General features: G+C 41.1%; 3 protein-coding genes across 10 annotated transcripts; 2 read left to right on the forward strand and 1 right to left on the reverse strand.

The window, feature by feature from the left end:
* Positions 1–3,536: 3,536 nt before the first annotated feature.
* Positions 3,537–35,088, forward strand: Rbm39 (RNA binding motif protein 39). 8 transcript variants are annotated; one of them, XM_085832944.1, is made up of 18 exons: positions 3,537–3,847; positions 4,490–4,553; positions 6,346–6,395; positions 7,284–7,338; positions 10,712–10,906; positions 15,552–15,617; positions 15,710–15,763; positions 18,795–18,912; positions 19,699–19,851; positions 20,577–20,714; positions 20,898–20,963; positions 22,896–23,100; positions 23,651–23,728; positions 27,651–27,701; positions 31,562–31,643; positions 33,026–33,131; positions 33,971–34,049; positions 34,138–35,088. In XM_085832944.1, exons 3-18 carry the CDS (start codon positions 6,377–6,379, stop codon positions 34,236–34,238), a joined length of 1,566 nt encoding a protein of 521 aa, XP_085689070.1. In that variant the 5' UTR covers positions 3,537–3,847; positions 4,490–4,553; positions 6,346–6,376; the 3' UTR covers positions 34,239–35,088. The 8 variants fall into 8 exon arrangements, with proteins under 8 accessions (XP_085689070.1, XP_021011804.1, XP_029330334.1 ...); XM_085832947.1 differs by lacking the exon at positions 3,537–3,847 and adding an exon at positions 4,778–4,850; XM_021156145.3 differs by lacking the exon at positions 7,284–7,338 and having other exon boundaries at positions 15,713–15,763.
* Positions 35,089–36,470: 1,382 nt separating this feature from the next.
* Positions 36,471–38,117, reverse strand: Romo1 (reactive oxygen species modulator 1). Its single transcript, XM_021152690.2, has 3 exons — positions 37,980–38,117; positions 37,670–37,800; positions 36,471–36,663 (listed from the first exon to the last, which is right to left on the reverse strand). The coding sequence occupies exons 2-3, from the start codon at positions 37,798–37,800 to the stop codon at positions 36,555–36,557; spliced, it is 240 nt and encodes a 79-aa protein (XP_021008349.1). The 5' UTR covers positions 37,980–38,117; the 3' UTR covers positions 36,471–36,554.
* On the forward strand, positions 38,103–55,051 carry Nfs1 (NFS1 cysteine desulfurase). Its single transcript, XM_021152677.3, has 13 exons — positions 38,103–38,240; positions 38,795–38,886; positions 39,873–39,989; positions 42,079–42,162; positions 46,206–46,358; positions 48,016–48,109; positions 48,738–48,872; positions 50,095–50,252; positions 50,919–51,024; positions 51,620–51,701; positions 52,330–52,413; positions 53,298–53,387; positions 54,364–55,051. The coding sequence occupies exons 1-13, from the start codon at positions 38,120–38,122 to the stop codon at positions 54,425–54,427; spliced, it is 1,380 nt and encodes a 459-aa protein (XP_021008336.1). The 5' UTR covers positions 38,103–38,119; the 3' UTR covers positions 54,428–55,051.
* The last annotated feature ends 8,514 nt before the right edge of the window (positions 55,052–63,565 follow it).

Below are 63,565 nucleotides of genomic sequence, written 5' to 3' on the forward strand. Positions count from 1 at the left end.
AATATGAATACTTCTATTTTATTTATTTTAAAAGATTTATTTATTTATTTTATGTATATGAGTACACTATAGCTATTTTCAAAATATTCCAAAAGAGGGCATCAGATTCCATTATAGATGGTTGTGAGCCACCATGTGGTTGCTGGGAATTTTATTTTGTTAAGGACACATTTGTCTTTCTTCCATTTTTTTTTTTTTTTTAATGTATGTGAGATGGTTGTGAACTTTCATGTGGTTGTTGGGAATTGAATTTTTTTTTTTGTTTTGTTTTGTTTTTGTTTTTCGAGACAGGGTTTCTCTGTGTAGCCTTGGCTGTCCTGGCACTCACTTTGTAGACCAGGCTGGCCTTGAACTCAGAAATCCGCCTGCCTCTGCCTCCCAAGTGCTGGGATTAAAGGTGTGCGCCACCACGCCCGGCGGGGTTTTTTTTTTTTTAACAAATTATTTAGGTATGTGAGAACACTGTAGCCGTTTTCAGACACACCAGAAGAGGGTGTCAGATCCCATTACAGATGGTTGTGAGCTACCATGTGGTTGTTGGGATTTGAACTCAAGACCTCTGGGAGAGCAGTCAGTGCTCTTAACCCCTGAGCCATGTCCCCAGTGTGATATTTTTTGATATTTTCTATATGCCACTTGTTCAGAGATTTTGTATTTCCTCTACTTCTTCTCTCCTAAAAAAATGAATGAATGTTTTAATTAATTAATTAATTAATTTATTTATTTTCAAGACAGGGTTTCTCTATATAGCCCTGGCTGTCCTGGAACTCAGAAATCTGCCTGCTGGGATTAAAGGCATGTGCCACCATGCCCGGCTTTTTTTTTGAGTCAGGATTTCACTAAGTAACTCACCTTGTATCTGGAACAGGAAGTTTAGACCAGGCTGGCTCCTGCCTCTGCCTCCCAAGCACTGAGACTAAAGGTATACACCATCATCTTTGAAGTTTGTAAAACAATTTAAGGGACTTTCAGTCGTCATGTGCCTTGGCCCTTGATTTCTTTTCTACTACCACCCTCATTTGTCCTCTGTTTGAGACAGGGTCTTACCTAGCTCAATAGCCCAGGCTGGTATCAAAGTATGTCAGTCAGGTGACCTTGAACTCTTGATCCTCCTATTTCCAGAACATTTGGATCCAGGCTTGTACCTTGGAGTCCGGTTTTAGTGGGTGCTAATATTTAACCTAGAGCTTTGTATCAGCTCTATAGACCAGCTAGCCTTGAACTCAGAGATCTGCCACCACCCAGCCATAACTTTTCCAATTTTTGAGTGAGACCTGGCTGTCCTGGAATTTCCTCTGTACATCAGACTGGTCTCAACCCAGAGCTCTGCCTGCCTCTGTCCTCCAAGTGTGCGATTAAAGGCATATGTCACCATGCCTGGCCTCAGTCTCAACTTTATTATTACTAACATTGTAATGATTTACTTTTATTTCATATGCATTGATGTTTTGCTTGCATGTGTGTCTGTGTCGTGAAGGTGTAGGATCCTATGGAATTAGAGTTACAATTGTGGGCCATCACTGGGGGATGAGAATTGAACCCTGGTTCTCTAAAAGAGCAGCCAGTGCCTCTCACTGCTGAGTTCTCTCTTCAGCCCCCAGTCTAGCTTTTCAAGAACAAATTGTTTAACATACACACACACATTTAACATGCATGCATTTGGCTTGCATGTAGTCTGTGCACCACCTGCATACCTGATGCCTGTGGAGACCAGAAGGCATTGCCAGATCTGCTTAATGTAGTTGTGTGCAGCCAGTGAGTGTTGGGAATCAAATCTCAGGCTCTGCAGGAGCGGTCAGTGCTCTCACTCCTTTCTCTCCAGTTTCCCTTCTGCCTTTTTCATAGCCTTTTACTGTGTGGCACACGTTGTCCTTGACTTGGCAGCCCAGGACAGGACTATTAATTAAGGGCTCCTGTAGAGCGATAGAAGACAGAGAGGGACTTGGTCTGACCTTAGGCAAGACCATTGCTTATTCAGGGTGAAGGGGCATCCCTGTCACCCCTCACCCTATGGTTAAAATATCTATAGAGGAAGACGGGTTGTAGCCCCTTATAGGGGCAGAGAAGTTTCAGTAGTCCACAAGGGAAGTTGGAAAGCCTAATCTTTCAGCAGGAAACTATCAGTGATTTCACGCAGTGTGCCACATCTGAGAGAGAAAGCCAGATCAGCTAAATTTTTTGGAACTCATAAGGACTAGGCTGACCTCAAATTCACAGAAATCCTCCTGCTTCTGTTTTCTGAGTGCAGAACTATAGACAAGCTCTACCAGGCATGCTAGAAAAGTCACCTGTCAACTGTATTACATTGCCAGCCCCAACAAGTTTCCTGTCATCATTCCACTTGCTCTTCCTACTCCTCAGGAGCCTTCAGGGAGAGTCCACCTGGACAGACATCCCCTGCTAAACCTGGGAATTAGTGAACATTTGCAATCTTGACTAGTGTCAAGCTTATCCTTGCTACTAATTATAATATTCCCCCCTTGAGGAGGAATCAGAATATATGGAGAGCTTAATTTACTTGCTCAAGGTCACATTGTTGGAGTGGCTACACCAAGCAAGGTGTGACATTTTAAACCGTTTATACCCTCAATTATTAAGCTGCTGATAGGTTTCCAGACTGGTTTGATATTTAATTTTATTTCAAAACGTTTATTATGTAAAAGTGGGAGGAAAAAAAAAAACCCTTCCAAAGATCACTCAGCTTCTCTGCCACAGAATTAACCACTCCCAAACACACAAAAAGCAAACCAAATAAAATCCAACAAAAATTAAACAAAAGCAGTAAATTCACACGTAGACAGTCAAAATCCTAGGGAAAAGTGAGGGGACCTTTTAAAGTCACAAACCACCCCAATTCAGAGCCCGACTAAATTCAGGGCTTAGAAAGCTACACACTGCGGTTTCTTCCCAGCTGTGCCACCGCCTGGGTTTCCAAGGGTGTTGCGAAGCTTCACTATTGAGCCCGCATCTAACTGATGGCACCAAACGACGAGAAAATCGTACTTTTTATTCCCATTCCCCTGTGTACAGCTCGTTCTTGTCTGCATGCGTTTTCACCACTGGTGGATCTGGACACGACTCTTAGCCCACAGCCATATGTATTATAATAGGTTGCCTTATGGCGACCTTGACAGCCATCTGTGTGGGAGGGCGGGTGTCGGGGGTGGGGGTCGGCTCTGAGAGGGGAAACCTTCACACCCAGCGAGGAGATGACACCAGCCAGGATGACAGCAACGATCCACTCAGCAAGGAATCCTCCCAAAGATTGACAGTCAGGGCACCAACTGTCTTTGCCCGGGAGACGACGCACCCTCGCGAGACTTGGGTGCAGCTCTGGCGGGGGAGTCCGAGAAGCCTTTTGGAATTGGGGGAAGGGAGACTGGGATCATCTGTGGCGCAATCGTTGCACGAGATTGGGCCACGGTCGCCGGGAGCCGCGGTGAGAGATCTCGCGATAGTTCGTGCTTTCCAGTCTGGAACCCGGGGCAGTTTCTCGCGAGAGCCCGTGCTTGAGGCTCCGGGAGACCCCGGGTGTTTGTGTGTGTGTATGTGTTGGTGACTGTGAGTACGGAGGAGCAGCGGCCGCCATTTCAGGGAGCTAGCCGACGCTGTCGCAGGGGTGGATCCTGAGCTGCCGAAGCCGCTGCCCTGCTCTCCGTCGCGGGCTCCTTTAATCCCATTGTTTCTTTTAGATTCGCTTGGGCCTAGAAGCCCTCGGGGCCCGATATTCGGGTTGGGCGGTACCGCGGCCTGGGCCTAGTGGCTTAACACTAGCGACAGCAGCGGCGGCGGCGGCGGCGGCAGCCGACTTCCCGAGGCGAGCACAGGCGCGCGGAAGCCCGCACAGGTACGGGGCGTCGCGTCCGGCGAGGAGCGGGCGGCCTGCCCGAGCTGGGTGCTCCGCGATGCCGAGGCTTTTCGCCGCTTTGCTCGGCGCGCAGAGGGGGAGGGAGCCTTCACTGTACGGTGGGGTCACCTTTTCCCGGCCGTGCCCTTCATCTCGGGCAAGGATGCCGTGGGCCTTTTTGGTAGCGGCCGGGACCTCGGTGCTGACCTCGGTCAGATAAAGATCTGTCCTTCCGAGGGCCGGGGCTGGTCGCGACCTCCCAACATGGCGCCGGTGGAACGCCGCCGTGGTACACAACCCCTCCCAGCGGAGGGAGTCTCCCTCCGCCGCTAAAATGGCAGCGCGGTTTTTGTGCAGCGAGGAAGAGCTCCGCTGCATCCTTCCCGGGGGCGCTTTTAGCCGCTCGCGGGCGGGTTTTTGAACTCTGACCTGGAGTCCTCCTCCTGTCTTAGGTACAAGGAACGTGACACATTGGCTTACCCAAGACAGGCTTGTCTGACCGGCGTCGCACAATTTTAGCCATCGTAGCGTTTTCAAAGGATTTTTCTCAGGCTTTGAGGGTTGGAGGTCAAGGAGACATTTTATCTTATTTTTTTAGCAGAATTGCTGGTGTACTTACAGGACTGTCTTGTTCTTCCCCAGGCGAGTAGAGAAAATGGCAGACGATATTGATATTGAAGCCATGCTTGAGGCCCCTTACAAGAAGGTGAGAAAACACGCTAGTGAGCTTTAATATATTTCTTAATTTAGCATTATTCACGAAACTACTGCTGAAATGTAAACTAACCTTCCCGGAGCCCTCTTGATTACCTTATCAGAGATGCATTACGTGTAACTTACAAAAGTAAATATATGCTATTGATGTAATAATATTGTGCAGTAGTTTCACTTCAGCGTGATGAATAAATGCCCATCTATCTCTCTTTGTAGACTTGCCTAACGATATCTCACCTCTACTCCCATGAATTCACCTTTGATTCCAGTGTGAACTGTCAATCATAAGGTAGTAATTGAGTGACTTATCGCTGTACCGTGGTCCCCTAGGTAAAATGACTCAGAATTACCAGCTCCAGTTTGGTATAGCAAAAAGGTGAATGTAGTGGTTTGGGAAAACTGCAGGGGTCCAAGAATAATAAATTACAACCAGTCTCTGGCAAGGAAATCTTAGGAGTCTTGAAAGAAGAAATGGGTGAGATTTAAATTTTATTTTATATAAATAGATATAAGACTGGTGATAGTAAACCTGAAAACAGGCAGGTATTGATCTGCTTTTCAGTTAATAATTATTAAGATTCTTGGATCCCTGAATAGAAATTGCCAAAAAAGAAAAAAAAAAACCAAGAAAAAGAACAGAAGAGAGAAAAGAAAATAAAAGTCAAGAGACAGTATCACAGCTTAGAGTCACTTGATGACTGTTTTACTGTTCTCCATAGTGTTTGTTTTTAATTAGGCCCTACCATAGTTTTTCACACTAAAAACGAGAAAGGAAGTATTTTGGCCAGTAATACAATATGACCCATTTCGGTATCACAGTAAAAGTCAGCACTCTTCATTCTTTGACCAGTTGGTGGTGAAAATAGCAGTGTGCATGCATGCATTGTCGCTGGTGTCTCAGACCTTAAGCCTGGTAACTTAGAGATCCTACTATTGGTGATGTGTTCAAACTGTGGAATAAAAACATTGCGCTTAAACCGTTTAAAAATAATACGTTTGTCTTGGAGTGTAGCACGACCATGTGGTGCCTTTTGGATGAATTCTGATAGCTTTAAATAGTATAATTTTGTAATGCTAGATTCTTGAAACCATACTTTCTGTTTTAATGTTTCTTGTCTTAGTTTAACTTGGATATAATTCCATGTAAACAGGTATGGAAGTAGGAAATGTTTAGGCTGGACTGGTGGATTATTAATTAACTTTTCTTGGGTTCTTGGGAGTCAACATTACTAAAGCAGTGTGAATCCCTGTTTGCTTCAGGGCGAGATGTGTGACAGAGGTGGCATCAAGCTCTTACAGTCCCAACCCTCCAACGGAAATGGGCGAAGATCTCAGGAATGGCATCGGTCACAGGAAATCGATAGTGGCTGGCTGCTAGCATGGCCACTTGGGGCTTAGGCAGAAATAGAGCCATGGTACCGACAAAAGGGACAATAGCACATGGAATAAAACTCAAAATGACTTCATGTTTCATAGAAATCTTTAACCACTTCAACATTGTAATTCCGGATGACTTATTTAATACCTAAACAATGTAAGAAAGTATAATATAACATATTAAATGTAGAAAGATTTTAATTTTTGTTTCTTGATGACTTAATTATTAGCAACAAAGTGGTTAAACGTATACCATCTAAATTTTTTTATAGCCTTCCATGTTAAGCTAAATAAGTAATTAGTTTTAAAATTGTCTTGTATTTTCTTATTCCTATTCCCTTTACCCTTTGACAACTTGAAATGTTACCACTTCGTCCTCATGATGTTCTTCTATCAACCTTGCTTAGGATGAGAACAAGTTGAACAGTGCTAACGGCCATGAAGAACGTAGCAAAAAGTAAGTTTGACTAAGGAACCTGGGGGGGTGGGAACTAACCTTGTGGAAATCTATTCTTGTGGTTAAGCATCAAACGTGTGGTTTTCTTTCGGTATCACAGTAAAAGTCAGCACTCATCATTCTTTGACCAGTTGGTGAAAATAGCAGTTTGCATGCATGCATTGTCACTGGTGGTGTAGAAAACTGTTCAAAACATTTGAGATGAGAAAGTCCTTCGGGATATAAAGCCGTGGACTTTGTGAAATGTAGACTACAGGATATGGTTTCAAAGACCATCTTGACACTTTGCCCTCCATTCTCCCATGATTCTCTTGAGTTCCGTAATGTTTTAAATTTGGTAACTTTGGCTTAATTTTTGGAGAGGTGATAAGAATCATTGAATTCGAGGACATTATAGAAAAAGATAATATCAAGGCCATGGAAAGTACTGTTTTCATTCACTAAAGGAACCAGCTATGAGTTTCTTTTTTTGCTGCTTAAAGGCTGCTTTGATAGTAATGAAAGCATACTTAATAGTTTTTGATGGGATTTTTTTTTCTTTCTTTCCTTGGGCCTTTATCTCTAGTATATCCAAGGAGACCACTAAGAATATGTAATATATTTGAGATAGATGTCTAGGTTGAAATAACTACATGCTGCAGACTCAGTATAGAAAAAACAGGATTCAATTTACAAGGATGGAGCCTTTTGGCTGTTGTGAAATTACTATTCAGTTCAGATTAGTAATTCTTAACATGATAATGGTCATGTGCATCAAGAGGTCCTAGCCTATGTTTATAATGCCATACTAAAACATTTTGTCATTATCATGACCACATAATACTTAACGAGAAACAAAGACAAAATAGCCACTTACTTGGTTTTTTTTTTGGCTCTTTTCCTCCTAAGAGCTCAAAGTGCTTCATAATAACTACCTCAGTCATCCTCACAAGAACTTTGTTAGGTAGGTTGATATGATTTCATAAAATAGATGAGAAAATTGTTTGATGTGGATTGCTTAGATTTTGCCAAGCAAAGATTTTGTAATCTAAATGTGGTAAGGGGTTAATTTTAAAATGTGCTTTGGGTGTTGTGGTTCATGCTTATAATTTTCTCACTTAAGATGAGGCAAAATGATCATAAATTACAGCTGGATTTTTTAGATCATGTATTAACTGTTAGTAAGAGAAAAGAAAGGTCTAATTTATGGAAACTTTTTCGTTGTACAAGCTTAGGGTGGGAATCACTAATAGTTTCTCACTAATCAAATCCACCAAAGTGGATATTGGGAATAGTTAACAGGGTTCATAGCATGCATTTTTAATCTTTTCTGAATTGAGTTTCCTAAAGTTTCAGTTCCATGGTTTTATGGCCAAAAGAAAACCCAACAACAGGTATTGAGCAGTTTATAAAAATTACTCACTTTAGACTCTGGTCTAGTGACTTAGAAAAGATTTTTTTTCTTAAGTTCAAAAGGATGAGGATAAACTTGAATGCAAATTTTGCAGTGTTTTCTAACATCACTTGATCCCAATAATATCTTCAGGTTGTACTCTTAATCCTTTATTAAACTCATTAAAGATCACCAAGCTTTTTTTGAGGAATTAGAGCAATAAGTGCTCAATGAAAGAGTGTTCTGCTGTATAGTCGGTTGGGCAATTTTAATATAAGTGTTTTATGAGGAGCTTTCCTACATACTTCATTTAGTAATATCTTTAAAATTTCCAAAATATTTCTGACTTAAGTTACAGCTGATTTAAATTAGGTGATTGCTTAATTTAGTCACAAAGTTTTTAACCTGGTGATTTGAAAGAACATGCCATTAAAAGTAATGAACATAATGTAGAAGAAAATATTTAACTCTGGGATAGATGAAACACAAATACCTGCTCTTATTTTAAGATAATTTATGTTAACCTAAGGTAGATGTCATTTTTATGTGGTTCATGCTACTACTATTGAATTTAAAGCCATTGAATGTTGGAGATACTGTTGCTGGCAAGGTGGTAAGGAGAGGAAACTACATTCTGACAGGTAGCTAAGTATAGAAACGAAATGTGATTTGTCCTACACTGTTTGTATCCCAGTAGTGAAGGGATCAATGTTTAATGTAGCCTATTTTCTGAAGAGTTTTAAAATTTTAACAATGAGTTTGTCAAGGCCTCCCAAGTATCTGAGGTTACCCCTCATGGAAGCATTTGTTACTGTAACTAGTTTTGCAGTCTCAAATCAAATTCCATTTTGTTTAGTCTTTAAAGAATTAGAAAAGGATAACAGTAAAATGGCACAGTTAAAAATATATTGGCTACTGTGGTGTCGATTATCAAATTTTGGAATAAATGACTTTTCTATTTTTTTTCTTATTTTCCAGAATACTTTGCATTTAAAATTTAGATCTTCTTACATGGAAGAGGTCAAATCCAGTTATAGCAAAACACCTTTACAGCAGAGGCCATATAACCAAAAAGTCCAAAGGCCCAGTGGACCATTTACTTCAATGATGTTCAGTACAAAATTCCACTGCCACTAAAGACTTGGGAAAGTCCCATTTAAGTTGTAACAGGATTTGACTATTAGGATGGAATTTATGACCATTTCTTTAGTTGAAAAATGTTTTCTAATGCTCGATTTTGTTCTAAGAAGTATGTTGGTTTCTTGTAACAGTCTTATCTGGGCTTTTATATGGAAGATTGTATTTTCTGATTTCTAAGTATGTTGTCTATTTACCTATCTTGGGTTGCCTTCAGATGTGGGTGGGCATTTGCTTAGGAAAAGTCTGGAAAGACGTTGAGTAAAAATTAGCCTTTTTGTTTGTTTTAACTTTTGGAATAAGTTTGGGGGGCCTATGAGAGGTAATTATAGGCAGATCGACTCTGCTATCGGCCATGTTGGAGCAGAGCAACACTTACTGTCCCATTTTTTTGGAGGAATGGAATTAATTTTAACCTTATCCCCTAATTAGAAGTAATGTAGGTAAGATATGGTTTTAGCCATCTCAGAATTCTTTAGTCCTAAGAGGTAGTGTCAGAGTTTGAAACATCAGAGTTGGAATGTTAATTGTTGGCCTTCCTGAGCATTGGAGTTGCTGTGACTACTATATAAGTAATGAGTGTAGCCTAATTTTCTGTCATGTGCTACCTAGCATATTTCTGACAGTCAGGTGGATTATCTTGAAATTTTAGACAAAGTTTCTGCCTCCTTGGAAAGCTCTCCATCTCCTTGTGATTGGAGTGTGGGTTTCAAGATTCCAGAAGGTGGGTGTCTTCATTTTCTATTTTCAATGCACTCTAAGATGACCTGCTTACAGGTTCTCTGAGGCACACCTCAGTTGTTCTTGTGCTAACTTAACTTTGCTTTGATACAAATTAAATAGCTCATTAATTTTCCTAATGATGTAGAGTTGTCAAAATGTTCAGATCTCAAACCACTTACAAATGGACATTTTGGTGGAGTAAACATATTTTGAAACATTTCAATTTACATTGAAATATCTGAAGGCACCTCTAATTTGGGTTATGACAGAGGTACAGATTTCAAGGTTTAATTGTTAAACCAGTGGGTGAAATACTGTGAGGAACCCAGAAGTGAGTGGAAAGATAACTGGCTTTTTTTTTTTTTTAAACTTTCCAAGGAAGGAAGGTCAAATTGGTTTAATTGCATCCTACAGGCTTATGTAAACGAGCTTAAAAAGGGCATTTTCTATTTCATAATAGCTTTAAGTGGTTACAGTAAAATCTTGAATTGTGAGAGTGAATTTTACTGCATTCTTAGGATCCTTTATTCTTGTAATCTTGCCCATAAAAAGCAAAATGATATGTATATTGTGTTTTGAAAAGTATAAAACATTCTTAAATGTATACAGTATCAAAATTGACTTAAACTAAATTGTTAATGGAAAAATTTTATATGACAATTACTATTTGATTGTGAACATGGTGTAACATAACCTATAGCCTATAAATCACCATAATACAAGTTGGTCTGTTATGTGAATGGCAGTTAAACTTGAATTTTTTTAAAGTTCAGGCTTGGTTTTCTACTTAGCAGCAAGTCCTGTTTCTTCTTTCAAGCTGTAGCTGCCTCAGGAGATGATTGCAAATTCTTCCTCTTAATCCTGTCTCTCAATTAACTATCTTCAGTTAACATGAAGCAAAGGTTGGGATGTTAAGTCTGGAACTCAGGAATTGTTTTCCCTAAAGTGTGATTTTTTTTTTTTTTTGTACCATTGTACAGTGGTAAAAATACATTAACAAAAGAATAAACATTTTAACCATAGAAGAAAGTATATATTGGTTGGTATTTAAACCAGCACGTAACGGTACATTTTCCCTCCTCAGGAGAAAAAAAAGCAAGAGCAGAAGTCGTAGTCATGAGAGAAAAAGAAGCAAAAGTAAAGAACGGAAACGGAGTAGAGATAGAGAAAGGAAAAAGAGCAAAAGCCGAGAGCGGAAACGAAGTAGAAGCAAAGAAAGGAGACGAAGCCGCTCACGCAGTCGGGATAGAAGATTCCGAGGCCGCTACAGAAGTCCCTAGTATGTAGATGTTATTAGGACTGTTGTTTCATGTGTTTAGATAGCAATTTAACTGGAGTAATAGGAATGAATAAGTCCTTAATTAAGGATAATGACATTGAAGCTAGTAAGGAAAACGCACAGTATGTAGACTCATACATAAAATGGACAATCTACCAGACTTAGCAGATTTTTCTACACAAGTTACAATTGTATTACAGTCCAAATTAAAACAAAGCACTCCCCCGGCAGTGGTGGCACACGCCTTTAATCCCAGGCAGGTGGATTTCTGAGTTCGAGGCCAGCTTGGTCTACAGAGTGAGTTCCAGGACAGCCAGAGCTACACAGAGAAACCCTGTCTCGAAAAACCAAAAAAACAAAACAAAAAATAACCCAAAAAAACCAAAGCACTCGAGTGCTTGATAGAGAAAGCCTAAAGTTTATGAACTGAAAAGTACAGGTAGGTAAATCAGTTATAAGAAAATCTTGGTGTCCCAGCACTTAGGAGGCAGAGGCAGGTGGATTTCTGAGTTCCGGGCCAGCCTGGTCTACAAAGTGAGTTCCAGGACAGCCAGGGCTATACAGGGAAACCCTGTCTGGACAAAAAAAGAAAAAAGAAAAAATCTTGGTGTGTTGCTGTAGCTAGCTGAAATTCAGTTTTTAGACTCATTACTCCTATTATTTCTATATAAGGTTTTAGAGTAAATTGAAAGGGCTTTGAAGATAGTTACTGGAATTTATATGTATTATTTAAACAAGTGTAGAATTAATTCATTACAGCTGTTAAAAAAATATGCACTTGGCTAGCAATATGATGGCTAATGCATTTAGTGCCAACATTCAGATCTTTAAGTTCAAGGTCAGCCAGAGCCACACGCAGAAACTCTGTCTTGAAAAAAGTAAAAAAAAATTTTTTTTTAACCTGTATTAACAGCTTAGTGAAGAAACTGCATTTCTAAGCAAGGATTAAATGAGTCTTTAATTCTTTACTAAGCACACCTTTTAAAATTATTTTTGAAAGTATTTATGCTTGTATGTTGCCAGGTGCCAGTCAGTCAGTATAGATTTCAGCTAAGCCAAAAGCTTTATTTCCTTTACCCAATATGTTTACAAGATTTAAGTAGTTTAGACTTGAAATTAGAGATGAGCAACTGAATCAGCCACTGAGCTTTTTTGTTAAGGAATATACTTATCCGGGCGTGGTGGCACACGCCTTTAATCCCAGCACTTGGGAGGCAGAGGCAGGTGGATTTCTGAATTTGAGGCCAGCCTGGTCTACAAAGTGAGGGCTACACAGAGAAACCCTGTTTCCAAAAAAAAAAAAGAAAAAAGAAAAAGAAAACAATAAAAGAATACACTTAGGGGCTGGTGAGATGGCTCAGTGGGTAAGAGCACCCGACTGCTCTTCCGAAGGACCAGAGTTCAAATCCCAGCAACCACATGGTGGCTCACAACCATCCGTAACGAGATCTGGCGCCCTCTTCTGGAGTGTCTGAAGACAGCTACAGTGTACTTACATATAATAAATAAATAAATCTTTAAAAAAAAAAAGAATACACTTAAACATAAACTTATAAGTCAACAAAATACTCATCAGATACTGGTATAACTGAAGTTAATTGTGTTTGGATTCTGGATCCTTTGTAGTCTAGTGTGTGTACCTAAGTCTGGGTGCCCCTCTGTGTTTGTTTTTATGGTTTATGTTAATTGCCTTACATTATAGACTTCATGCTGGTAGTACTGCTATGATACTATTTTTATTCTTATTTTCTCTCTCTCAGGAGCTGAGGACCAAACCCAGGGCTTTTTGCTTGCTGGGCAAGCACAATAGCACTGAGCTAAATCCCCAACCCCCATGAGACTATTTTTAATTCTGAGTTATATATTAGAAATTTTTTTGTTCCTTTCCTCGAATTACAGTCTTTAAAATTGTAAGTTTTCTTTTTTTTTTTTTTTTTTTTTGGTTTTTTTTTTTTTTTTTTTTTTTTTTGGTTTTTCGAGACAGGGTTTCTTCTGTGTAGTCCTGGCTGTCCTGGAACTCACTCTGTAGACCAGGCTGGCCTCGAACTCAGAAATCCGCCTGCCTCTGCCTCCCAAGTGCTGGGATTAAAGGCGTGCGCCACCACGCCCGGCTAAAATTGTAAGTTTTCTTAACTGGGGTGAATTAAATAGGGGACAGATGCTTTAAAAATCAGAATGCTATTTTTGTTTTTTTAAGCTTTATTAATTTATTTCACGTATGTTAGTGCAGTGCCTACCTTCTGACAGACCAGAAGAGGACATCAGATCCCATTACAGATGGTTGTGGGCCTCCATGTGGTTGCTGGGAATTGAACTCAGGACCTTTGGAAGAGCAGTCTTAACTGCTGAGCCATCTCTCCAGCACCGGAATACTTTTTTTGAGAAGCTATTACTTATGGCTGTTTCTTATTCAAGTTTAAATTAATTTAAATATTTCTTGTTTTGGTTTAAATTGAACCTTGTGGTGGTTAGCTAGGCAGTTTTATAACCAAGAGAAATATAGTCAGGTTGGCAGATGCTGATCTGTTAGTAGAAGGCCATCCTGGTTTACAGACTGTATTTTTTTCTTTTTTAAAAAGTTTTATTTATTTATTTATTATATATAAGTACACTGCTCGTTACAGATGGTTGTGAGCTACCATGTGGTTGCTGGGATTTGAACTCCGGACCTTCAGAAGAATAGTCGGGTGATCTTACCCACTGAACCATCTCACCAGCCCTACAGACTGTATTTTTAATTACACCCTGTCTCAAATAATACTTTTCTGTATTATGTATAACTGAAGGGGAAATATAGCTTGTTAAGTATTTATATGTACTTCAATGGCCAGTAATCTGTCCAACAATTGTCTTACTATTATGGATTAGAAAGGCAAAGTAAGAGGATCACTGCTAAGTTCCACCCCACATTGATCTACAAAGTGAATTGCAAGAAAAGTCAGGCATATGAACCCTATTTTTAAAAAGAAAGTCTGGCCGGGTATTGGTGGCACACCCCTTTAATCCCAGCACATGGGAAGCAGAGGCAGGTGGAATTTATGAGTTTGAAGCCAGCCAGGAAACCCTGTCTCGGGGAAAAAAAGTCTGAGTTAGAGGGGACAGAAGAATTTTATTTGAAACAACTTGATTATAAGTTGACCTAGTTTTTCTTAAAACTAAATGTAAATTTTTTAAGAACTTATTTATACATAAGTGCTCAATTTCCATGTGTTCCTGTATGGCAGAAGAGCATTAGACCCTATTATTGAAGGACAAGAGCCACCAAGTGGTTTCTGGGAATTGAACTCAAGATCTCTGGAAGAGCAACCTGTGCTCTTATCTACTGAGCCAGCCCTCTTTAATGACCATGAACACTATGGGACATATATATCTTATGATCCTTTAAGAAGTAAGCTTTATCTTTAAAAAGGTACAAAAATTATTTGTATTATGATTTAGTTACTGTGAAAAAAAACCCTCTTTTCTTATTTTTTTGCAATACTGGTGTTGGTCTGTGGATCAGGTATATTCCAGAACTGAACTGAAACTTCTCTTTGAATCGTAAAAGTATCACTACATGGAAACAGGGCAAGGTGGCACACATTTGATTTCAGCACTAGTCAGACAGGATCTTTGTGAGTTCTAGGCCAGCAGAAAAGACAGTGAGAACCTGTGTTAAATTAAAAGACAAAAACAAAAAGCCTGGGTGCTTGTGGTAGCATACACCTTTAAAATCAATACAGAGAAGGCAGAGTCAGTTAGGATCTCTGAGTCTGGACTATAGTGAGTTCCAGTATAGTTAAGTCTGTATCCTGCCTTGAGAAGGGGGAGGCAGTGAGGAAGGGAAGAAAAAGATGAATAAGGGATTGAGGTCTGTAATTCAACATTGAAATCTCAGTTTGAGGCAGGAGAAATAACAGTTCTAGGTATTACTTGGATTTTATGAGACACTGTCAAAAGTTTTTGAATGAAATGTATAGTGTGTATGTACATGTGCATACTTTTTAAAAATTACATACTAAACCACTTTGGGATGAGAAAGTACAGAGGCAAGTATTTTTACTGTATTTTTTGTTTTTTTAAAGGCTCGTGCTCATAATTATATGATTGAGAGTAGATGTGATAGATTTTTTTTTAGAATCAAAAAGTCTTGCAGGGCAGTGGTTGCACACGCCTTTGATCCCAGCTCTTGGGAAGCAGAGTCCAGTGGATTTCTGAGTTAGAGGCCAGCCTGGTCTACAGAGTGAGTTCCAGGACAGCCAGGGATACACAAAGAAACCCTGTCTTGCCGGGCAGTGGTGGCACAGGCCTTTAATCCCAGCACTTGGGAGGCAGATGCAGGCAGATTTCTGAGTTCGAGGCCAGCCTGGTCTACAAAGTGAGTTCCAAGACAGCCAGGCTACTCAGAGAAACAAAAAAAGTTTTTGAGGCTGCAACTTTGGTTCTTTGTACCTTGAACCTGGTCCAGGATAGAAAAACAAGGGCTACAGGTCTGGATTAAGTCATGATTTTTCTAAGTTCTGTTCCTTCCTCTATATAGTTTGAGGTAGAAAAGAAGCAGTGTAAACAGTGTTACAATTGTTGGGGAGCCCATGAAGTTGATCTTCGCAACACACCCAAAACCTGTAACTAGTATAATTTTGTTTTGTTTTTTTTTTTTTTTTAGCTCCGGACCAAAATTTAACAGTGCCATCCGAGGAAAGATTGGGTTGCCTCATAGCATCAAATTAAGGTTTTTAAACATACTTCTGGATTGTTTAAATTATATTTCAAGGAACTAATGTGATTTGTTTGGGTAACTTGTGAAACTTTTTATCCTTGTAGCAGAAGACGTTCCCGAAGCAAAAGTCCATTCAGGAAAGACAAGAGCCCTGTGAGGTAACTGTTAGCTTTTTTTCTTTCACCCTTTTTAATTTTTTCCTAGTAAAGTTCTATAAACCTTGTTTTCTTGTTTTTTGTTTTTGTTTGTTTTTTGTTAATTTTGTTTGTTTGTTTGTTTTTGTTTTTGAGACAGGGTTTCTCTATGTGTAGCACTGGCTGTCCTGGAACTCATTCTGTAGACCACCTGGCCTCCATGTCAGAAATCTGCCTGCCTCTGTTCCCAAGTGCTGGGATTAAAGGCATGCAACAACACTGCCCAGCTAAATAGGCTTCATTTCGTATGGAATTATTTAGTAACATTTAGTAACTATTCTCATAGTAAAATAACAATCATTAGTTTCACTACTTGAAACTGTTGCATGAAAAGTACATTTCATCTTGTGATTCTTACCAAATTGAATGGTTATATCTGTTTATGCCTCAGAAAGTTTCCAACTGTATAATGAATAATTTTGCTTCAGAGCACAGTTTTGTCTTCTGGTATACTTCACTAACCAGGTTGACCTTAACTAGAATATGTTAAATTTATTTTCATTATGTACATGAGTACACTGAACCAATCTTCATGCACACCTGAAGAAAGCATCAGATCCAATTATATGGTTGTGAGCCACCATGTCTTTGCTGGGAATTGAACTCAAGATCCCTGGAAGAGCAGTCAGTGCTCTTAACCTAATACACCATCTCTCCAGCCCAATGAATTTTTTTTTTTTTTTTTTTTGGTCCATGGTATCCCTTCGTAGTCATAGGAAACTTGGAACATTCCCTGTGGCTCACCCAGGCCTTCAATTTCACTTGCCCGAGCCACGATAGTGTTGGGTTAACTCTGTTTGATCATGCCCAACTTACTTATTTTTTTGTAAAAGACTATTTCATGTTCAGGAATATATGTTTCTACACATATTTATGCAGTATAACATGCCTGGTGCCCTCCTAGGCCTTTGGAAGTGTTAGATTTCCTGGAACTGGAGTGATAAATATTTTTGAGCAGCATTCGGGTGCTGGGAAATGAAACCCTGGTCTTTGGTAAGCTTAGCCAGTCCCCTAGTTGTTAAACTTGTTACTAGATGTATTCTAATCATAAAATTCTTTCAGTTTTTTTTTTTTTTTTTTTTTTGGTTTTTCGAGACAGGGTTTCTCTGTGTAGCCCTGGCTGTCCTGGAACTCACTTTGTAGACCAGGCTGGCCTCGAACTCAGAAATCCGCCTGCCTCTGCCTCCCGAGTGCTGGGATTAAAGGCGTGCGCCACCACGCCCGGCTCTTTCAGTTTTTTGAGACAGGGTTTCTCTGTGTAGCCTTGGCTGTCCTGGAACTCACTGTGTAGACGATGCCAAGTCCGCCTGCCAAGTGCTAGGATTAAAGGCGTGTGCCACCACTGCCCTGTGTTTTCTAATTTTTTTTTGGTGGGAATATCCATTATGCAAATTTTGTTCATTCCTGGAATTTGTCTTTCAGTTGTGAAGGCTTCACTTTAATATGGAGAAATAACCACTTTGGTGATGTGAGGACAGTTGTTTGCACCTGGTGTCCTGCAGTCTGATTAGCAGAATGATTTTTCTCTATCAAAGGAAGTAAACTTTGTAGTGTGGACATTTTGTATATATTTAAGTGTACTTAAAAGTTGACAATTAATTGAAACTTATTATTATTACTATTATTGTTTTTGGTTTTTTTGAGACAGGGCTTTTCTTTGTAGCCCTGGCTGTCCTGGAACTCACTCTGTAGACCAGGCTATCCTGGAACTCAAATCTGCTTGCCTCTGCCTCCCAAGTACTGGGAGTGTGCCACCAAGCCCGTCTGTAACTTATTTATTTATTTATTTTTAAAGAGTTATTTATTTATTATATATAAGTACACTGTAGCTGTCTTCAGACACACCAGAAGAGGGAGTCAGATCCCGTTATGGATGGTTGTGAGCCACCATGTGGTTGCTGGGAGTTGAAATCAGGAGCAGTCGGGTGCTCTTACCTACTGAGCCATCTCACTAGCCCTGAAACTTATTTTTATTTTTATTTATTTATTTATTTTATTTTTTTTGGTTTTTCGAGACAGGGTTTCTCTGTGTAGCCCTGGCTGCCTCTGCCTCGAAACTTATTTTTAAATTAATGTTTTTCCTGCATGTTTGTATTATGTGCACTATATCCCTGATGGTTTCTGGAGATGAGAAGAGAACTGGAATTTCACAATATGCATGCTGGGAATAGAGCATAGCCTCTGCATGACAGCAAATGCCCTTAAATGCTGATTCATTTCTCTAGCCCCTTGGTTACACTTTTACTGAAGTTTATACATTAAAAATTACGACAGGACTGGAAATTAGCTTCACTGTAGATCATTTGCCTAATGTGTGCAGTGTGGGCCTCAAACCCCAGAAGAGAACAAAGATGTGAAGCACTGATGTAAAAGTGGTTGCCTTACTGGTTTAAAATTTGGTATTATGTCTACAACTGCCTACAATGAAGCAGGTCTATAATCCCACAACCTGAGAACTAAAAACAGGAAAGATAAATTGAAGATAAGGGCTGTAGAGATGACTTTGTGATTGTGAGTTCTTGACTGTTGAAAAAGCCTCAGTTCAATTTTGAGCACTTAAATTGCATTTAACAATCATCTATAATTCCAGTTTTGATGGTTCTGATCTTCATGAGCTCGGAATGAGTACTGTTTTTGTATACACTCAGGAATACACTAGAGACATGTCAGCTAAATATATGTATGTGTGTATACATATCATAAATATGTGTATATATATACAGGAATATCCAAGGACCTTTGTTTAGAAAGGAGTTGGAGCTGGGCTGTGGTGGCAGGCAACTTTTCCAGCTCTTGGTTTGAAAGAGGGTAGAGGTCAGGTTGATTCTTGCCTGGTCTACAGAGAAAATTCCAGTCCAGCCAGAGTTCCACAGAGAAATATTCTCAGGAAACAAACAAACAAGGGGAGGGGATTTGAGGACAACCATAATACATTAGTCCCTGTGTCCAAATAAAAAAGCCTGCAAAGTTAATTTTATGGGTTTCCTTTTGTTAGGGAACCTATTGATAATCTCACTCCTGAGGAAAGGGATGCAAGGACTGTTTTCTGCATGCAACTGGCAGCAAGAATTCGACCTCGAGATTTGGAAGAGTTTTTCTCTACAGTTGGAAAGGTAACTTCTCAAATATCCAAAAAAGTAGCATATGGTTTCATGAGCCTTTAACCACTGCTTACCACTGTGTTGCCTCAGACCATTCTCTTGCACCTTCTGTGTAATTGGTCCTTTGAGTTTAAGGCAGGCTTGCTGTTTTGAGTTACAGGACAACCTGGCAATATCATCATTTATTATTTTGTATCAAAAAAGTTAATCATAAGCTGATAACATTTTCCAATCCTTCCATGATGGAAGGATTGAACAGTTAAAGCCCTAACACACAATTAAACCACTTTCCTCAAAGACAATCCAATAATTTACCTCATTTATTAGAGGGGCAAGTCTTAGGTGGGTAATATAATCCTAGTAGATGGGGTTAAACACTGATATCTCTATCTTAATTACTGAGTTTTATTCTATAGATAGTCCGGGAATGTCTTTCTGTAAACCTGGCTAGACTAGGCTTAGGAGTGCAGGAAGACACCATCATGTACATCTATTACTGATTATTTAGTCTCAGTGTGTGGGGTAGCCTAGTCTTCAAATTCAGATCCACTTCTGCCTACTTTATTAAAACTTGTGCCAACACCATATCTGAAATTTCATTCTTGCAACTTAGGAGGCAGAAGTTTCCAGATTTATGTGAATTTAAGGCTAGTTTGATCTGCACAATGATGTTTAAGCAATGGGGATGTGTATTGAGACAGTATTTCTGATTATATGTTGAAGAAATTATGTGTGTAGTTTGTACTGGATTATATGACTACAGAATAGTAATTATAATTACATTTGTTTTCATCTTAGGTTCGAGATGTGAGAATGATTTCTGATAGAAATTCAAGACGTTCCAAAGGAATTGCATATGTGGAATTTGTTGATGTCAGTTCAGTGCCTCTAGCAATTGGATTAACTGGCCAACGCGTTTTAGGAGTGCCAATCATAGTTCAGGCATCACAGGTAACTTGATTTAGAGGTTTGTCATTGAGCTGGATGTTGTACCACTTAACACTAGTGTCAGTACTTAGGAGTATTATGCAGGAGGATTGCCATCAATTTGCCTCAGATCATCTCATGCCAATGTAAATCTTGAAAAGAAATCTTGTGTTCAGTGGGTGGTAAGCACTAAGCTGTGAACTGGACTAGTTTTAATTTTTTGTCTGTCATTTTTGATAGCACAAAGCCAGCTGCACTGGTTTATTAGTTTTATATTAATTTTCTTTTTGTATAAAAATAATTTTTATATGTATGTATAATTTTATACATACATGTATAATTTTGTATATAACTACTGTATAGATTTGTGTATATCTGCATATATACTTTAAACTTTATTAAAATGTTAAAATAGAAAATTGTGTGCATAATTTAGATGTATAGGTTGGTGTTGGAATGTTTACATAACATGCCCACAAAGGCCTTTCAGTGCAATTAAGTGCCATCAATGACATTCACTATATGGTACAGCACCATCCTTTCTCCAAACATTCCACAGGACTAGACAAACCAGTCTATCCAAAGCACTCTTTCCCTTTCTCTAGTCCAAATGTTTTCTAAGCCTTGACTATTTGCAATGATAATTGTAATTTTATTTGGGATGACTTAAAGTTTCTGCATTACCCTTTTGTTATTGCATGTATGCCTGCTTTGTGTTACTTTTTGACGTGGGTTTTACTTGTTTATAGGCAGAAAAAAATAGAGCTGCTGCAATGGCAAACAATTTACAAAAGGGAAGTGCTGGACCTATGAGGCTCTATGTAGGCTCATTACACTTTAACATAACTGAAGACATGCTTCGGGGGATCTTTGAACCTTTTGGAAGGGTAAATACATTTTTCTTCTGTTTTTTTTTTTTTTCATATTTTTCTCGTCCAAAGCGGGGTGTGTGTGTGTGTTATGTAAAGCATTGTTGTAATCTCTTGAGTCCTAGACGATTAAAGCATATTCTAGATTTTTCAAAACTAACTCAAGGAGTAATTTTGTCTAATTTATGCCTTTAATTCTAGATTGAAAGTATTCAGCTCATGATGGATAGTGAAACTGGTCGATCTAAGGGATATGGATTTATTACAGTAAGTAGTTGTCTTTTGTAAAATCTAACAAGTTTTGAGTATGGTTTACAGGTAATTCGGAATGAAGAATTAGTGTTTTCAAGTGATTTCATTTTTAAACATGACTACATGTTCTTATTAATTTTACATCTGTGTACTGTTTATTTTGATATGTTCATATAAGTATTCATATAGTCTAAGGTTGTCACATCCACCTAGATGTGCTATATTATTTATTTTTATGTCATTGTTTCTCAGTTTAACTGTGGGTATAGCCGGGTGTGGTGGCGCATGCCTTTAATCCCAGCACTCGGGAGGCTGAGGCAGGTGGATTTCTGAGTTCCAGGACAGCCAGGGCTATACAGTGAAACCTTGTCTCGAAAAAAAAAAACAAAAACAAAACTGTGGGTATAACTCTCCATGTAGGCCAGGCTGGCAAAAACATTTTTTTGAGATGACATTTTTGCCTTTATAGTGCTAAGAGTAAAGTCAGAATGCCATGCCTGTCTTACACTCATTCTTACCTATTAAAGTCTATAATCTTCCAAGACGTATCTTGCCTAACTTTAGTAGCCAGTCCTAGATAGAATTAAGGCATAAGCTACCACAATAGGCATGGTTACAGCCAAGTTTTAAAGATTTATTTATTTTATGTATATAAGGACATAAAGCTTTCCCTGAACTTAGATATACATAATTTTAGCCTAGCAAAAACTAGGGATACATTTGGTGTCACACCTGGTCACTTTAGCTCATTTTGTATTATACATGGCTTTTTGAACACCTATGAGTTTGCTATAATTACTGACCCCAGGACAGTATTGTCTTTTTCTGGATCTTAAAAATTGATAAATGCACAGGAGTTTGGGAATACATAGTCCAGTTAATAATGTCCTTGTTTTAAGCATGAAGATTTGGTTCAATATAACTAGTTATATCAGTACTCACCTTTCATCTGTGGTAACACAGGAGGTAGATAAAGAGGCCATTAACCTTCCCATTCCCCCAATCTTTTAACAAGATGGAATTATGTAACTCAGACTGCAAATAAATTCGAGGACCTGCTTCCCAAAAGGCATGAGCCATGATTGTCTTTTTTATGTGTAAATGTGTGTATGACACGTGTATGTTCAGGTGCATAAAGAGGTAAGGGCATGAGATCACCTAGAATTGTAATTATAGGTGGTTTTAAGCAACACGGTATAGATGTTTAGAACTGAACACTAGTCCTCAGGAAGAGAATAGCAAGTAGTCTTTAAACACTCAGCCATATCTCCCGTTACTGTCAAGATTTCTGGGGAAATTAAAGGTAGTGGAATATATCTTGAGGCCACAATGAAAGATCACATCTCAATGAAAGATGTGAGAGGTAGCTTTGTTAAATTTAGTGGGTGGGCTGATAATGTTAGAAGTTTCTAGGAGGAACATGTCCTTTTCCAATCGGGACACTAAAATTCTTTTATAAATTCAGGCTTCTAGACCTATTGTTACACCTTTAATCCCAGAAATTGGGACTCTAGGTAGTTGGAACTCAATCAAGGCCACCCTCTTCTTCACAGTGAGTTCCATGCAAAAAGTTACAAAATGACACTTGGCCTAAAAATTAAGAAGGTTTCAAAGTTCCCATGTTCATTAAGCTGTCCTTCCACAAAAATAATGGTTTAAGCCCGACGTGGTGGCACAAGCCTTTGATCCCAGCACTTGGGAGGCAGAGGCAGGAGGATTTCTTAGTTCAAGGCCAGCCTGGTCTACAAAGTGAGTTCCAGGACAGCCAAGGGCTACACAGAGAAACCCTGTCTTGAAAAACAAAACAAAAAAGTAATAATGGTCTAAATTTATACATATATTGTAATTTATTCAGGTATTTTTTTGCACTTTCTCAGTAAATATTAGATCTCTCTGTAATAATATAAACACATATTAATAAGTTAAAAATTCTGCTGTCTATTCTAGTTTTCTGACTCCGAATGTGCCAAAAAGGCTTTGGAACAACTTAATGGATTCGAGTTAGCTGGGAGACCAATGAAAGTTGGTCACGTTACTGAACGAACTGATGCTTCGAGTGCTAGTTCATTTTTGGACAGTGATGAACTAGAAAGGACTGGAATTGACTTGGGAACAACTGGACGTCTTCAGTTAATGGCAAGACTTGCGGAGGGTAAGTCTTCAATAGAGCTATTGATTTATCATAGTGGTAGAAAGGAAATTTAGCTATGCAAACTACAAAATGGAAAAAAATATTGTTATATTTTGGTATTAATGTTTATGTATAGGAATACATAGTTATCTTTTCCATTGTCTTATGTTGTCCTCATTTTGGTATATGGAAACACTAGATTTTTTTTTGATTTATATATCACCAGACTCCTTAAGAAGTGGATTGTGATTATTTTCCTTGGCTTTTACAATTTTTTAGAGAAAGTTACTATTATTTCCTTTATTTTGTGTGCATGTATATTTATTTTGATGGTATATGAGTGGCACAACATGGATTGGGGAGGTCAGAGCGGTACTTGAGGGGAAAACGTCTTATCCTTATACCATACATGGGTACTAAAGAGTACTACAGGTTATCATCTTTGGTAGTAGGAAGGTAGGTCTGTTAGTGCAGAGACATTGCAGACACCCCTTGAGTTTACCACATGAATTCCCAGTATTTGGTTTATCTCTGCTGTTAACATAGTAATTGAAGATTTATTCTCTTACAGGTACCGGTTTGCAGATTCCACCTGCCGCACAACAAGCATTACAAATGAGTGGCTCTCTGGCATTTGGTGCTGTGGCAGGTAGGAATTGAATCCTTTCTAATTTGAAATCATTGTATTTTCACCTAATTCGAAAATATGCCAAATTTTTTTGCATTTCAAAGGACTAACTGAGAATTCAATTCATTAAGTACTTCTAGCATTTTAATGATTGCAAAGAGTAGGTTTATTATTATATTTAAATACAACCATCCAGAGCACTCTGTGACACACTATGTATAGATAAATTGTTAGTGTTAAGAGATAAAATCTCGCAAAATTAAGTTTTGCTTAAACATTTGCATTACCAGTAATAAAAAAAATTAATTTTTTCCCTATGTTTCTATGATAAAATATCTTGACAAGGGACTTAAGAGGAAAAGTGCTAATTTAGGCAGTTATTCAGGGGAATAACTTAGGTGCTCTTAGGTGCTTACAACAATCTAATAATTCCAGTACTGGCACACTTATGTCTTTGTCTAACCTCTGCAGGCCACAGGCACACACAATACACATACATACATGAAGACAAAAATCTTAAACATGTTGCCCTAAATCTGTGATCTAAGGTTGTATTTCATTTGTTAGGCCTGTCATAATTAGAACTATATGTAATACATAAAGGATACATTTTATCCAGGAATGATGGTGAGGACCCTGTAAAATACCAACTTTAGCAGGATGAAGGAGTACGACCCTGTTGTTAAACTTTTATATATTGTGCCACAAATCTCCAGAAGTTCTAAGTATGGCAATTTGTGTTCTAAAGTTTCTCAAAGTGAGACCTTGTGAGATTTTGTGCCCAAAACCTCTTGTGCTTGCTAAAGCATGTTCTGAAAACAATTTCAACATGAATGATGAAGGTGGAAAAGTAAGCATTGAGATATTTCTGTAAATAAAATGTCTTCAGCTCAACACAAGTATCTGTTACCTGTGTTTCTGCTTGTCAGTTTTTTAAACATTACCTATTATGATTTATTTTGATAACTAGTCAACATACTGATATTTTTTTTTTTTTAATTGAAGTGAACTGTCTTCAGAAATAATTTGGAGTACTCAATGTTTAGATGACTAGGCGTGGTTTCTTCTAGATGATTTCAGTTCTGTTAGCCTCTAGCACAAGTGTTAGCTATATTACCTGTTAGTCTAATTGCAGGGAATCTCACACCCTCTAATGGCCTCTAAACAGCACACATATGGCTCACACTCACTTGCACATCAATAAAGATAAGATAATAATTATTTAAGAAAACTAATGGTCTAGGCTCTGTAGGTGCATACCATTAATCCCAGCACTTTGGAGGCAGGCAGAGTGATCCCTGAATTTGTGGCCAAGCCTGGTCTACACGATAAGTTCTAGGACAACCAGAATGAAAATCTAGGGCAATCAAGATGTCTTGAAAATCATTAAAAAGGTGGTGGTGGTGATGATGATGATGATAATCATAGGCCAAGTATAGACGTGTATACCTTTTATGGTAGCTAATTCTTGTGGTTTAGGGGTTAGGACATAGCCAGACTGATCTACCTGATCCTGAACTATGTAGAGAAACTTTGATTTGAAAATGATTATTTAGGGCTGGTGAGATGGCTCAGTGGGTAAGGGCACCCGATTGCTCTTCCAAAGGTCCAAGAGTTCAAATCCCAGCAACCACATGGTTGCTAACAACCATCCGCAACAATATCTGGCACCCTCTTCTGGAGTGTCTGAAGACAGCTACAGTGTACTTACATATAATAAATAAATAAATCTTTAAAAAAAAAAAAAAAAAAGAAAATGATTATTTAAGCCAGGCGTTGTGGTGTATGCCTTTAATCCCAGCACTCTGGAAGCAGAGGCAAGTTGAGTTCTGAGTTCGAGGCAAGCCTGGTCTACAAATTGAGTTCCAGGACAGCCAGGGCTCTACAGAGAAACCCTGACTCAAAAACCAACCAAAAAAAAAAAAAAAGGAAAAGAAAAGGATTATTTAGCCAGGCAGTGGTTTCGCAATGCCTTTAATCCCAGTATTTGGGAAGCAGAGGCAGGTGGATTTGTGAGTTCCAGGACAGCCTGGTCTACAGAGTGAGTTCCAGGACAGCCAGGGCTACATAGAGAAACCTTGTCTTGGAAAAAAATCAAAAGATGAATGAATGAATGAAAATAAATAATTGTTTACCTTACTGCTTCTCTTCAATCAAGCTCAAAATTTCATGCAGAATAATTGTTTGTAGACATTCATTACACTAGAGCAATCAATATCACCTGTTCATAGTGCTGCCATTCATAATTTCTCATGTAGGAACTATAAATGAAGGCTCATGGGGTAAGGGCACTGGCTACCCTTGCAGGGGTCCCTCTTTCAGTGGATATAGCTGTTTTAAATGCATTTAATTATTTTGATAGAAGATACTTCCCTTATGCCTCTGCCAATAGAGCCTAATGTGCATTGTGTTGTTGTATTCTTCTACAATATGTAGAATATGTACCATATGTAGAATGGCAGTCTACCTGTTTATGTACTAGCATTATATCCAGATACTCAATCCTGAGGCTGGATGTTATTTGATATCCCTGGTCATCCTTCGCTTTGTTCTGTATTTAGTAACTGAGAACCATCCTCTTCCCTTACTCTTGTGTCTTCTGGACTTCCCATTTGCTGTCTTTTTGATGTATAGTAGGGATTTAGATTCTTAATGTGTATAGCCCAAGATGCCCTTGAGATACCTTCTGTAGCTAACTCTGGCATTGAACTGAATTCTCCTGCCCTTCCTGAGTGTTAGGATTAGAGCAGTGTTCCACAATTTGTTTCTTGTTTCCTAATATATAGTGGAAGTAACCAAAGTTACTTGTACTTAATAGCATAAATCCCTGATATGTGTATAATTTACCTATTATGTGTAAAAAGAAACAGTATTTTAAACAGTATTTTAAGTTACTCATATTGGTTCTACCTAGCATACATAAATTATGCTAGCCTCGAACTCAGAAATCCTCCTGCCTCTGCCTCCGGAGTGCTGGGATTAGAGGCGTGCGCCACCACTGCCCGGCGCCTAATGTTTTAACCCAGTAAAATAAACAAACATAAGGTTTAGATTTCCTTATTCATGTCCCAAATTGAATATGTTCATTAACTATGATCACTTTGAGGTCATACAGGATTTTGTTTTTTGTTGGGTTGAGACAAGGTCTCACTATGATTTATCCCTGGCTGTTCTGAAATTCACTATATACAGATCAGGCAGATTATCCTCAATAGATAGCATTTCCTCCCTCAGTCCCACTATTGCTAGGGCCGCACCTATTTTGTGCTTTCATTTGTTTCCCAGCTCCTGTAGTCTTCTTTACATGTCTGATAGGTTTGATATGCTTTCCTGGATAGAAACGCAAGTTCTCATGGTATTTGAGAAAATTAACATTGATCAAATTGTGAACCTGTTATAAGAATCATTGACAGGTTAATTCTTAGAAGTTCTTAAAAAGATGTTCCAAATTTTTGGAATGATGTCTTTCTCAGTGGATAATGCTGAATTTAAAATTAGTGTACATCATCCTAGCTCTTGAATGTGTGTCTTTGTAACACCTACAGTATTAATACAAGCTTCTGAAATACTGAATTTTTACTGAAATTAAGTATAAAATTTTATTTCCCAAGTACTTGGAATTGAATTCTCAATCAGGGATTTTTGTATATTTTCTGACTGGTTTGCTCCTTTTTCCCCATTTCCCATTATTCCTAAGTGTGGTATGGTAATGGAACACAACATAGGGAAGGATGTATTAGGAATACAGTAGTATCTCTCTAGCATAACAGGAAAGGAAAGGTCCCAAAGCCTTGTAAATGAGGAATGGGGAAGGAGGTTTTGCTGCCAGGTGTTACTAATTTGCTTTAAACAAACCCTGCTGTTGAAGTCCTCTTTTATTAATACTTTCCTGACATTTACCCTGTTAGTTGAGGCTCTTCATTGTTCCTGCACTGAGCTGTAGAATTCTCTTTTGTTATAGATTTGCAAACACGACTTTCCCAACAGACCGAAGGTGAGTTGCTTATATTTTGATCTCTGTTTTAAATACAATTAAATATGCAAAGATGTAATTTGTTAATTATCGTATTCATAAAGTTTTGCCATATATTGTAACCATTGTACTTTTAATAGTGAAAGAAGAAAAGTTGTCTATGGTTATGTTTGTTGTGGATTGCTAGATTTTTTTTTTTTTCATTCATAGCTTTACTTGTTTGATTCTTGGTAAAGAAATAGCTTAACATGCTGTCTTTGACACTTGAAATAGAAAACCAGAACTTATTCGTATATTTATTTCATGGTTTTATCTAACTGTAAGGTTTATATATATATATATATATATATAAAGTAAAATTTGTTAGCCTACAGACTTAAAACATCACAATGTGGGCCCTGTGGAATAGCACTGACTGTTCTAATTGCAATTCCTCACGGTGGCTCAGTGTGAGTCGAGATCTTAGGCCTCTTCTGATACTCATGCATCAGTGCATTCATGTTTCCTTGAGTTTAGAATTATATGTATATTACATTTTGTGATAATGTTTTACTGATTGGTTTGTACTTGCGTATATTATCAAGCCAAGAACAGGGTTATGAATTGTTCTAATTACATGCATCATGTAATCGTGGCCATATATATGGCCAATAGGCCATGATTTTATGTCTTTCTGAAATCAAGAAAGAAAAACGTATTTTACTCTTCTAGTTTGCTGCCAACTTTGTTTTATTTTATTTATTTATTTATTTTTAAAAACTAACACCTTTTTTTAAAGATTATTTATTTATTTATTATATGTAAATACACTGTAGCTGTCTTCAGACACACCAGAAGAGGGCATCAGGTCTCATTACGGGTGGTTGTGAGCCACCATGTGGTTGCTGGGATTTGAACTTCGGACCTTCAGAAGAGCAGTCGGGTGCTCTTACCCACTGAGCCATCTCACCAGCCCTGTTTTATTTTTTAAAGGTGTATTTATTTGTTATATGTAAGTACACTGTGGCTGTCTTCAGACACACCAGAGTAGGGAGTCAGATTTCATTACAGATGATTGTGAACCACCGTGTGGTTACTGGGAGTTGAAATCAGGACCTTCAGAAGACCAGTCAGGCCGGGTGGTGGTGGCATACATCTTTAATCCCAGCACTGCGGAGGCAGAGAGAGGCAGGCAGATTTCTGAGTTTGAGGCCAGCCTGGTCTATAGAATGAGTCTAGGACAGCCAGGACTATACAGAGAAACCCTGTCTCAAAAAACAAAAACAAAACAAACCAGAAGAGCAGTGCTCTTAGCTGCTGAGCCATGACTCCAGCCCTGCTGCCAACTTTAAACTGCTTATTGGTTTCTCTTTTTTAATATAAAAAATCCTGTGTGAAACATGTCAATTTTAGGTGAGAATTAAATGTGTTTGAAATTTAAGCATCTGGTACATTTGTACTGTTATTTGTAAATGATTAGCAGTATTATCAAAAGTGAAAGATTTCATTACTTGTTTGTTTGGTCTTTAGTACTCAAAATCTGTCAGTAATTCCCCTCAGGTGTTTTCTTAACTTTTCTTTATACTTTTCTGTATACTTGTTCTGCTTTTGTTTTGAGACAGGGCTTCGTTGTGTAGCTTTGGCTGTTATGTCGAGCTGTCTGGTCTGCAACTCAGATTGGTTTTACTCTGGCTCCTGTCACTCGCCCTCTTCAGTTATATAAATTGGGTTGATGTTTTTTTTATGACTTTCATGTATACTGTTGTTGTGTTTCTTAAGCAGTTCTGCCTTACATTTTAGGTAGCTAGCTGGGACTTACTAGTTCTTAGATTATGTCAGGTTATACTTGTTTATAGGGAAGAAATACAAGGAAAAGGCTTTGAAAATTACTAAAAGAAAACTCCCTTTATCTTTGAAGGAAATATTGAAGGAAAAGCACTTGTTACACTCAGAATAATTTTTAATGTGGTATATTTTTGAATAGCTTTGTTCAGTGCGATTTGTCTGATACTTTCTTAGGTGATTATCCAAGTATCTCGATTTCTTAATGCATTATTTTATCCTTAGCTGTTTGTTTTTATGCATTGGAATGGGATTTGGTCAGATAATATGCTTACGGTGAGTTCTATAACAGCTGCCATAATATATTTGGAAATTCCCTAAAAATTGGAGTTACATGAGACCCTGTCTCAGGAATAGAAAAACCACACCTAAAGAACACCAAATAGAAACCATTGCATCACCTCACTTGGAAAAGCAATTAACTATAGACACGTTTGCTTTAAGGTTGAATAGCATTGGGCCCAGCAGTTTCACATTACAATAATCAAACTGTGGATAAGTTGCTGTTTCTGGCTTTACGTTTTGCTAGTACAAATCATTTAAATGTTAAATTTTTAGGACATTTTTCCTGGTATGCTATACTTGGTCTTTTACATGTATATTATATTTTGGTTCATGTTTTTTAAAAAAAAAGTTGGACCAGAGAGAGAGAGGTCTTTGGATTTAAAGCACTTTAGACTTTTGATTCATTATCAAGTTTTGATTCCCATCAACCACATCATAACTTAAAATAATATTTAACAGATTTTAGTGTCCCTGAGGGAAAAAACAATACCTGTGATGTGCATGGATGGATGCAGGCAAAATTCTCACACAAGAATTTAAATAAATAGATCTTTGGCTTTTTAAAAGGTTTTCCAAGTTCTTCAGAGTACATATTATATAAAAACCTAATATATTGATATGTCTTTTACTTAGCTTTTTTTTTTAAAGATTTATTTTAAATATGCGAGCACACTGTCACTTTCTTCAGACATACCAGAGGAGGGCATCAGATCCCATTACAGATGGTTGTGAGCCACCATGTAGTTGCTGGGAATTGAGACCTGTGAAGAGCAGTCAAGTACTCTTGACTGAGCCATCTCTGCAGCCCCTTTGTATATCTTTTAAACATAAGGCTATATTCCTGGCAAAGATAAGAGATATAAAAGATTGTTACTCTATTTAGGCTTTCCAACTATTTCACTTTGTATTAATGGTATCATTTCAGGATAAAACCAACCTTACATTATTCCTTTTTTTCTTTCTGGAATGATTTCTAGGAAGGATTTGTGGGGTTTTTTTGTTTGTTTGTTTGTTTTTGTTTTTGGATATATTTAGATTGCATATCTCTCTTTAAACCCTCATAGGTTTGGTTTCATTTAAGAAAATTGTCTCCCCATGAACTCTATCTGTGTAAGAATTTGCTTTGTAGCTCAGGCAAGAGCTCTGAGACGTTTTGCCTCTATCTCCCAAGTACTGTGATTAAAGCCATATTCCACTGTGCCCCCTTTTATATAATTGTTGCAGAAGACAGGGTTTTATATATTAGAGTCTAGCCTAAACGTTGGTATGTTGGCTTCGGTGACTTTGAACTTCTATTCATTCATCTTGCATTTACCTTTCTAACTCTTTATTTTTTTATTTTTTTTACCTTTCTAACTCTTAAGATTATTAGCACACTGAGTTTATGGGGTGGTTGGTGTCAAACCCAGAGCTTCATGCCTGCTAGACAAATACGCTTGACAGAAGTTCCAAACCCAGCTCCTGTAATTTTTAGGGACATATATTTGCATCTGAATGAAATGTGTGAGCATTCGTTTCCCCTTCTCATTCTCTAAATAATACTTGCGTATTTGTACTTTTTGTTGCTATCATAAGTTAAGCTAAAGATGTTTTAAGGTTGCTGTGCTTAGCTTAACTGTTGTATTATGGTAAAGCGAGTAACTGTCTTATTTCACATTCATGAAGGTGATATATAAATTATGTCATCCATATATAGATAGGGTTGAATTTTAGTTAATTGTCCAGGGATACTTACACATTTTCCATGAAGCTAATTTTTATTCTTCCTTTTTTAGCCTCAGCTTTAGCTGCAGCTGCGTCTGTTCAACCTCTTGCAACACAGTGTTTCCAACTTTCTAACATGTTTAATCCTCAAACGTAAGTACATTTGTATAATATGTTAAAAGCCTTTTTCATTTTTTTAAATTTCATTTATATTGTATTGGGCACATTGAATAAAATTTAATATTCATGAAATTTCTGTCACCAATCGTTTGCATACAATTGTTTACCTGCTGTTTTTGTATTGTTACTTTAGAATATATATGAGTATTTTGCTTCTATGTATGTGTACATGTATGTATGTATGTGTCTATCACTTGTGCTCAGGGAGGTCAGAATGGACATCTGTATTGTTGCTGTTTGCTGGTAACTGAAGCTGGTACTCTATAGGAATAACAAATTTATCTACTACAGGATCGTTTTCTTTCATAGGGCTAAAACCTAGGGCCTTGAGCACTGCATGCCAGGCAGTTATGCCACTGATGAAAATCACAAGTCCTCTTTTTTGTTGTTGATTTTTAAATTCAAACAAGATCTTACCATCAATTGTTAGAGCTGGTCTTGTGATCGATTAGTAGCAGCACTGTAGTCCGTGCAGGCTTCTAACCTATGATAATTTTATCTGCTTTTAGTTTACCTAATTTTACTGATGTATGATGTTAATAATTTAATAATTTTGTATATGTATCCCTTCAGGTACATAAGTATATGGATTCCAAAGTTCAACATTTTATTACCTTTATTCCGTCTTGCCTCCTCACAATGGTTATTAAAAGGGTTTAGCTTGCTGCTTTATATAGAATTCTGGTCATTATAATTGTATAGCAACCACAGGTTCTGGTTTGTCAGGCTTTTAATTTTGTTTCTTTATGTCTATCAGTGTTTGCTTGCATGTATGTATGCCACATGCTTACCTGTATCTGAAGGAACAGAAATGTTACAGTTTTATAGATTTTTTTATAGGTTTTAAGTAGCCCTGTTGATTTTAACTAAGACTTAAGTCCTCTGCAAAAGCAACAAATGCTCTTAACTGTTGAGTCAACTCCACAAAACTTACAGTAAACTTGGTAGTAAAAATTGATTACATTTTGTACATCTTTATGTATAACCATTAACATCTTAAATTTAAAGAATATGTTTAGGTGTGGGTGGATAGCTGAGCATGTCAAATGCTTATCATGTTTGCATGAATGTCAACTTGGTATAAGCAGATACATAGAGCAAGATAATTGGTAAGCTAGTTCAGTTAATTTTCTGTGTTTCATAAGGAGAGTTACTACATAGTAAAAGGTAAACTAGATGCTTCACGGGGAGTAAAGGTGCTTGATGCCACGTCTGAAGATGAGAATTTGATCCCTGGCATTCATATGGAAGCTGAAATGGATTCTGTTTGGACCACATGCATCCCCATGTTCACACACAATGTAGTTAATCGTTATTTAAATACAATTTCATTATTTTTATTACTTTGTTAACAGAGAAGAAGAAGTTGGATGGGATACAGAGATTAAAGATGATGTCATTGAAGAATGTAATAAACATGGAGGAGTCATTCATATTTATGTTGACAAAAATTCAGCTCAGGTAATTTGATTTTTATTTTTGTTTTTCAAGACAGTGTTTATTTGTGTAATATGCTGCCCGAGTGCTGGGATTGAGGTGTATACTATTGTGTGTCCTCCTTTTCATACCATTAGTCCATTTAATTGTGACTGTATTCCTCATGAGGTTTTATTTCCATTTTGACTTGGTTTTGGTTTTTCTTTTGAGACGGGATTTTGGTTTCGGTTTTGTGTTTGTGGTGTGTAGTGCCACCTATCCTGCAACTCTGCAGACCAAGATAACCTCAAACTCAGAGATCCACCTGTTTGTTTTAATTTATTTATTATTATATCCCAGTACACTGTAGCTGTCTTAAGACACACAAGAGGGCATCAGATCTCATTAACAATGGTTGTGAGCCACCATGTCGGTGTTAGAATTTGAACTCAGGACCTTAATTAAGTTAGCTCTTTGCTGACTTACCTTCCCGTATTCTGGGATTTATTATAGGCCTGTACCACTATGCTTTCTTAGTGTTTGTTTCCTGAAAGGGACTTAAATATGCTAGCTAAATACCAGCTCCAAAACAAAGGCAAGTTCAAAATAATGAATATTTGATGAGAGTAGTGTTAACTGATGAGCTAATTTGCATCATGTACCCTGGAACTCTTAACAGCTTTACTCTTTACATAGAATTTGGGGCGTGGGGAATATAGGGTGAAAAGATCAATGAGAAGAAGATTCTATAGTTTTCAAAAACATTTGAGGTGTTTACCATAAGCTATTAGAATTAATAAATAGCTTCAAAAGAACATTTTTGCAAACATCTAGGATACATGATCAGTGGTTGTTTTATTAATTTTGTCTTTTGATAATTTTAGGGCAATGTGTATGTGAAGTGCCCATCTATTGCTGCGGCTATTGCTGCTGTCAATGCATTGCATGGCAGATGGTTTGCTGGTGAGTAACTGCTATGAAGACTTTATGTTGAAACACCAAGTGATTAACATTGACTAAAAACTGCTTACTTTTTTCTTTTTGTCAACAGGTAAAATGATAACAGCAGCGTATGTACCTCTTCCAACTTACCACAACCTCTTTCCTGATTCTATGACAGCAACACAACTACTGGTTCCAAGTAGACGATGAAGGAAGATACAGTCCCTTATGTATATAGCTTTTTTTTTCTCTTGAGAATTCATCTTGAGTTATCTTTTATTTAGATAAAATAAAGAGGCAAGGGTCTACTGTCATTTGTATACAACTCCTGTTACCTTGAAAAATAAAAATGTTAACAGGAATGCAGTGTGCTCATTATCCCTAACTAGCAAATCCTACTTTATGCAAAGCTGTTCTCTTGTTCTGCTGTTTTAAATGTCCATGTAGAAAATGACATTAAGGATCTATAGAATAGCTCTAGGGGAACAAATGTGCTTTCTGTATAAAGGCAGACAGGTAACGTTTTAATGTTTCAGAAACCTAACTTTTTACACATCAGTTACAATTCACATTCATGTATTCGGCTCATGGTTCAACAAAGGTTTCCAGAATCCACAGTTAGTGTGTGAAAAGTCTAAGTGGCTATAGACTGCTTAGCATTTGATCTTGATCATTTGACAAGAAGGGGATTTCAAAATAATATTTCTTGATGGTAATTTTTTCAATTAATGTATCTGTAAAAGTTTCTTTGTAAATACTGTATGTTTTAGTGTGTCTTGAGATTCCAAACAAAATGATCCCTGCATTTCCTCAAGGTGGCTGATGTAACAGATTGAGTAAAGCAGTCTTGGGCAAGAGATAGGAAATGCAGAAATAGGTTTTGTCTGGTTGCATATAATCTTTGCTCTTTTTAAGCTCTGTGAGCTCTGAAATATATTTTTGGGTTACTTCAGTGTGTTTGACAAGACAGCTTGATATTTCTATCAAACAAATGACTTTCATATTGCAACAATCTTTGTAAGAACCACTCAAATAAAATTCTCTGAAAAAGGCCACAAAATTTCGTTTTTCAAATGTTTTTATGTTACAAACTTAAGCATAGGCTATCACAATATCCTTTGGGTTTGTTTCCTTCTTGTTTTCAAGTTAGTGTTTCAGCATTCCATGCCTCAGATCTACCAAAGACTTAATATGTTATTCTCTGAACCTCTGGGCTGCTGGGAAAGGGGAGCTATGTGTGTCAGCTTACATGCCTAGACTAAGCTTATTTCATTCTTAGTGATAGTCGCATCCACTGTTGGTTGTCTAGTACCACTACCAAGTATGTCCTCTCCATTGAAGAAGAAAACAAGTTGCCCCTTGGAAATGCTCTCATCCTTCTCTACATATTCATCATTGTCTTTAGCTCTATAGTTTACAAGTCACACACACAAAATACGTCAGCATTACCATCCCTAATGCGACAAAGGTAGCACCTCAAACTACTCCCTGGTCCCCAGGTACGCCTTAAAATGCTGGACAGTCTTCACTGCCTCAGACACTGAGGGTCCCTAAAGTCTTGACTGTTAAAAGCTGGTCACCAACCAGGAGGATGTCCTCAAACTCAGCTCCTTCCTGTTTCTAATATCCCTATGTTTTAAATAATTTTAATGTTTTATGAACATTGTTTCTGGATATATGTATACTACCTACATGCTTGGTACCTGTGGAGGTCCTCTGGAAGTGAGCTTATTGTTTGTACAACAGGTGCTAGGAATTGAAGCCAGGTACTGCCCCCTGTATTTTCAATCAGTTGGCACAATATGCATTGTAATGAAGTATTTAGCCTTTTAGCAGATCAGTTGAGTCAACTGTAGGAGGCTGTGGATTGGAACAGGGGAACTAAGCATGAATTCAAAAGTATTCAAAAAAAAGTATGAGTTAACTTGGATGTCTAAAGCTTGCCAACCAATACATCTTACATCCTAGATGTATCAGGAGAAAAATAACAAAATTGTTTCTTGAATAACATGTTCAGTAAAGCATTTTGAATTGTCAGTTATTAATGATGTTCTGAAGATTAACCAGAAAAATTTACCAAGGACAATCAGGTTTGTATTCTTGGCCATCACAGGGGTATCCTGTAAGTAATTTTGTTAGCAACCTAGATAATTAAAATGTTCAATGCTGAGGCTGGTGATGTCTTTCTGAACAATCTCATACAATGTGCTACTGTGAACAGGATACCTGTTAAGTCACTAAGCAACTAAAGTTTTTATAATTGGTAAGCTGTACCAGGATTTTTTTTAGCAGGTTTAACGAGTCTCCATCATCAGAGTGCTTGGATAAAGTGTGTGTATCAACAAGCCTGGGTAGAGATTTAGTTATGTGTCTCCAGAAGACAGATCATAGAGAGAATAACAATTTTGGGTCTAGGATAAATACTAGGTAAAAATAGACTGATAACGAGAAGAAAACAACTTTATTATTGTACAAGGGTCGAAATGGATGGGGAAGTTTAGGTATTGCAGGGCATCCTAGCCCTAATTAGCATCGTATGCCCATTCCAATGGCCATGAAAGTGCCAAATGTGCCGCCACTCTGCATCATGGTTTTCCCAATGCCGCCCATTAGCTCCCGACCCCGCATTCCGATCCTGAGGAAGAAACCAAGAAAGAGCAAATTGGGAATACAAATACAGGAATAGAGATTTGAACTAACTACCCCTTTAAAATCTGTTGAATACGTTAAGCACTAACAGCTTGACAATCTCATTTGTCATTCTTAAAATGCTACTCTTCAGTTAAATATCTATCCAGGGTCTCTTGGACCTGTGCTGAATGCTGCATTAATTAGTTTGTAGATGCAGAGTTAATGAAGTACATGGGCAAGAAAGAAGTCATGTTTGTGCCTCTATGGTATTTTATCATTGAGTAGCCATTTTTCGTCTAGATAATTCCTTAGTGTTTTGTTTAACCTAGATTGAGTCAAGCGCTGCAATTTATAAACTGCATAAAGTTTAAAATGGACATTACAGACTCGGTAACTACACTTTTTAATTTATTATTATTATTTTGAGACGGTTTCTCTGTGTAACAGCCCTGGCTGTCTGGAAGTCACATTTATATACGAGGCTAGTATTGAACTCAGGAATCCTGTCACTCTGTCCATTGTGCTGCTGGATTTAAGGTGCTCACAGCTACTGCTGGGTGGTTAACTACAGTACTTAGCACTACAATTAAGCTAGTGCTGGGTAAATAGTACTTTATAAGTACAGTATTCAAACGTGGTGATGACCTATAGAATAGCAGTTTATCTCAGAGGTAGAACATTTCACTACACCTAATTCTCATCAGGCTTTCTTCATTACATGCAGTTGGGAGTTAAAACGCCATGTAACAATAACAACCCTTCGCTAAGCAATTACGACGTGCCAGAGAATGTAAATCATACTAATATGATTGGCTCTTACAAAAGAGGAGGTAAGTGTCCAGTACTCCACTAAACTCAGCCTCTAACCTGCCTAATGACACTGAACTAACAAAGGAGTCAGAAAGCCATTTTGACTGTAGAACTCAGATCCGTAAATCCTATGCTTTCAACCTCGTCTAAGTGGGCTCTGGAGCCCTCGGAAGGCAGGAAGTCCTGTCCGCTTGGCTCACCTGAGACAGGAGAAGGTGCCGAACAGCGCCCCGGCCGCCATACCCACGGCGCAACCCATGACGAAGCCCATCTTCACGCGGTCGAAGCAGCTGGGCTGGGACTGCCCGTAGGGACCCACGGCCACCGGCATCTGCGGCGAGAGGGCTAGGACAGTGAGGGCCTGGTCGCCAGCCGTGGCGTCGGCGGGGGGACGCACAGCAGGGTCACAGCACCCGGGTCAGAAGCCAGCCCGCGGCACGCCTTCACCACCCTCCTCGCGATGGAGGACCCCGCACGCGCGTCGCAGGTCACCGTCGGGCCCCACCTCACCTCGTTCTCCGCTGCGATCGCTCAGCTCGACGTCTCACTCCGAATGCTAGGCGGAGGGCGCTCGCAGTCCGTGGGATCGCTTCCGGAGCACGGCGCAGTTACTTCCGGGAGCATGGGCTGAGGACTTGCAAGCGCCGCGGATGGTGGGCTCTGTGGCTGGGAACATGCTGCTGCGAGCCGCTTGGAGGCGGGCGTCGTTGGCGGCTACCTCCGTGGCCCTGGGAAGGTCCTCGGTGCCCACCCGGGGACTGCGCCTGCGCGGTACGTTCCCTTTCCTTTTCGCTCCCACGGTTTCTGGAGGAGCGAAGCCCCTTGGGTCGGTGCTGCTAAGCACTGCATTATTGCGGATCCTACCCGCCGTGTTCCATCGCCCAGACTCTTAAACCTTCCTGTCTCCCGGTCTCCTATTTTTTTTCGGGAGGGCCCTTACATCCTGCTCCGCACTTCCCTTGAGCGGAATTCTCATCCTTCAGTTCTCTCCTGACCAAGTCTTAAAGATGCAAGTTGAGCCTCCTCCTGCCGTGAACCTTTGAAGGAACCTGCGCTTTTCACTTTTCTTCTAAATGGTTTTGCTTTTTACAGCTCGTCCCACTTGGTGCTATGTAGTTTAAACATTGCCCCCGACTGCTGCCCGCGCCCTTTCCAAGAACCCTGTGTCTATTACTTGATGTCTTTCAGCGCGTGTTGTTGTTTGTTTACTTTTGACACTGGACCTCAGCCTTCCTTAAATTCACCTCAAAGAAGCTTTGACCATCTGTTGTTTTGTGTGCCCTTCGTCCACGGTTTCTCACTTTGCCACTGCTCTCTGTTGTCAGTTGTAGATCATGCCCCCCATTCGGCTGTTCCCTCAGAGGCAGAGGCAGTGCTGCGACCTCTATACATGGACGTGCAGGCCACCACCCCTCTGGTAAGGACTAACAGAGGTTCTTTGTAGGGAGGAAAGGTTAGAAGGACAAATTTCACCGACAGGCTAAAATTCATCCGACTTGAGAACTATTAAATGTGCTAGGAAAAGGAGCTGCCAGGAATCAGGAAGCTAAGATGTTAGTTTAGTAGAAAAGGCTTTACTGTTTTGTAGCTACTGACCCTGTCAGATCCTTCCAGTACAAGCATTATAATTAATAGTAAATGCTCGGGAGTTGGAGCTGGACAGTGTGCCATGGGTAGTTTGAGTGAGCTTAAGACCAGCCTGAGCCACATAGGGAGTTTCAAACCTATGTTGTTATTTTGTTTTGTTTTTAATTTTATATATACCCGAGGACACTGTAGCTATGCTCAGACACTCCAGAAGAGGGCATCAGATTCCATTACTGATGCTTGTGAGCCACCATGTTGTTGCTGGGAATTGAACTCGGGACCTCTGGGAGAGCAGTCAGTGCTCTTTAACTGCTGAGCCATCTCTCCAGCCCCCTCAAACTTATGTTTGTTTGTTAAATGCGCCCGGCATTGGTGGCACACGCCTTTAATCCCAGCACTGGGGGTGGGGGTGGGGGGGAGCAGAGGCAGGTGGATTTCCGAGTTCAAGGCCAACCTGGTCTACAAAGTGAGTTCCAGGACAGCCAGGGCTATACAGAGAAACCTTGTGTCAAAAAACCAAAAAAGAAAAGTGTGTATCACCACACCTGGCAGGCTTATAAATATGAGGCCAGATTCAACTACATAAGACCTTATCTCTCAATAAGTAATGAAAAAAATCAAAGAAAGACTTGTGGGAATTGCAGAGCAGTGCAGTTTGAAGTGGGCATATTTCAGGTTGCTATTCGATTAGTGTCTGAGAAGTGGAAGAAAGCAGAGAGTATCTGAAAGGTTGGAGATGCACTGAGCAAGGCTGGCAGGTAATGGTGGATCGAGCAGGTTCTGAATTGACTTTGGGCTCTGTTTTCTTATGTTCAGGATCCCAGAGTGCTTGATGCCATGCTCCCATACCTTGTCAACTACTATGGGAACCCTCATTCTCGGACTCATGCATATGGCTGGGAGAGCGAGGCAGCCATGGAACGTGCTCGCCAGGTTAGCATGAAGGACTGTGAGAAGTTTCACTCAGTGGTCTGTGTGACCTGTTTCTTACAGATGGAAATAGCTGTGTTTCTAGAAGAGACTCAGGTAGTGGCTCTGGAATCTGACACTAAGTGTTTAATTAGTTCCAGATTCCCTAGGTGAACTACCGCTGACAAATCTGCTCAATTCTCTAAGCTTTAAACTCCTCATCTACCAAGTGGAAAATGAAATAGTTCATGCTGCATAAGATTATTGGGGAAATTAAATGAGGCAGTGCTCATAAAGGTTAACACTTGTACATAACTCAAAACACATGTAGAAGGAGTTCAATAAATACATTTTTAAAAATGCATTTCGCGGGTCAACGGGACATGTCCATGGGTACCTTAACACAATGACTTGAATTTGATCCCTTAAATCTCCATGGTATGTGTAGTTTTGTCTACACCACTTTATGTTCTTGGCTGGTTACACCTGTGTACATGCCCAGAACCTATCTCACATCCAGGAATAGGAAACACACACATGAGCTGGAGAGTTGGCTCAGCCGTTAAGAGCACTGACTTCTCTTCCAGAGGTCCTGAGTTCAGTTCTCAGCAACTACATGGTGGCTCACAACCATCTGTAATGGGGTCCAATGCCCGATTCTGGTGTGTCTGAAGAGAGCGACAGTGTACTCACATACTTAAAATATAACTAAATAAATCTTTTTTAAAAAGAGAGAGCCAGGTGGTGGTGGTGCACGCCTTTAATCCCAGCACTTGGGAGGCAGAGGCAGGCGGATTTCTGAGTTTGAGGCCAGCCTGGTCTACAGAGTGAGTTCCAGGACAGCCAGGGCTATACAGAGAAACCGTGTCTCAATCAATCAATCAATCAATAAGAGAAAACACACACACATCAGTTATTCTTAACATGCCTTGGATAACTCAGTGACTGTGGACTCCTAAATCTTCCTCTGCTACCCTAGGCCCAGTCGCTAAGGTGGCCGCGTATCCATTAGTTGCCTTTATCTTCTCTCCACTACTGTGTCTACCCTTCTCCTCTCTCCCCACAACTCTCAGTGTCCTGCTCCGTGCTCAACCATTGGCTACTGGCAACTTTGTTGATAGATCAAAAAGCAATTGGAGGCAAGGACCTTCGGGGTCCGCAAGCGCAGATTCCCGATTAAATGAAAGCATCATCGGAAGCGCCCTCTGCATAAACCTGCTGTGGCAGGAACGGTCTCCACCCCAAAGTGCATAAATAAGTGCAGAGAACGTTGTTTAAAAACAAAACCTGCCATTAAAAATAATTATGCATTGGATGTTTAGTGCGAGTGCGCATGCGCATGCACACAAGCACCATGTACATGTGTGGTGCTGGTAGAGGCTAGAAGAGGCTGTCAGATTCCTTGGAACTAGAAATTAAAGATGACTGTGAGCTACCATGTGGGTGCTGGGAACTGAAGCGGGGTCCTCCACAAGAGCAACAAGTGCTCTTAAGCTACTCAGACATCTCTCCAGCCCCACTTTGCGCTTTTATCTAAGATGGCTTGAAACTTCCTGTGTATCCCAGACTGGCCTCAAACTCATGGCCTCAAACTTAGCCTCCTGAGTGCAGTTGATTTGAGGTTTGCACCACCTTGCTTTGTTTGTGCAGAGCTGGAAATCAAACCCAGGGCTCCATAATTATTAGGTAAGCCCTCTACCAACTGAGCTACATTGGACATTCTTTTTGTTTTCTTTTGTTTTGTTTTTTGAGACAATATTTCTTTGCGTAGCCCTGGCTGTGGTGGAACTCACTTTGTAGATTGTCCAGGCTGGCCTCCAACCCCTGAGTGCTGGGATTAAAGGGGTATGTCATCATGCCTAGCTTACATTTGACACTCTCCACCGGTTTTAGAATGGAGAAAGGATAGAATATCTGAGCCGTGACAATCAGTTCCTTTTTATCCCAATCCAGGCTAAAAAGTTATACCTAGTAGGCACAGAGTGTCTTTCCTTGTAGGCGGTTGGTAGGATGCAGTAGAACTTCTCTTGGTCCAAAGCTCCGTCCAGGCTGTATCTGTAGCCCCATCGCTGCCCAGGATTGATGTGCTGTATCTTTGTCTCTTGGCTTTCAGCAAGTAGCATCTCTGATTGGAGCTGATCCTCGGGAGATCATTTTCACTAGTGGAGCTACTGAGTCCAACAACATAGCAATTAAGGTAAGAGGAGGGATGGGGATGTTGTGTGGTGGACAGTTGTGAGGGGTTGTGGGAAGATGGAAGGCAGAAGCAAACAAGAGGGAACATGACACTATGTCTGGCTTCTTGGGTTTAGCGATTGGTGCCCCTCTCTCATTTGAACTCAACTACCCACGTCTCCCTAGTTCCTTCTCTGCCTTTAAAAAAAAATGTATGGAGGACAACTTTGTGGAGTCTGAAATCACCTTCTACCTTTACTTAGGTTCTGAGTGTCAAACTCAAGGCACCAGGCATGTGTCCTGGACTCTGGAGCCATCAGGCATGCTTTCCTCAGCCTTTTGCAGCCAAGTCTTTTACCCTATTGGTCTGAGTTCAGTGTGGCAGTTGGTTAGGAAAGAAGGTGGTTCTTAGACCACTAACAGTTTGGATTTTTTAGGATGCTAGTCCTTTAAAAAAATGAGTAACAGTGTCCGGCTTAGGTCTCTGTTGCTGTGATAAAACACCATGGCCAAAAGCAATTTAGGAGGCAAGTATTTATTTCACCTTATAACCTCCAGTCCTTGATGAGATGAGGGGAAGTCAAGGCCTGAGCATAGGGCAGGAACCTGGAGCAGCAACTGAGATAGAAGCCATGCAGGGATGCTGCTTATTGGCTTGCTCCCCATGGCTCGCTCAGCGGGCTTTCTTTCACCCAGAACTACCTACCAGGGGTAGCACCACAGCCTCCCAGCACCACAGACCCACAGCACCACAGACCCACAGCAGTACAGCACCAGCCATGAGTCATATGTGTGCCTATGCAGTTGTCTTCAGGTGGCCTCGTGGGCCATGTTTTCAGCCATGTCGCTGTTCTAAGATGACTTTGGCTTGCTTGTAGTTGATCAAGGCCACTTTCCAGTCAGCTTTTCCTTTCTGAGAGCTGTTTACAGAATTCCTCTGCATTTAGAGGTGATTGTTGCTATAGTACTCTCTGCAGGCCTTTGACTTGGTCACTCAGTCTGGTATTGGTCATCCTATATTTGGGTCATGCACGTGCTTTGTGCAAGTATCTCAGGCTTAATGGCAATGTTGATGGACAGATCATAACCATGTTTCACTCATGTTTCATGGAAAACCAAAAAGAAAGAAAGAAAGAAAGAAAGAAAGAAAGAAAGAAAGAAAGAAAGAAAGAAAGAAAGAAACAAAGAAAGAAAGAAAGAAACAAAGAAAGAAAGAAAGAAACAAAGAAAGAAAGAAAGAAAGGGAGCAGCACACTCTCTGGCTCCCAGTTTCTCATTTACAATTTTTTATCTTTTGAAAAATAATTTGTGCACATGTGATGATATTAATTTTTCTCTTTTTAAGGATGTGTTATTTAATTTTTTTTGTTTCTTTGGTTTTGTTTTTGTTTTTCGAGACAGGGTTGCTCTCTTCAGACAAACCAGAGGAGGGTATCCAATCTCATTGCAGATGGTTGTGAACCACCATGTGGTTGCTGGGATTTGAACTCAGGACCTCTGAAAGAGCAGTTAGTGCTCTTAACCTCTGAGCCATCTCTCCAGCCCCCGTATCTTTTTTTTTTTTTTATTTGTTTTTTTGAGACAGGGTTTCTCTGTGTAGCCCTGGCTGTCCTGGAACTCACTTTGTAGACCAGGCTGGCCTCGAACTCAGAAATCTGCCTGCCTCTGCCTCCCGAGTGCTGGGATTAAAGGCGTGTGCCACCATACCTGGCTGCATTTATCTTTTTTAATTAATCAATTTGTATGTGTGCATGCATGTGCCACAGCACACATGTGGGGTCATCAGTAACTGGTGGGAGTTGGCTCCCAAGGTTGGATTCAGTCAGTAAGCCTGTGGCAAGTGCCCTCACGTGCTGAGCCAGCATTCCAGCCCAGTACTTGTTTCTGTGTCTGACTTATTTTACTTAACGTAGTAATTTCTAATTCCATTTATTTTTCTGCAAATGTGATTATTTCATTTTTCTTTCTGTCAGAATTAAGTGGTATTGCATATGTAACACATTTTCTTTATCCCTTCATCTGTAGATGAACATCTAGGCTGGTTCCACTTCTTAGCTATTATAAGTAGTTAAGCAGAGCTGGGTGTGACGATGCATAGTTTTAATCTCATGACTGGGATGTAGAGGCGGGTGGATCTCTGTGAGTTCCACAGCTACATAGTGAGACTGTCTCAAAACAATAAATCCCTGCATGGTGATAGAGATTGAACTCTGAAGCATATGCTGTTCAAAAAGAGCATCTCTCAAATAAAAACAGAAGAGACATCTAAACTAATCAGTGTTTATATTGCAAAGAGACATGAAAGCAACATGAAAAAGCAAGGCAGTGTGACTCCTTAACTGCTGAGTCAATGACACCAAACAGTTTAGGTACCAGATGTGAAAACATGTATGTGTAAACAATGTGCTAGTGAATGAAGGTCACCTACCTAGGGAGGCTTCATGCTCACCAACACCAGCCCCATCTCCGCACCAGAGCTCCCTACCTGGGCCAGCCTGCCTGGCTGGTGTCCCTGGGATTCTCCGGTCTCTGCTTCTGTACAACTGGGATGCAGGAGCACTGGATCTGGGTAGAGCTCAGTCCTTATACCTATTTATTTAAACTTAAAAGAAAAAAGATTTATTTGTTTTTATTCTGTGTGTGTGTGTGTGTTTGCCACTTATGTGCCTGGTGCCCTCAGAGCCTGAAGAGGGAGCCAGATCCCCTGTCAAGGGCAGTTGTGATCACCAGTGGATGCCAAGTACAGAGCCGAGGTTCTTTGTAAGTGCAAGTGCTCTGAAATGAGGAGCCTTCACCAGAGCTCCAAGAGATCCTCATGTGTGTGCAGCAAGCACCTTAGGGAATGAGGTGTGAGTCTCATTTATCTTTTATTTATTTATTTTTGAGACAGTAAGTCCTAATGGTCCTCTGTCCTCAGTCCCCACAGTAGCACCGACTCCAGGCTACTGCACTCAGCTACATTGCTTTCCCGTCTTACTTCTCCCTCGGTTCCTTTGTTCTTTTGATTGTTTGGAGACAAGGTCTTACTAAGTAGTCCTGAGTGTCCTGAACTTCCTGTGTAGACCAAGATGGTCTCAGTGTGCAGATGCCCTCTTGTCCCTTAATGCTGAGACCATGGCTATGTGGGCTATACTTGACTATGTTTTGCTTGTTTGTTTGTCCTTTTAATAACATAAATGTTCATTTGATAATTTGGGTTTTTTTTTTTAATACAGGCCACTTCACTGCAACACTTTTTATGTTTTTTTCACTACATCATAATATTTTTTTTTGATATGTCATTTTCTTTTTTTTTTCTCTTTTTCCAATTTTTATTAGGTATTTTCTTCATTTACATTTCAAATGTTATCCCGAAAGTTCCCTATATCCTTCCCCACCCCCACCCCCACCCCCCACCCCGCTCCCCTACCCACCCACTCCCACTTCTTGGCCCTGGAGTTCCCCTGTACTGGGACATATAAAGTTTGCAAGACCAAGGGGCCTCTCTTCCCAATGATGGCCGACTAGGCCAATTTCTGCTACATATGCAGCTAGAGACTCGAGCTCTGGGGGTACTGGTTAGTTCATATTGTTGTTCCACCTTTAGGGTTGCAGACCCCTTCAGCTCCTTGGGTGCTTTCTCTAGCTCCTCCATTGGGGGCCCTGTGTTCCATCCAATAACTGACTGTGAGCGTGTTTGCCAGGTCTGGCACTATTTTTTGTTGTTGTTGTTGTTGTTTTTTGTTTTTCGAGACAGGGTTTCTCTGTATAGCCCTGGCTGTCCTGGAACTCACTCTGTAGACCAGGCTGGCCTCGAACTCAGAAATTCGCCTGCTTCTGCCTCCCAAGTGCTGGGATTAAAGGCGTGTGCCACCACTGCCCAGCAGTATTTCAGTTTTTATTAGCCTATCTTTATAGTTTCTCCTGATGCTAAAAGTATCACATACACCGGTGGGGCCTTGGTCTTCAGTGTACTTGGCTCTGGGCAGTCCTGAGCCTACCCTCACAGAAAGACTGTTCATGAATGGGATTCATGGTACCAAGGATGCTATACTTTGTTTTCATTACATTATTGTCAATTCTTAGGGAGTGGCCAGGTTCTACAGGTCAAGAAAAAAACACTTGGTCACCACCCAGACAGAACACAAATGTGTGCTGGATTCCTGCCGCTCCCTGGAAGCTGAGGGCTTTCGAGTCACTTACCTCCCTGTGCAGAAGAGCGGGATCATTGACTTAAAGGTAGGAGTGCCCCAGGCCCGAGGGACAGGATGGGAGGAGCCTGCCTCCATCCTGTAAGTCTGTCTCTCCAGTTTTGGGTGGAGCCTAAAGGTTGATCAGTGAGAGTGGAGCATGGATCAGGCCTGGCAGAGAAGATTGTGTTCTTTATGTGTTCGCTGTTCTCCATGGAAAACTTGCCTCTGAGGGATTTTGGTGATCCTCTTTTGTACAGAGCTACTGGACATGAGGGTAGGATGTCAGGGACTTACATCACAGGAGAGCTCTGGCCTCTTTCTTCCCTGCATTGATGTTTCTTATCACCCTACGAAGGAAGCAGGCTGACTGGAGGTGTAGCTCAGTAGTATAATTCTTGAATAGTATACACAAGGCTGTGGGCTTGATCCCCAGAACTGCAAAAGCCAACATATTAGTATGGGTTAAATATGGGGGATTCACTCTTAAACTCAGTGCACTGGAGGCTCAAACAAGAGGATTACCAGAGGTAGGCGTGGTGGTGCACACCTTTAATCCCAGCACTTGTGAGGCAGAGGCAGGCAGATCTCTGAGTTCGAGGCCAGCCTGGTCTACAAAGTGAGTTCCAGGACAGCCAGGGCTACACAGAGAAACCCTGTCTCGAAGGAAAAAAAAAAAAAAAAGGCTCACCAGAGTATGGGGATAGCCTGGACTGGAGAGTGACAGCCTATCTCAAGGGAAAGGCTTGAGTATAGGTGCTTGTCCATGTTTGTACCTCATGATTACACTGCTCTTACTCCTGTAGCTTTGCAGCAGCTTGAAATCACCTTTGTTTATTTGGCCTAGGTAGGGTCTCATGTAAGCTTTTTGGGGTTTTTTGTTTTGTGTTTGGTTTATATCTTTGTCTTTGAAACAGTGTTTCAGGAATCTCAGGCTGGCCTGCAGTGGCTATTTAGACTTGAATGGCCTTGAACCCCTGATCCTCCTCACTCAACAGCCATGGCTGCAGGGAGGTTTTCTTCCTCCTTTTAGATTTATTTCATGTGTGCCTGGGTGTTACAGGTGGCTATGAGTGTGGCTGTGGGGACTCCAACTCAGGGCTTCTACAACAGCAGCGATTGCTATTAACCTCTGGGCCATCTCTTCAGCCCATATTTCCTTTTTAAAGGTTTGTTTATTAATGTATATGAGTACTCTATTCACATGTATGACTCTATGACAGAGATTATACATGGTTCTGAGCCACCATGGTGGGTGCTGGGAATTGAACTCGGGACTTCTGGATGAACAGCCTGGCCTTTTTTATAACTTTCTGTTTTTGTATTTGAGTGTCATGCCTGCATGCATATCTGTGCCTGGTACCCGTGGAGACTAGAAAAAAGTGTCCAGTACCCTGGACCTGGAGTTACAGACAGCTGTGATCCTCCATGGTGTGCTAGGAGGTAAACATGGGTCCTCGGGATGAGCAGGCAGTGCTCACTGCTGCCGAGCTATGGCTGCAGCCGAAAGCTGCTGTTATTGTTTTTAAACAGTAGCACTAGGGCGAGTCAGTGCCTCACACATGCTCCGTCCCCCGGTTAACTTACGTGCTTAGATAGGGTTAGAGTGGAAGGCCCCTCTTGTAGATTTAAAGTTGCTTTTATTCTTATTTATATAGCTAGCTGTCTCTTGGCATCATATAGACTCCTTACTCCTACATTCTTAGGAACTAGAGGCTGCCATCCAGCCAGACACCAGCCTGGTCTCTGTTATGACTGTGAACAATGAAATTGGAGTAAAGCAACCGATTGCAGAAATAGGTGAGTATGGTAGGTTAGCCTGATACTTACCACCCGTGGGTCCATGAAAGCAGGGGCACAGAGTTCTGACATAAAAGCCAAGTGGACCAACGGGAAGAGCTGTGTGTGCCTTGCTGACCTGCATTCTAGCTGGCTACTATGTGAGGTTTTAGAGTTCAGGGGTTTGTGTCCTTTATGGTTGTTGCTGCTGCCACATTTTATTTCAGTTTTTGCTCCAAATGACAACAAAACAGTAAGAAAAGGCCTTTTTTCTCTTTTAAATAAAAAGTATCTAAAAGGAGATGTTGCGTTTGCAAAGTCCAGAGTTAATAAGGGAGCATGAAGAATCTTGGGCATCAAAATGTCGTGTGTATTTGTGGTTTGGTGTTTTGCTCTTGATTTTTACAGTAATAGCAAAGAGGCAGGGAGTTTGGAGGGAGCTAGAGAGGCAGGGGCAGGTGGAAAGACAGGGAGTAGGAGAGGACACGTACACACACACACATATGTGCACACACACATATATATATGTGTGTGTATATATATATATAAATAAATGTTATCAGTAACTTAAATTATTCATGGTACCTAGCAAGATTGCTGTCAGGTTACATTCACTGTGCCATGTGTCTTTCTCTCTGTCATTCCTCAGGGCAGATTTGCAGTTCCAGAAAGGTGTACTTCCACACTGATGCCGCCCAAGCTGTTGGGAAAATCCCACTTGACGTCAATGACATGAAGATTGATCTTATGAGCATCAGTGGTCACAAACTCTACGGCCCTAAAGGTACCAGTTCCTGCCTGCTTTTTCCCATTCTCAGCAAATCATTTAGCTGGTGCTCAACTCAGTCAAGACTGTGACGGTTCTCTGAGAAGGTTGTACGTTCAGAGTGGCCTGGCCTATGGACGTATCATTCAACAATAGCCAGAAACACTTGCCTCTTTGTAGATCCAAGCAGCTGCTGAACATAGCTGGCATTCTTTCTTGATCTCTTCACCATGTCCTTAAGAGGGACAGGGAAGCCCTGTCTCAAAAAAACCAAAACAAACAAACAAAAAAAGGTTTATTTATTTTAGGTATTTGAGTGTTTTGCCTGCATGCACCTAAGTGTACTGTTTTGAGTGCAATGTTCGTGAAGACCAGAAGATGGCACAGACTCCCCTGGCCTGGAGTTAGAGCTGTGTGAGCTGTGTCTGGGTTCTGGGAACTGAACCTGGGTCCTCTGCAAGGGCAGCAAACCACTGTTGCATCTCCACATCCCCTAGTGGGCTTTTGCCCTCTTCCTCCTGTTCCCCCTCCCCTTCCTTTTCTTCCTCCTTCTTCTTTTTGAGCCTTTTTGTTGTTGTTGTTGTTTTTCGAGACAGGGTTTCTCTGTGTAGCCCTGGCTGTCCTGGAACTCACTCTGTAGACCAGGCTGGCCTCAAACTCAGAAATCTGCCTGCCTCTGCCTCCCAAGTGCTAGGATTAAAGGTGTGAACCACCACTGCCCGGTGAGCCTTATTTTTTTTTTTTTTTATTCTTGGGAAGTTTCATGATTATTTTTATTGTGTGGAGTGTTATGAAAGTATGTGCAGGTGCCTGCAAAGACTCCGAGAGCAAGCAAAGGGCACTGGGTCTCCTGAGCTCTGCGACGTGGGTGCCAGGAACCACACACAGGTCCTCTTTAAGAGCAGTGTATACTCGGTACCAGTGGCCATCTCTAACTGGTTTCTGATCCTTTTGCTCTTACGAATAGTCCTCATTGTATGCTGTCATTTCATCATGCATAGCGGTAGGCTTGGAATCATTTTGGTCATTGATATAGGATATACCTGCTGTAACATAGTTATGCTGGGGACATTTGCTACAAACTATGCTTTTTTCATTTCTCCTTTTCTTTCCTCTTTTTTTTTTTATTTAGAAAAAGTTAACTATAGAACTTGAAATATTTTAATCTTATTTTTTTTAAGTAATATTTTGTTCCATTGTGTTTCTTTTTTTTTTTCCCTAACAACTTTTCTTTCCCAAGGGGTTGGTGCTATCTATATCCGCCGTAGGCCCCGGGTACGTGTGGAGGCCCTACAGAGTGGAGGCGGGCAGGAGCGGGGTATGCGGTCTGGGACAGTGCCCACACCCTTGGTGGTGGGCCTGGGAGCTGCATGTGAGTTGGCACAACAAGAGATGGAGGTAAGTATTGGGGAGAGTAGTCCCCCCGCCAAGTTCTCCCCTCAAGCAGGGTCTCCCTTTAGTGACACATTAGCATAAATGAGTCTGATCTCTGGAACAGCAGGGCTAAGGCTGTCCTGCCTTTGAGCAGCTGACATCCTGCACTTGTAATCCTAGTTGCTCGGAGGCTGAGGCAGGAGAATAATTTTCAGTTTAAGGCCATCCTGGGCTACATAGCAAGACTCAGGATCAAAATTAAAAGTAAAGGGCTGGATCAGTAGGAGTGTTCTTGCCTAGGGTGGGTAAGACCTTGGGTTCAGTCCCTTGTAAATAAACGTAAAATGTCCATGTGTACATACAAAATGAATTAAAACATACTTTGTCAAGGAACCACAGCCCCTTGTTCTGAAAGAGATGGTTGAACACACATTCATGCCTTGCTTGTAATTAACAGTCCAATTTTCAGTATGTTGTTGGCACCCTGTTTTCGGCTCCTCAGCACCTTTTATACACCAGACACTACGCACAGTGCTGGAGATAGAGCGGTCTCCACACCTAACAGGTCATCAGATGGGGCTGTGCGATAGATACAGCGTGACTCCTGGGTAGGGAGAAGGGCTTCAGGAGTTCGTTCTTCTGAGCTGATTGCTGGTCACTGTACTTCCTTCTCCCCTGCCTGCTCCTTAGTATGACCATAAGCGGATCTCAAAGTTAGCCGAGCGACTGGTACAGAAGATAATGAAGAACCTTCCAGATGTGGTGATGAATGGGGACCCGAAGCAGCACTACCCTGGTACAGGCTCACCCTTTCAGTCTTCCTCTGCTTTGCTTTTTGCTTTATTTTATTTTATTGGTTTTTATTTTATTTTATTTCATTTTTATGAGACAGGGTTTCTCTATATAGTCATGACTGTCCTAGAACTCACCCTGTAGACCAGACTGTCCTTGAACGCGTAGAGATCTGCCTGCCTCTGCCTCCCTTGTGCTGGGGTTAAAGGCGTGCACCACAGATACCCAGCTATTATGTGAGGCTGGAGAATGCCCTTCACTATACACATGGACAGTCACTTCTCTCCTCCCACTCTCTCCTAGGTTTCAGAGATAGAATTCAGCTCACCAGGCGCATGTAGCAAGGGCTTTACCTGCAGAGCCATCCTCGTGCCCCTACTTACTCTACCATTCTGGTTTTGTTTCTGAAATATATTTTGTACCTAAAAAAGGTTTATTGTTTGTTTGTTTGTTTGTTTTGTTGTTTTTTTGTTTTTTTTAACCGTCTTTGTCTCCTTCGTGGTAGGCCTTCTGTACCCCTCCACTGTCTCCAGCTCTTAGTCTCCATTCTGACAGACGCTGGGGCCCAGAGTCCCATCACTATGTGTTCTTTTCTTCAGGCTGTATCAACCTCTCCTTCGCTTATGTGGAAGGAGAGAGCCTGCTGATGGCCCTCAAGGATGTGGCCTTGTCCTCAGGGAGGTGAGTTGGACGGCGTCGACAGACACTGTTGCAGCACCGTTAGCTTGCCTGTCAGGTACCCTATGTGTCAGTGAGCTTCCTGGTGTTGGATAGGACAGGAGCTCTTGATCACGATAAAGCTCAGGCCTCAGGTGGTGGCTGTGGCTGAGGGAACCGTTCCAGCAGCTCTCCCTGGAAACTGGGGGCTTGTCTGTCCTAGAAGATGTGTCTTTTTTGTTTCCTTTTGAGACAAGATCTCTCTCTGTAGCCCTGGCCGTCCTGAAATGCTCTGTATAGACCAAGATCCTCTGGCCTCTGCCTCCTGAGTGCTGGGATTAACTGTGCTTAACTGAAGATGTCTTTTGCAGGGATAAGCTAACAGTTTGGGTGTAAGCCACAAGGGTTTGTTTACCCTCCAGGCTTACATACTGTATTTTCTGCCCTGGCTGTTTTGTCAGGTCCAGTGTGTGGGCTCTCATGCTCTTTCAGTCATTGGTGTCCTTGGTCCAGGAAGTTGTCTATAGGGACCACAGAAGCTGGGTTTACATCCCAGGCTGTACAGGGCATCACCAGGCTATGTTTCTTATGTCCCTGTGGTATGATTTCAGGGTGTGTCCTATGGACTAAAAGGTTCTGTCTCCATCCTTAGTGCCTGCACTTCTGCGTCATTGGAGCCCTCTTACGTCCTCAGAGCAATTGGTACCGATGAGGATTTAGCACACTCCTCTATCAGGTCAGTGAGATCAGCTGCAGAGAGAGAGAGAGAGAGAGAGAGAGATATTGCACCAGGGTGTGAGAATGTGTGTGAGTGTGTGTGTGTATGGGGAATGTTTCTGTGTATGTGTGTGTGTACATATGTGTATGAGTGTGGGGGTATTTTTGTATGTGTGTGTGTATGAGAGTAGGTGTGTTTATGTGTGTGACTATGTGTGGGGGCAAGTGTATGTAGGGGTGTGAGTGGGTGTGGGTGTGTTCCTGGTTTGTTAAGGTCTTGTCAGAAATTCAGGCTGGTCTTGAACTCTGTCCTGTCTTCGCTCCAAAGTGCTGAGATTACAGGGGTGTGCTCACCATGCCTAGTTTATGCAGTTTGGGGTAATTGTACATGATAGGCAAGCACTCCTCCTGCTGAGCTATGTCCCTGCCCGCTTCTTGAATCTTGGTGAAGATGAGGATGTCTGAGTCTTGAATTTAGCTCCTCTGCCCAGGAGGTCTAGGGTAAATGGAGGAAGCTTGGTGGATTCTGCCCGTCAAGCTGTGTTCTCAGAATCCTTTACCTAGAGAGGCACACCAGGTCTCCCACCTCCTGTTTGCCTCCTTTGCTCCAGCAGCTTTCATGCAGCCCAGTCGGCTTCCAACTGACTCTGTAGCCAGAGCGTGCCCATGCTTGCTCTGTGTCCACCTCTCGAGGGCTGGAGATATGCCACCAACCCAGTCAGGGGTTTAACCCAGGGCTTCATGCATGTTAAGCAAGAACTCTATCAACTGAACTCCATCCCCATCCCTTTTGCTATCTTTTATTTAGTATGTCCTCAGAGAGTATTGGTCAAAACAAAACAAAACAAAAAAACCAAAAAGCAAACCCGTTGCCAGGTGTAGCGATCTTCTGTGTTCTCTCAGGTTTGGCATTGGCCGCTTCACTACAGAAGAGGAGGTGGACTACACGGCGGAGAAGTGCATCCATCACGTGAAGCGCCTGCGAGAAATGAGGTGTGTGCGCCTGCGTGTGGACTCTATGGAAGACACCGTACACTGACACCTTTCTTGTCCTTCGACTCTGTTCAGACAGCTGGAAACCCGAGTGTAAAGGGATTGTAGGATGTAAAGATTCCACAAAGCAAGGAAGTCGACCGCCTGTCTTCTTGTTCTTCAGAATATGTTTTAAAACTAGGTTTTTGTATATAGCATAGAGGTTGCTTATGTATCATCTCTAAACAGCCTGGGTTTGATCCCCAGCCCCCCAAAACCAATGGAAGGTCAGTGGTAGAGTACCTGCCTAGAAGACAAAACTCAAACCAGGGATCTTGTGCATGCCTGATGCTGTGAGCCAGAGGCTGCAGTAGGAAGATTGTGCATGCCTGATGCTGTGAGCCAGAGGCTGCAGTAGGAAGATTGTGCATAAGTCCTTTTCTGAGAAACAAAAACAAAGGGTGGGACTCAGTGACACTGAGCAAAACTAACTGGGGACACGGAAGCACCAAGCTCAGTACTGGTGTCAGGCTTGGCTCCACAGAAGACGCTGCCTCGTGTGTGTGTGTGTGTGTGTGTGTGTGTGTGTGTGTGTGTGTGTGTGTGTGCGCGCGTGTGTGCGCATGCGCGACTCCGTGTCTCAGCTTCAGTGGTAAAAACAAACAAAGAAGTTTTCATAGTCATCACTCCCACCATGCACAAAGTAGGTCATTACCCACAATCTTCCTGGGTGCTCAGGCCTGAGATCTAAGGCATCCTTTCTGGCTAAAGCAATAAATAGTCTTCCTGATGCTAGAAATTAGGAAGGGCCTGGGACTGAGCAGGACTTACAGGAGCTAGAGAAGGCTTGTTTGTCTCTTGTATTGGGGTTCACCAGGGCAAAAGGCAGAGAAGCAACAAGGACAGAAGGGAAATGATTGTTCAGGGCCTGAGAGGCAGTGTTACCTGCCGCTTCCTGTCTAACCCTCACTTACTCAGTGCCTCTTCTCTTTGGCAGTCCTCTCTGGGAGATGGTTCAGGATGGCATTGACCTCAAGAGCATCAAGTGGACCCAGCATTAGAGGAATGGGCTGTGACTTTGTGCTGGCCTGGCTGTTCTGGCCTCACTGATCCGTGCACAGCCAGGAACCTCATCGCCTGACGTGGTCCACGCTCAAAGCAGATGGGAAGCTCTGCAGTGACTTCACCACAGAATGTTCTCAAGTGAGAAGCTGAGGCTAGCTTTCCTAGCCTCGGCTCCTGTGTAGGCATGTATTCCCTAATCTTCCTCAGGAGTTCTTCTCTTGCCTGGCATGGCCATTCTTATCTGAGGGCCTGGAGGCACTGCCTTGTTACTGCCACAGGGAGGACCTACCTGTGCAGAGATAGAAGAACTGGAAGAAGGCTCTAGGTTCAAAGACTGCTTCTCTGTGAATCATTACTCTAGCTGCTCAGCTGAACTGGCGCCATTAGGGACTGGCATAAACAAACTTTATTTTAACCTTTTTTGTGGCTTTGAAAGACATCTCTTTGTATCGACTTCAGGAAGAACACCAAGTTGTATTAAAGTCTTGTTTCCTTTGGGGTCTCATCTTCTTTCCTCTCTTTTGATTTAATGTAAGTAGAAATATCCATGATCTCACCCATTATTCTAATAATTTGCTTAATTCATTAAACTTAATTCAATAAATTCCCATTTCCCGTCCTGTTCCTTGAGGTTTTGAGCATCTGAGGGAGAACTCCGCTGGAGAACTGTGGACCTTCCTTCCACCTGCCTCTCTCAGACAACTCAGTCCACTTGCTTTTCATCCAACAATTTAAAGGATTTCCAGGACACACTGGGTATTGGGATGCACTGGCTCATAGAACCAGGAAGGGCACACTGTCCTCAGTGAGCTTTTATATTAGCAGAGAGATAGAAACTCAGAAATAGAGACTGTCATATGTGGGACTGTGCTACATGAGAAAGGAGAGTGTTTCAAGGCAATAGTCGGGAGAACCGTGATGATGGATGCTCTTGAGAAGCTGCTCAGGGCCTGTGCGAGCACACCATGGAGAGCCAGTGCTTGCTGAGCTGGACAGAAAGGAGCAGAGAGAGCCGGAGATAGAAAACCCTGAAAAAATGCCGGGCAGTGGTAGCACATGCCTTTAATCCTAGCACTTGGGAGGCAGAGGCAGGCAGATTTCTGAGTTTGAGGCCAGCCTGGTCTACAGAGTGAGTTCCAGGACAGCCAGGGCTATACAGAGAAACCCTGTCTCAAAAAAAAAAAGAAAAAAAAACCCAGAAAAGCAGGTCAGTTGGAGGCATGGCACATGCCTTTAGTCCCAGCACAGTGTACACATAAAATGAATAATTAAATCTTTAAAAAAAACAAAAAACGTACAACTTTCTATTTTAATTTACTATTCATATTTAAAATTTAAAAGGCTATTGACACATCTTTGATTTTATATATATATATATTTTCATGACAGGGTTTTTCAGTGTAGCCCTGGCTGTCCTGGAACTCACTCTGTAGACCAGGCTGGCCTTGAACTCAGAGATCTGCCTGCCTCTGCCTCCCAAGTGCTGGGATTCAAAGTGTGCACCACCACTGCCCAGCAAGATTTTATTTTTCACTTGCCCTTCCCTGTGCTTTTTCTCATGGTATGTACATGTGTCTGCATGTCAGTGCAGGCATCCCAGGGCCCAGAGCCATTGGCTCCTCTGGAGCTGGCAGCCCTTATGAGTTGTTCAGTGTGAGTGGGGACTAGAAATCAAACTTCTGTTCTCTGGAAGGGCAGCAAGTGCTTCTAGGTGTTAAGCCATTTTAAAAAGTCGTTTTTTTGTTTTTTTTGGTTTTTTTTTTAAAGATTTATTTATTTACTATATGTAAGTACACTGTAGCTGTCTTTCAGACACTCCAGAAGAGGGCGCCAGATCTCGTTATGGATGGTTGTGAGCCACCATGTGGTTGCTGGGATTTGAACTCTGGACCTTCGGAAGAACAGTCGGGTGCTCTTACCCACTGAGCCATCTCACCAGCCCCGTTTTTTTATAAAGTCATTTTATGTATGTGAGTGTCTTGCCTGTCTGTATCTATATATGTGCACCTTGTGTGTCCCATGTGCCCTCAGAGGTCAGAAGAGGGGTTTGGATCCCTTGGAATTGGAGTTGGATGGTTGAGAGCCACCATGATAGTGCTGGAAGGAGCAACAAGTCCTCTTACCATAGAACCATCTCTCCATCCTGAAAAATACAAACAAATTAAACTTTTATAAGGGTAGGGATCTACCCCAATTGTAGAGCACTTTTGGGCTCTGAGTTCAGTGCCCAGTCCTACAAACAGACCATAAACGTCTTTTTTATTTCGAATGATTTCAAATGCAACATGAAGGTGTATACCTCTTATCTCAGTACTCTGAGGCAGAGGCTAGCAATCTGAGTTCAGTGCCAACCTGGTCTACAGTGCAAGTTCCAAGCCAGCCAGAGCTATATAATGATACTCTGTCCCAAACATGGCAACAAAGATAGCTTGGTGTGATTGGTGCATTCCTTTAATGCCTGCTCTCGGGAGGCAAAGGCGGGCAAATCTCAGTGGGTTCAAAGCTAGTCTGGTCTACAAAGTTGGTTTTAGGACAGCCAGGGCTACACAGTGAGGCCTTTTTCAAACCAAACCAAATCAAAATAACACATTTCAAAAATTGTATATAAATTCAGTGTGTATGTGTGTATGTGTGTGTAGCCTGGCGTGGTAGCGCACGACTTTAGTCCCAGCTCTCAGGAGGCAGAGGCAGGCAGATTTCTGAGTTTGAGGCCAGCCTGGTCTACAAAGTGAGTCCCAGGACAGCCAGGGCTACACAGAGAAACCCTGTCTCGACAAAAACAAAATAAAACAAAAAAAATGTGTGTTTGTGTGTGTGTGTGTGTGTGTGACTCACATGTACATATAGTTCATGTGTGGAGGTCAGAGGACAGTTTACTAGAGTCAGTCCAGCTTTTACATGGGTTTTTGGGATTGAACTCAGCTAGTCAAGCTTTATAGCTAGTATTTTTTACTTGCTGAACTACCTCGCCGGCCCTGGTTCATATATGTATGTATGTATGTATGTATGCATGCATGCACTTCTGTGATTAAGGGAGTTTATCACCATGTCTGGTCCCGGTTTTCTTCCTTTTGAGTGTAGTTGCTTCAGAAATTATTTGCATAGAATTCACCTCATGTTTTCATTGCTTGCAGGACAAGCCCTTTATCAACAGAGCCTTCCTCCCAACTCCTCTGCTTTTTAAAAGGAGCATCTCACTCTGTAGACTGCAATGGTCTCAAAGTTGGACAATTTTCTTCTTCAGCTTTGTCCCATAAGCTTGATGACATGAGCTTAATTCTCAGAACCTAGGTAAAAGAGCCAGCACGGTGGCTTGAGCCTTCTACCTCAATGCTAGGAAGGAGGGAATAATGGGATCCCTACAGTTTGCTGGCCAAACTGGCAAGTTCCTTCAGTGAATTTCAGTGAGAGACCTTGTCTTAAAAAATAAGGTGGAAAAAGACAAAGGAAGACACGTTGACTTCTGGCTTCCAAACACACATACAGAGATGCACACACACTTGCACACACATACAGAGATGCACACACACTTGCACACACATACAGAGATGCACACACACTTGCACACACAGCGACATAGGCAAGAAGTGCAGTAAGGTACCTTAGTTGTAAAGTTGTAAGGTCCAGCTGATACACACCTAAGCATGCCTGAAGTGCTGGCTGAATCCTTATTACTTTAGTATTGATAGCTAGATATGCATACACATAAATATATGTATATGTGTCTTTTTTTTTTAAAGATTTATTTATTTATTATATGTAAGTACACTGTAGCTGTCTTCAGACACTCCAGAAGAGTGTGCCAGATCTTGTTACGGATGGTTGTGAGCCACCATGTGGTTGCTGGGATTTGAACTCTGGACCTTCGGAAGAGCAGTCGGGTGCTCTTACCCACTGAGCCATCTCACCAGCCCATGTATATGTGTCTTAGTCAGGGTTTCTATTCCTGCACAAACATCATGACCAAGAAACAAATTGGGGAGGAAAGGGTTTATTCAGCTTACACTTCCATACTGCTGTTCATCACCAAGGAAGTCAGGACTGGAACTCAAGCAGGTCAGGAAGCAGGAGCTGATGCAAAGGCCATGGAAGGATGTTCTTTACTGGCTTACTTCCCCTGGCTTGCTCAGCCTACTCTCTTATAGAACCCAAGCCTACCAGCTCAGAGATGGTCCCACCCACAAGGGGCCTTTCCCCCTTGATTACTAATTGAGAAAATGCCTCATGGAGGCAACTGAAGCTCCTTTCTCTGTAATAACTCCAGCTGTGTCAAGTTGACACAAAACTAGCCAGTACAATATGTAAAGGGTACGTTTCATGTTTGTTTGTTTTTTTTAAAAGATTTATTTATTTATTATATGTAAGTACACTGTAGCTGTCTTCAGACACTCCAGAAGAGGGCGTCAGATCTTGTTACAGATGGTTGTGAGCCACCATGTGGTTGCTGGGATTTGAACTCCGGACCTTCGGAAGAGCAGTCGGGTGCTTTTACCCACTGAGCCATCTCACCAGCCCCCGTTTCTTTGTTTTTTTGAGACAAGCTGTCACTATATAACCCTGACATCCCTGTAACTTGCTTTGTAGACCAGGCCTCTGCCTCCCTGTGTGGTGTGTGTTTGTTATAAATGCACACATATACACATGTATATGAAATGTATAGGTCTGTAGGTTTGCTTTTATTACTATTACTATTATTATTTATTTATTTATTTATTTATTTAGTTAGTTAGTTAGTTAGTTAGTTAGTTTTTTCAAGACAGGGTTTCTCGGGGGCTGGAGAGATGGCTCAGTGGTTAAGAGCACAGACTGCTCTTCCGAAGGTCCAGAGTTCAAATCCCAGCAACCACATGATGGCCCACAACCATCCTTAATGAGACCTGATGCCCTCTTCTGGTGCATCTGAAGACAGCTACAGTGTACTTAGATATAATAATAAATAAATCTTTAAAAAAAAAAAAAAAAAAAGACAGGGTTTCTCTGTAGCCCTGGCTGTCCTGGAACTCACTCTGTAGACCAGGCTGAACTCGAACTCAGAAATCCCCCTGCCTCTGCCTCCCAAGTGCTGGGATTAAAGGTGTGTGCCACCATGCCCGGTGACAGACATACTTTTAATCCAGATCTTGAGGCACACCTTTTATCTGGGGTACTACCTCATTTCTGTATCATCTGTGCAAGCAGAAAATTTCTCAAACAAACGAAAGGAGGCTACATTGGATCGTGGCAAAAGGCAATCTTAGCCAGTGAATCAGTTTCCAGGCTTGAGCCAGTTTGCCGTCCCAGAACCCCTTGAATAAAGTGGTGGCCAGGTTCCCCTGAGGAACGACCTTGATAAGACACCTAACAGTTAGCCTTTTACTGTTATCCTTTTTCCAGTTCTTCCCCAGAGGAACCTGTGGCCTTTTACAAGGGCACTGTACACTGGGGAAAAGGAAATAATTAGACTTTACAGGGTCTGCTGGATACTGGTTCTGAATTGACACTGATCCCAGGAAATGCCAAGAAACATTGCGGCCCTCCAGTTAAAGTATGGGCTTGTGGAGGACAGGTGATTAATGGAGTTTTCACTGATGTCTGACTCACAGTAGGTCCAGTAGTTCCCAGAACACATCCTGTGATCATTTCCCCAGTTCCAGAATGTATAAAGCCATAGATATACTTACAAGTTGGCAGAACTTTGGGGTGTGGGTGAGATATCATTGTGGAGACAGGGCAGGGGTGGGGGGAGGAGGTATGGGAAATGGAACAGTCAGAGGGTGGACTGGGAAGGGGATAAAGTCTGGAGTGTAATATATATATATATATATATATATATATATATATATATATATATTTATTTATTTTTTTTTAAGTTGTCAGAATTCTCACATTGGTCCCCTGACCGGTGGAGAGGGGCCTATTGTGGTTAGAAAGGCAAAATGTAAGCCTTTAGAGTTGTCATTGCCAAAGAAAATAGTGAATCAAAGATGCTATTGTATTCCTGGAGGAATTGCAGAAATTACTGCCACCATCAAGGACTTGAAAGATGCAGGGATGGTGGTTCCCACCACATCTCCGTTTAACTCTCCTATCTGCCAGTACTGAAGACAAATGGATCGAATGACAATTGACTATGGAAAACTAAATCAGGTAGTAATTCCAATTGCAGCTGCTGTACCAGATGTAGTTTCCTTACTTGAGCAAATTAACACATCTACTGGTCCATGGGATGCAGCTATCCATCTAGCAAATGCCTTCTTAGTACCTGTCTATAAGGACCACCAGAAGCAATTTGCTTTCAGTTGGCAAGGTTAGCAGTATACCTTTACAGTTTTGCCTCAAGGATATATTAACTCTCCTGTCCTGTGTCTCAACTTAGTTAGAAGGGATCTTTTTTTTTTTTTTTTTTTTTTTTTTTTTTTGGTTTTTCGAGACAGGGTTTCTCTGTGTAGCCCTGGCTGTCCTGGCACTCACTTTGTAGACCAGGCTGGCCTCGAACTCAGAAATCCGCCTGCCTCTGCCTCCCGAGTGCTGGGATTAAAGGCGTGCGCCACCACGCCCGGCAAGAAGGGATCTTAATCATCTGTCTCTTTCACAAAATATCACATTGGTGCACTATATTGATGACATTATGCTGATTGGACCATGTGAGCAGAAAGTAGGAATCGCTTTGTACTCATTTGTAACACACATACTTATCAGAGGATGGGAAATAAATCCAACCAAAATTCAACGACCATCTACCTCATTGAAATTCTTAGGAGTCCAATGGCGTGGGGCATGTAGAGATATTGCTTCTAAGGTGAACTAAGTATAACTTATTATACTTGGCCCTTGCAACTACCAAGAAAGAAGTATATTTAGTAAATCTATTTGGATTCTGGAGACAGCACATTCCTCATTTGGGTGTGTTACTCAGGTCCACATATCAAGTGACTCAGAAAGCTACTAGCTTTGTGTGGAGCTTGGAACAGGAGAAGGCTCTTCAATAGGTCCAGGTTGTTATGCAGGCTGCTCTTCCACTTGGGCCATGTGGTGATTTGTATATGATCGGCCCACAGAGTGGCACTATTTGGAGGTGTGGCCATGTTGGAGTAGATGTGGCCTTGATTCAAGAAGAAGTGTATCGCTGTGTGGTGGGCTTTGAAGCTCTGCCCATGTGGAAGTGTCAGTTTTCTCCTGGTTCCCATTAGAACAAGATGTAGCTCCTTCTATGGCATCATGTCTGCCTGGATGCTGCCATATTCCTTCTATGAAGTTAGTGGATTGAACGTCTGAAAATGTAAGCCAGCCACAATTAAATGTTGGCCTTATGGGGCTGGCGAGATGGCTCAGTGGTTAAGAGCGCAAACTGCTCTTCCGAAGGTCCCAAGTTCATATCCCAGCAACCACATGGTGGCTCACAACCATCCATAACGAAATCTGATGCCCTCTTCTGGAGTATGTGAGGACAGCTACAGTGTACTTACATATAATAAATAAATAAATCTTAAAAAAAAAATGTTGGCCTTATAAGAGTTGCCTCAGTCATGGTTTCTGTTCACAGCAGTAAATCCCTAATTAAGGCAGAAGTTGGTATTAGGTGTAGGGTATTGCTGTGATAGGCCTGACCATGTTTTTGTTGGGAGGAATGTATATTTTGGGGCTTTGGATTTGGGAAACAGTGGAATTGTTTAAGTGGGGCTTAATGGGCTATCCTAGTAAGAATATGGAAGACATCGGTGCTGAGGGTGATTTGAACTGTGTAGATCTGGCCCAAGAGGTTTCAGTGAAGAAGAATTTCAGTATGTGGTCTAGAAACTGTTCTTGTGATATTTTGGAGAAGAATATGTCACTTTTTGCCCTTGTATGAAGAGTTCGGCCGAGGCTAAGGTAAAGGGATTTATATTAATTACATTGACAAGGAAATCTCAAAAAAGCCCAACTTTTTTAGAGATTTTCTTCTCTGGGAATGTCTCATGAAGAGTATTTTGAACAAGCATAGCAAGCTTAGAAAGGAAAAAATATAAAATATACCATTCAGGTAGTGAAATGGAGCTGAATCCCTTGTTCAAGCAGATTAAGGGAGTGGTGACCTTGGGGCTTGGTCCCACCCAGCTAATCTTATTGTTTATTCATTTGACATTTAACACAGAATAGTTCTATTATATTAGGCATCATTATTACTGGGTTATTGACTTCTCTAGGACTTTTAGTCTGGAATGAACAACAATCCAGAAATGAAAGTCACAGGCTTTTGATCCTGATCTTAAGGCATAGTGACTATGAAAAGCTTAGGTTGGGGCTGGTGAGATGGCTCAGCAGGTAAGAGCACCCAACTGCTCTTCCAAGGGTCCTTAGTTCGGATCCCAGCAACCACATGGTGGCTCACAACCATCCGTAACAAGATCTGACTCCCTCTTCTGGAGTGTCTGAGGACAGCTACAGTGTGCTTACATATAGTAAATAAATAGATCTTTAAAAAAAAAAAAAAGTTTAGGTCCAGACAAGGAGGCACACACCTTAATTCCAGGAGACAGAGGCAAGAAGATCTCTTTCTTTCTGTCTCTCTCTCTCCATCCCTTTTATGCGCGCGCGTGCGCGCGCACACACACACACACACACACACACACACACACACAATCAAGGGGCAGAGTCTGGTAGAGCCTAGGTCTCCCTGTATAATCAAGTACTGGGGATTATAGGAGATATTGAAAGATATTTTACTCTTTTTATATTTATATTTATTTTTATTAATGTCTCTGTGTGAGAGTTTGTACATATTAGTGTAGCTGCCTACAGAGGCCAGAGGAGGGAGTCAGATTTGAGGCTGGAGTTACAGGAGGGTGTGAGCCATTCCATGTAGCTCATAGAATTCAAGATGTCAGGAAGAGCAATATGAGCTTTTAACCTTTGAGACGTCTCTCCAGCCCCACGGGGGATTCTCTCTCTCTCTCTCTCTCTGTGTTTGAGATAGGGTTTCTCTGTGTAGAACTGGCTGGCCTGGAACTCACTGTGTAGACCAGGCTGGCCTCAAACTCAGAAATCTGCCTGCCTCTGCCTCTCAAGTGCGGGGATTAGAGGCTTGCGCCACCACTGCCAGGCAGGAGGCAGGATTATTTTCTTTTTATTTTTCTTTCTTTCTTTTTTTTCTTTTTTTGGTTTTTCTTTTTTTTTTT

Source organism: Mus caroli, unplaced genomic scaffold (assembly GCF_978045245.1).
Source record: "Mus caroli unplaced genomic scaffold, Mus_caroli_1 scaffold_2, whole genome shotgun sequence".
Taxonomy (NCBI): Eukaryota; Metazoa; Chordata; class Mammalia; order Rodentia; family Muridae; genus Mus; species Mus caroli.

What these genes read in the sequence shown, in the direction of transcription:
- Rbm39 (XM_021156144.3), top strand. Translation starts at nt 4,503, where the DNA reads ATGGCAGACGATATTGATATTGAAGCCATGCTTGAGGCCCCTTACAAG. An exon ending in TTGAGGCCCCTTACAAGAAG is followed by an intron (nt 4,554 to 6,345) that starts GTGAGAAAACAC and finishes AACCTTGCTTAG; the next exon opens with GATGAGAACAAGTTGAACAG. An exon ending in TCATAGTTCAGGCATCACAG is followed by an intron (nt 19,852 to 20,576) that starts GTAACTTGATTT and finishes ACTTGTTTATAG; the next exon opens with GCAGAAAAAAATAGAGCTGC.
- Romo1 (XM_021152690.2), bottom strand. Translation starts at nt 37,800, where the DNA reads ATGCCGGTGGCCGTGGGTCCCTACGGGCAGTCCCAGCCCAGCTGCTTC. An exon ending in GGCACCTTCTCCTGTCTCAG is followed by an intron (nt 36,664 to 37,669) that starts GTGAGCCAAGCG and finishes TTTCTTCCTCAG; the next exon opens with GATCGGAATGCGGGGTCGGG.
- Nfs1 (XM_021152677.3), top strand. Translation starts at nt 38,120, where the DNA reads ATGGTGGGCTCTGTGGCTGGGAACATGCTGCTGCGAGCCGCTTGGAGG. An exon ending in TGGCACAACAAGAGATGGAG is followed by an intron (nt 50,253 to 50,918) that starts GTAAGTATTGGG and finishes CCTGCTCCTTAG; the next exon opens with TATGACCATAAGCGGATCTC. An exon ending in GTGGCCTTGTCCTCAGGGAG is followed by an intron (nt 51,702 to 52,329) that starts GTGAGTTGGACG and finishes CTCCATCCTTAG; the next exon opens with TGCCTGCACTTCTGCGTCAT.